Source organism: Calliphora vicina, chromosome 3 (assembly GCF_958450345.1).
Source record: "Calliphora vicina chromosome 3, idCalVici1.1, whole genome shotgun sequence".
Taxonomy (NCBI): domain Eukaryota; kingdom Metazoa; phylum Arthropoda; class Insecta; order Diptera; family Calliphoridae; genus Calliphora; species Calliphora vicina.
This window is the reverse complement of record NC_088782.1, coordinates 46927661-46999749: the sequence shown is the minus strand read 5'-3', so window position 1 is coordinate 46999749 and position 72089 is coordinate 46927661. Positions and strand designations below refer to the sequence as shown.

Below are 72089 nucleotides of genomic sequence, written 5' to 3'. Positions count from 1 at the left end.
TTTTTAATTATAAATAGTCCTTAATAATATCTACAAACAATACGCTTACATGTGTAGGTTATCTTTATTATGTGAAGAGATTCAGGTTTATTGATTTACTATACCCTTCACCTTCATGAGATGGGTATATATAAGTTTGTCAATCCTTTTGTAATTTCCACAATATAATTTTCTTACACTATATATTCTGGATCCTCATACATAGCGGAGTCGATTAAGCCATGTCTGTCTGTCCGTCTGTCTGCTCAAATCAATTTTCTGAAAACCCCAGATATCTTCGGGATCCAAATCTTCAATTATTCTGTCAGACATGCTTTGGAGAAGTTTCCTAATTAAAATCAGCAAAATCGGTCCACAAATGGCTGAGACATGAGGAAAAAACCAGGACAACCACGATTTTTGACCTATATCTGGATTACTAAGTCATTAATATAGACAATATGGATATCTACTGATAGATATTTCAAATACCTTTGCAACGACTTATATAAGACCATAGTAAGTTGGACCTACAATTTTTAACCCGAATTTTTTTTACAAAAAAAAAAAATTAAAATTTAAAATAACACTTCTAAAAAACCGTTTTCCAAAAAATTAAAAAACAGAAAAAAATAAAATTCGATTACCTGAAAATATTTAAAATTTGTATTTTGAAGTATAATTTGGTGAAGGGTATATAAGATTCGACACAGCCGAATATAGCTCTCTTACTTGCTTTTTTAAATATGGCGGGCCTACGGAGGGTCCAAATTTATTTTTAAAACAGCTATATTGGCGATTATAAATAAAATTAACATTGTCATGATGGAATTTCCGGCCAATCACCGCTTCAAACGCATCAGTTGCTTTCAGTATAAGTTCGCTGTGATGGTCTGGTCAGATTTCAGCAGCTAATAATAGATATGACCCTTAGTGCCATGGATATTTGGTTTTGGCTTCTATTCGGCTGGTTGACCGGGCTTCACATACGATCTCTTACGCTTTGGGTTATTGTAATGGATTCGGTGATTCGGTGCAAAAACAATTTTCTTTCGTCTTTCAAGGTCTCTCGGCTTCAATTCGTATGGAACCAAATTACACTGCTTTTGGTTGAATCCTGTTGTTTTCAATGGTTTTGAAATTTCTGCTTGAGTAGCTCCCAATGATTTTGCAAGCTCTCATTGAGTTTGACAACAATCTTCATGGAGTAATGCCTCCAATTCTTGGTCTTCAAAATGTTTTGGCGATCTTTGTCTTCCGTGTCAAAATCACCACTTCTGAACCACACAAACCATCTTTCGCACGTTGAAAACGATGAAACACATTCACCATAAGCTTTGGTGAGCAATAGGTGTGCTTCAGCGAAACTTTTTTTCAAAATTTGTAGGTACAAAATTCGACATTTTCGAAGCAATAAAAACGGTGTTACATACACTATAATCTTCAATAACTAAGTGAGAACAAATGGCAGATATGTACCCTTCAAAATGCCATATAAGTTATTAAAAACAAAAACCGGGTCAAAAGATGCGCCATCTATTGCAAACCCCACATTTTTAAGTCATTCACCCAATATTATTTTCCAACTCATTCTTTAATATTTAAATAGAACCTGTCCTCTATGGTGAAGAGATCTCAGCCCACACTGAGGACTTCAACGCCTATGCGGTCACTGTTTATTAAGTTTTCTATGATTACCTTGGTATTTTAGTGCCTCCCAGATTACCGAATACTGGTACAGTGAACAGTCATTTGTATCTACTTCGAAGCAGTCATTGCTCTCAGTTGATTGCTCTCAGTTCTGAAGAAATCAATGCTCTAAGTTGTTATGGGAATTGCTATTATTATGACCAAGTCGAGTTATAAGGGACTGAAAATAACTCATCCTCAAACAGAGCTTTTAGAAATGAACACTTATTTTGAGTTATAAGAATCAAGTCAGTTTTTCGTTATTTATTTTGTTTTTATACTATTCACCATAAATGGTAAGGGTACATACAAATTTATAATTAATTGCTTTTGTAAAGTAATTTGTTGATTTTCAAAACTTTAAGATTTTATAATATTAAAGCTTGCCGCTATTCCATCACTTATAAGCCATGTATGGCTGTTGAAGTAATTTCCGATACTTGTGAGTATTTATTAAACCATTCCACCAAAATTTAATGTGTATATTTTTTTCATTTGACAATTGAATACACAACCCTCCAAAGCCTTGTAAAAAGTTTCATCGACTTTATTTTCTGAATTACTTAATTCTAGGGAATTGATGAAGAATATCCAAGTTACGAGAGACCAGAAATCATTTGGCTTATAGTCCATTTCCATTGCGCGAAGAAAACCAGGCTAGGGTTCAAACTACAAACATATTCAAAATATGACTAGAAAACACTTTTGCATTCCAATAGAACAAAACAATATTCCCAACAAATTCATAGAACTAGGAAAACACACAAAAATTTATAAAAACTCAATTAATACATTTTGTTGTTGTTGTTGTTGCTCCTCATTATAAATTCTCCATTATTTTGTGACCTACATAAACTTTTTCACAAACCTGTTGCTGCACTCATTCATTCACTCTCTGCAGCCAAAGACAAAAACTACAAAATGTTCGAATATTTTTTCCCACAAACTCAAGAAGCAAAAAAAAAAAAAACAAAAAAAGTGAAATTATGAAAATGTAATTGAATTACCCAGACATACAGATGCAGACAGACAGACAACCATAAAACAAGAACAAAAGCAGCAACATTAAACGAAGTAAAACATAGACACACACACACCCAACTTGCTGTGGAAGGAGAACATGATGAGAGAAATTAAATAATTGGGGAATTCCCACGAACAAACCGAGCCAGACAGTTTGACATAATTTCTCGCAGACACAAAACCCCCTTCTCCCTCCACAACCCCAACCAGACAACTCATCAACTCTCTAAGTTGGGAAAAATGTTTTAATGTGGCAAATGGTTGCTTGTTTTTTTTTTATTATATTTTCAATTTCATTTACTTGCCTCTTTGTGCTCTGCAGCAACCACCCACCCACACCCTGTCGTTTTTCACATTCATTTAGACAAGACCAACAACCATAACCAACCCTAACAAAGTTTTAATTAATTGCGTACAACAACAACGACAACAAAAGGCAACAAAAAGTAAAAGTTGGAAAATTTTTGTTTTCATTTTCACGTACACCAGAAGAAAAAACAACGACACTGAATATAAAACCCAAGAAAAACAATGTCAGAGCAAAAGGAGCTTTGCCATCAGAAACAACAGCAGCAGTAGCGATGGCTTTAGAATCATTAACATCATTATCATGATTCCTTGTAAGAGGATGGGCTAAAAATTAATTTTAAAGGAAACCAAACTTATTAGATTATCGTTGACTAGTTATGCTTTTCCAATTTTTCTGAATTTGTTTTGTACGATTTCTCAGTGCCTCCTTGAAAATGCATTTGTTTTTGAGTAAACTTCATCTTTGGTGACAAAACACCTGTTCAACTTCGTAGCACTTTTAAAGGCAAATGCAAAGGTTTTTTCATCAGATGTAGGTTCTGAATTTTCATTTATTTTTTTGGTATCCTGTCCTTTAGGATAAAGAGATCTTAGTTTTCTCTGGCAACTTCAAGAACAAAAGTATCACCTTGTTGGAAGTTTCCATTTGTAAATTCTTCGGCAGTTCTAAAACAATTAATGCTCTCAGTTCGTATGATGTGAATAAACTAGTTAACGGTTAATCAACAGCAATCACTTTAAGGCATATTTTTGGTAACACCACGTTAGGGACTGAAAAAATTTCATACTCAAATATAAGTCTTACAATAATTATGCCCTTCGATGAGTTTGTCATTACATTTGTATTTTCCGGATGGGTCGATTTAGCTTATGCCTTTGTTGAACATAAAAGAATATATCCGTTATATTCCCAAGAATTTAAAATCGGTGGAGCCCTTTCGAAATCCACCAGCATCTGTTCTTATGTTAGCAGTCTAGTGATCACCGTCTGTATACTCCAGAGTGGACCGGCTGTTATCCACGCCTGACTGCATGTGTAAAATGCTGTTCGTTAAATATGAAAAAAATTAAGAGAATAAAAAGTCATCCCCTTTCGTGGTTCGGGTAACGATGATCTGTTGGGAGCCAAATTTGACTGTAACCCAGCTAGCTACTGGTGTCGAAGGAGATCTGTCTGGCATACACATGTTGACCATATCTAGAAAACAAACAAAAACGAACACTCAAACTGTTTAGCCCCCCGAAACAGTAGATTCACATCTGCCTTCTGTGCAATCCACACCAGTGATGTAATATCCTGTCTTCTGTAGTCCAAAAACCCTAAGCTGTGCTAAGGCACTCATAACTGGGTTGCAAAATGCTCCCTCTCCCCCGTATTGCAGTGATGCCTAATTGCAGCATTCAGCGGATGATGCAGCAGTTACGAGCAAGCGTGAACAAAACCGGCACTCTATTCAATGCCAAGATCGATCGGTGAGGTTGTCAAATATCTGAGCTGGTTGGGGAGTTCTGGAAAGTTCTCAAAGAAAATCCAGGCATTCGAACTCTATGCAATGACGCTAATCACGTTAAATTGGTGTCTTGCGTTGATGAACGCATATTGTCGTTGTAGCATCGTTGGGCGAAGTATGGACGGATTCTAGACTCGCCGTGGTATCGGTGAGTCGGATACCCCAAAGCTGAAGTACCAGCTATGCTGTAAAACACAATTTCCAATCCACAATTTCAACGCGTGAGTCACAGACGCTGAGAAATTTTCATGGAAGGCGATCGTTGTTCGAACAAGGACTCTATGGTTCCGCTAAGGAAGGAAATATCTACTAAGGATTCAGTACAATCGTCCTTTATGTGCTTACCAAAGCGAAAACAATAAGTTAGAAGAAGGCACCGACAAATCTCATTTCGTCACTGATGTATACTTTATGGTGTAGGGTATATAATAATCGGCACAGACAGATCAGCGCTTTTTGATCGCGTTGATCTTTTTAACTTGACTTTCTTTAAATGGCACAGCCTTTCAAAACTTATGATTTTTCCAACTATTAAGTCTGAATGCGCAACCAACGGATCGTTCCTGGACGTAACTCTTGCGCAAAGGAATATTCACACTCTCTTGGTAATCGTATCGAATTTGATAGATCCAGAATACTCTGGCCCACTCTGATAAAGAATAGGACCAGGAATCTTTTGTCTCTTGGTAGAAATTCGATTAGGCTGTACACTGTATGATTGAACACATGTCGGAACGAATGGGTTACCCATGTTATTGCTATTGTAGAAATTGTTTAGATGAGGAGGAAGCAGAATCAGTACAACACTTTCAATGTGACTGCCCGGTCTTACAAGACTGAACATCTTGTTAGAGCTCTTTATCATGATCTGGACTGTCTCAGAGATGTGTCCCTAATAACTATGATCGAATTTATTAAAAGTACAGGTTGGTTCTCATGGGGATCACAGTTGTCACATAGTCATCGGAATTATGGAGGGAAATCATTCCCTTTTCATTTATGATATTCAGAATATGAGGAAAAAGTTTTTCTAAGAGTTCCACAGAGGTCCACAAGGCCTCCGAGTGAACTCGATAAATTGCGAGTAACCTAACCTAAAGAAAAAAATTTTAAATTTCTCTATATTTTCAAGACGTCATATTTTTGTTACTCAAATCTTAAGTCTTAAGTAGTCAGAACAATCGAAATATTATAACACTACTGACACCAAACTGTTGTAGAATTTCATTCAGCCATATACTTACACGTCTTGATTTTGAAAAGATTTTTAAAATTACCCTCGTAATAATCATCATTAAAAGTAGCAGCATTCTTAGTAGAAACACAAAAAACAGCTGTAGTATTTAGTATTTGAAAGAGCAGTAGTAGTCGCAGAAAATTCATTGCCAACATTATTTTGAAAAACTTCTTAAAAACTGGGTTGTATTTGCTGTTGTTGTTTTTTTTATTATTTCTTTTCATCTTTCTGGCTGTTGTTTCTTTTTTAATGTGTACATTTTCATTAAAGTCTCACCCACAACGTCTTAACAACCCCCTTCCCACCATTCCAACAGCCAACGTCTTGAACTCTTAATATACTTACTTATACATATATAAAGCCTTTTTCCTCTTTCCTGTGTGCACTTGTTTCCGCTTCCGCTATTTATTTCAGTTTCTTTAAGAATTTGCTCATTTTCATTTTGTGGTTTGAGTTGTACAGTTGGCGTAAATGGGTGTTCTTCGTTCGTGTTATATGAAGAACAAACATTTTTTTTAACTGTTTTCGTGATTAAAAACAACCCGGCAATGAATGAAGGAATTGAATGAGTATAAAAGCGGCAAAGGAATAAAGCAAAGCAGCAGCATCATTTTCACTAAGATTTTTTCGCGCCATATTTTTTGTTACTCATTTACTTGTTGTTTTTTTTTGCATTTTTTCTTGTTCTTGTAGTTGGTTGGGGTCTTATATTATTTTTCTTAATGTTTATAAATGTGTTTTTGTTGTTTCTCACTCTCAACCTTCGCGTTTCTTTTGTCTCATTTAAGCGGTCCTCAACTTTTCCTTCGCTTCTTCTTGCCATAAACAAAACTGAAAGAAAAAAAAACGCAACTTGGAGAAAATTACTTTGTTGTTTTTTTTCTGTTTCATTTATTTTTGTATTTAAAAGGTTAATGAACTTACAACCTTCACCACTGCCTGCCACCCACATTAGCACGTGCTTTTCTTGAGTCATTTTCTTCAACTCATTATGAAATTGTGTTTATAACTGTTTTTTTTTTTATATTCAGCTTCATCTTTTATTTTCCTATTAGTACTTACTATATTTAGTACTTGCTACAACGCAGTTGAAGAATGTCGTTGCTGGCATACTTTCATTTCTAAGTTTTCCTTCTCAAGTGTAAATATGTTTAAAAGTAGATGCCACAGCAGTGTTAAATACAAGTAAGTACTTAAAACTGCATTAAATTTTATGAATGAAATTATATTCGCGCTCTTTTTTTTATTAATTTATTATTAATTCGCTACAGTATGACAAAGCTTAATTGGCACAAATCATTTTTATTACAATATAACAAATTTTATACTTAACCTTTCTAGAAACATTCTAGTGAATGTTGTTTATCTTTAATAATTTCGAACTGAAAACTGTTTTGTTTACACTCCAAACTTAAGCAAGTGTTCGTTCACCTTAAAACATTTTTCAAATATTGTCCTTTTTATACATGCAATATATTATTAAATTTGAAAGCAAAATGTAATAAATATAACAACTACTCAATGACAATTTGGTGAAATTTTGATGTATTCTGCCTATAATCTAGATTAATTTAGCAATATCCCTTTTTTTGGTGTGCTCAGTTCTAAAATACAAAACCGAAATTAATGAAATTCACTTAAAATTGTTTTACACTGTCCTTGGCAGTTTGGTATTGATATAGACTTATAAAGGGTCTTCCAATAGGGACTTCCGAACTTTGACAATTAATAGCCACCATATTGTTGAAGCTCGTTCTGTCGAATTGCTATCATTTATTCAGTTTGCTTTGCCAAATCACCATAGACGGATATAGCGTTCAACAACACGTGAAAATTATACAATTGTTTTATCAAAATATGGGTTCTATTCGGGTAACCTTCTGTGCGCTTCGCCAATTTTTTGAACAAACAAAATTGTCTAATTTGGGATGATACAAATGCACATGGGATCCAATGCATCCCGAAAAATCTGGCGCCGTCATCGATCCATATTTCGTTGAGAGCGTCGTTGGCTTATCAACTTCGTTTGACCTAATTTGAATGATATGGATACCAACGACATTTAGTTTCAACAGTATGGCGCTATGTTCCACACAGATTATTCCACATTGAACATACTGCACGAACGATTTGAGGTCATGGCCATGTCAGGAGTAGATGATGTGAACTGGCCACCGTGATCGTGCGATTTGACCCCGTTAGATTTTTTCTTGCGGGGTTTTCTTATGTCGCAGGTCTATGCGAATAAGCCACAACGGCCCTCAAAGCCAATATAACACATGTCATCGGTCAGATTCAGAATGTTTTATGCACAAGCATCATGGAAAGCGACTGACATTTGCACGATGTTATATTCCATACTTAATGGCATTGATAGGCCTTTCAAACACACTTTGTTTTATTAAAATTTTAACAAGTAAGAGGCTATATTCGGCTTTGCTGAATCTTATATACCCTTCACCAAATTATACTTCAAAATTAAAATTTTAAATATTTTTAGGTAAACAAAATTTATTTTTTTTTTGTAGTTTTTTTAATTTTTTAGAAAAAAAAAATTTTCGAATTGTTTTTTTTAAATTTAAAATTTTTTTTTAATATTTACTGAAAAAAACTTTTGGTGAAAAAAAAACCGGGTTAAAAAATATTTCACCCATTGTAGGTCCAACCTACTATGGTTGTATATACGTCATTACAAAGGTCTTTGAAATATCTATCATTAGATATCCATATTGTCTATATTAATGACTTAGTAATCCAGATATAGGTAAAAAATCGGGCTGTCCTGGTTTTTTCCTCATATCTCAGCCATTTGTGGACCGTTTTGCTGATTTTAAATAGCAAACATCGCGAAAGCATGTCTGACAGAATTATTGAAGATTTGGATCCCGAACATATCTGGGGTCTTCAGAAAATTTATTTCAACAGACTGACGAACATGACTTAATCGACTCCGCTATTTATAAGGATCCAGAATATATATACTTTATAGGGTCGGAAATGAAAAATGTAGAAATTACAAACGGAATGACAAACTTATATACACGAAGGTGTAAGGTATAAAAATAGGAAGAGCATAATTAAAGACCCTTTACTTGTATATAGGATACTCCCTACCAGATTTAGAATTAGTTATTAAAGGAATATTACAAAATCAACATAATTGCTTCGTTTGGTTTAATGATTCGTCTACTTATATAATAATATATAGCATAGAGAGGTAACAGGCCTTCTCCATATTCGTTCTGGTACTAACGATTGCTTCGAAATTGTTCTGACACCGATGGCATTTTCAGGTACAGCAACCAATTTTGGACGACCTTCTAGAAATTTGTTGTAAAACTATTTGTTCGTATGATTGAATTTGGAATATCAGTGAAATATCAGAATGTTGATGAGTTAATCCACATTGATGAATGTACCAAACGGCCCTTGCATATCAAATTTTATTTTGCTTCTGTAAAATTTAACGTATGCATATGAGGCAAAGTCAATTACTAGAAGGCTTTTAAAGGAAGACCTGCTAAGTGATGGCTTCGCTATGTTATTAGCTCTAAAATTTAAATATGAATGCTTATACTTTTCTTCATAAAACTTTGTTTAAAACTTAAGTGCTGCGAATAAATTGTGTTCTTATTTGAATTCTTTGTTTTTTGGGCTCTGTTGGAATCTGATTGATATAAACCGATGTTTGGTAAGCCTTACCTCAACAAATAATGACAAAATAAATCGCCAATATTCATTGACATTATAGCCTTACACAATATTTGTTCCTTTTCCTCACGATAGCAAACACTTTGAGAATCTTAATAAAATGTGTAGTATGATTATTAAATTCATCAATATTGTTATTAGTTACAGCTACAACATTTTTATTTGAATCCAAATTTTCAGCCCCAATCGCGATGTACTGGTAACAAACGATAATTTATGTACAAGAACGCGACAATGGAAAATGAACCAAATCGAATGAACAGTCTGTTCGGCTTCTTTTAATTTGTTCGTATTAATTTGATATTAATAGAAATATTTCATAAGATGTGTACAATCATGTTGCAATACCTGTTAAAAGCTATTTAGAAAGAGCAGATTGGGAAGTTTTCTCTTCCGATTACTATTTGTTTCGATCGATGAAGAACGCTCTCTCTGGGATATCCTCCACTTCAGAGCAGAGTATCAGATATTGGATTACTTCATTCTTGGCTTCAAAAGATGACCTGTTTTTTTTTAGTGCGGAACGCTAATTGCACTTGAAATGATAACGGTAGCTTAGATGCAACGGTAGCAAACCTTGGTTTATAGTAGAGGTTCCAAAAAAACCGAAGAATTTCAAAACCGCTGTTTTAAAAAATTTAAAACCGATCGGTTTCGGTCGGTTTTGTGATAATTTATTACATAAAATCCGTTTATAATATAGGAAAAGCAAACAAATTTAAAATTCAAACTTGACGGGTGTTCAAGAGAATAAGGAAAATTATCTTTTAATGGTACTTTTTTAACATAATAAATTAGTTAGCTTATATACTTTAAAGTTGGCTAATATGCTTCTCAGTAAAGAAATAATCTAGAAGAGCTCAATGGTATTATAATATCAAAAAAACGAGAACTAAACCAAACTAAGGAGTACTTTTTCGATCTTCAAAATGGTACTTTTTGAATTTGGTATAATATGGAACCTACAATCAGGAAATTAGTTTGATTTGAAACATGACGGGTGTTCAATTGTGGAAAATTCGAACTTTATTTTCTAATTGTACTTTTTATTATATTAAATTATTTTACTTATGTACATAAGTTGGCAATAGTACTATTTCTTTATTTACTTTTGGAATATTTTAAAAATTAGACATACATGATTCTGAATCAAGTTAGAATTCGCAAAAGGTGACTTTGGTAGTACATTTCATTTGCATTTTTAATAATAATGGGCCCAGAAATATGAAATTAGGCATTCATGATGCTGAGTGGGAATACAATGGTACTTTTTTAATTCTAATAATTCGTTTCGAATGAGCTAGAATCCACATTACAATGAACCAATAAACTTGAAACTAGAGTTATATTATCCTGAATTATGATAAATCACAAAGGGAGACAATATTTTTTCTTTATTTTCTTTCTTCTAATTGGGGTGGCGTAGCGCCCCGGGTCAGCCCGGTCAGTCAGGAAATACTTGGATGAATCTATGGATGAAAAAGTTTGTTTTTTCATTTCTAAATTTTTATTTTTTTCTACTGAAAATAGATTAAAAGTAAAAACCGAAGAATAATTGTCGGTTTCGTTTGTAGGCCTTGAAAACCCGCGGTTTCGGTTTCGATTAAAACCGAACTCGAAGCTCTGGTTTATAGTGATAATGGAAGTTACACTAAAGATTCATTTTTGACTATGTTCTTTATAACATTTTCCAAAACATAAATTCATTTTTCTTTTAAGTGTCCAATAATATTACTAAATTTCAAGTTATTTTAATTACCAGTTTTATACAGAACAAAACTTATTAATATAGACCTACTTAAACATTCTTATTCATGCAGTTGTGCCATAACTTCACATCTATCTTATACATCAAATCAGTATCATTAACGGATTAATCTTTTGAAACCTTTCCCAAAAAAAATAAGCATTAAAAGAAAACCTGCATATTACGTAAATGTAACCATTGAAATGGAACAAATAAAAACTAAACACTTTTAATAATAAAATAAAAGGATGCTACTCTGCCACTGATTATTTATGAGAGCATAAAACATATGATTTAATAATATATTACCATACAAAAAACACACGATACAAAAAAAATATAACAACAAGGACATGCGTAGAAATATCAAATACTACAACACATTATAAAATGTAAAAAAAAAATATTTAAACAATAGATTGAAATAGAAAGCAACCATAAAATCTATAATCAAAAATCATAATGCGTGAAGTGGATGCAGGATAAATTACACGTATAAAATACATATGAAGGTGAACATGTGTGTTTGTAGATAACAACCAAAGGATATTTGGATAGACAGACATATTTAAATGATTTTCGTTTTTTTATTTTGCATGCGGTATAATGTGTTTTACTTTAAATAAATATGCAGATGATGCGTTTAAGGATGAGTTGATTTTTTGTATGTGTAACACTTTAACCCCTTCTTACATACTTATATTGTAGTTTTTAATTTAATGAGTTGAATATGTGTGTAGAGGCTTCGGTTTCGTTGTCTAATATTTATAAACCTTAATAATCAGTTAAGCGTTTAATTTGTAGTGAAGACTATAAGAAATTTGGGACTAAAATGATCAGACTTGTGAAAAATTCTTCGAGAGTAATTGATCGCTCTGGATCTGAATTCAAACATTTGACATATTAGAATTATTATTATTGTTATTATCAGGGAAACCGGAAATATGCTCTAAAAAAGCGTTTCAAGCGCTTTAAATAATATGCAGTAAAAACTTTAAAATATGCTCTTGAAATTTAAAAAAATATGCTCTTAAAAAAACCAACTTTTACATAATTTTTAACCAAAAATATACTTTTATTTAAAAAAATCAATACAATTCTAAAAAGGTAAAGTAACATAAAATACACAAAAATAACATGAACTAAAGCAAGTATAACAAAAAATAAATAAACATATGGTAAGGCCTCGAGAGGTATTTTTTGATGATATTTTATATAAATATAAAGTCACTTCTTCAATTAAGGTTATTATTGCAATAAATTACAAAATGTTGACTTAAATTTTCAAATAAAAATCGTTGTCTTTTGGATCTGAAAACATTTTTATACATAGAAAATGTTCTTTCAAATTCAACTGATGTTATATATATGCCGAATCTTATATACCCTTCACCAAATTATATTTCAAAATTCAAATTTTAAATACTTTTAGGTAAACAAAATGTATTTGTTTTTTCCTAAGTTGTTTTTTTCATTTTTTGTTAAAAATGTTTTTTTTTCAATAGTTATTTAAAATTTTTTTTTTTGCAAATTTTTTAAATTTAAAATTTTTTTTTTTAATCGAGGCTGTCCAGGTTTTTTCCTCACATCTCAGCCATTTGTGGACCGATTTTTCTGATTTTAAATAGCAAACTTCTCGAAAGCATGTCTGACAGAATTGTAAGTAAGAAATAAGTAAGACAAAATTTGTTTTTGATAAAGTCAATATATGCTATTAAACAGTAAAATATGCTCTAAAAACGCAAAAATATGACATGAATATGATCTTAAAACAATATATATGCAAAAATATGCATTAAAGGGTAAAATATGCCAAAATATGCACTAATAAATCGATGCCAGAATTCTTAAATAGTTCTGAAACTATCTTAAATATCTTATCCATGTGCCCATTAGACTCACCAGAAAAAACATGCATTTGCATATTTTGGTTTCCCTGGTTATTATTATTTGGATCTACAAATTCTAGATAACCGAATATTTCATTCAAAACTTAACCTCGAATGTACCTCTTCTATATTCTCCCACTGTGAGGTGTTTGGTACTTTCTAGAAATTCGACTGCTCTCAGAGTTGAAAAGGTTAAAAGACTGACCAAGTTCGGTAGCCACAAAATCAGTTAAACTGTTTAGTACGTTTTAAACAAACTTCCACCAATTGTATTTGGAAAATTCAAGATCGCGTGTTTGGTTTTTAATAAATTATATGTCATTTTGAATTTTGAAGGATACATATTCTCATTTATTCTCAGTTAGTTATTGAGCATTATAGTAGAAACAAAAAGTTTTTTTTACTTCGAACATGTGGAATTTTGTATCAACGTAGCGTCATATGCGGGAAGTTTGGCTTTACTTCTTTAATTTTTAATATAGTCCAGACCATCCTCCGTCCGATTTCTAGTTGTTTCGCAGAACGCTCTCTTTGGGATTCGCTTGACTTTTGAACAGAGTATCCGATATTGGCTTGATTTGTTCTTGGTCTCAAAAAATGAGCAGTTGTTTTGTCTGGGAATCCACATTTTGCCAGAAAGATCATAGCTAACAATGGTCAATACTTTGAATGATTTTATATTGTACAAATGTTTCAGAATAAAAGCTAAACATTTTAAAAAATCCAGCATTTTTATGTCATACAAATTCGGTTTAGCTATATATGCCGTTTGAGGGTTATTGCTAAAATATGACTGAAAGCGAAGGACCTAGGGCAATGCAATTTTCTACAAATATTCTTTGTTGATCAGAAATGTTTACTACTGAAAATGAGCCAAATCGGTCCAAACAAGAAAAAACTAATTTGAACAAAATGTCCGTCTGTCTGTTGAAGGCACAATAGGTCATAATAGGCATGACCTAGGGAGATCAAAATTTCTCGAAATATTCTATCCTATTCATAATCTGTTTGTATGTTGAAATCAACTTTCCGTAGCCCCCAAATAACTTACAAACATGATTGATACATCAATATATCGGGAATTCTTCTGGCTCAGTTGCTATTTAAAATCGGCTCACAAATGGCAGAGATATAAGGAAAAAACCGGGACAACCTCGATTTTTGGCATATTTCTGATCTATATCTGGCTCATTAATAATGATAAATATTTCAAAGTCCGATGCAATGATATATGTTTAGTAATTTGGGCCTAAAATAGGTCAAAATCGGGAAAAATATTTTTTAACCCGAAGTTTTTTTTACCAAGAAACTATTTTTTTCATAAATTTTTTTTTCAATAATAATTTTTTTTAAAAAATTAAAACAAAACAATTTCGAAAAAATAAAATTTTTTTTTTCAAATTTTGAAAAAAAAAAATTAACTTTTCAAAAACAATTTTGAAAAAAAAATTTTATGTTTAGTTTGGTGAAGGTTATATAAGATTCAGCACAGCCGAATATAGTTCTCTTACTTATTTCTTACTAATATTACTTTTTGGCTTTCGAAAATAATAAATGTTTCAACTAAATTTTCCCAGCGGTTCTAGGAGACTCTCCCGAACTAGTTAGGGTGAAATCTGTAAATTGGTACTTCTCTATGGACTACAAAAAGCACATAATATATAAACTGGAGTTAGCCAATTGATCAGAAATTAGTGGTAATTACTGTCTATAAGCACACAACAAAATAATCGAGGCTATATTAACTAAGTTTGCATAGTTAATTTCTTTTTATATGAAAATGAAAAAATAAGTTTAATTATCTATGCCAATAGGTAATTCAAACAATACACTTTACCTAAAAACTAGTTAATATAACTATTGGAATTAGTAACATCTTCGAATTTATTTGTACGAAGTTTTTTTGTTTATTTAATTGTCAATTGAAAATAAATTTGGTGCAAAAGGGTATGTATATATTAAATTAACTTTAAAAATATGAAAATTTAAATAAATTATATTTTTAGCAATATAGAATGAAGTAAAAGTGTTATTCACGTTGTTGATAGACCTTCCACTTCAGCAGTGGCCCAACAACAATTACAGCAAAGGCGTTCAAAAACTCAAATAAATTTACAAACGCGAGATCCTACGAAACTTTTGGTGAAACAAGTCCCCAAAAGAAATCAAAATTCCACAATACCACCATTTGATTTCTCGAACAAGGAAATCAACAAAAATTTTAGGCATATTTACTAAATAACTTTGTAAATGCCATTCTACCCTTGCTCTTAGTTAAATTTATACTATATTTTTAGGCAATATAACCTATAGAATTTTTTGTGTGAGAGATTCATTAACTACTTGCTGGCTTAAGGATAAATGAAAGTTTGCATATGAATGCTTATGTTCCTGGACAAAATGGTACTTTTTCTAAATTATATTGGTACTTTTTTCCCTATATTATAATGGCACATTTTGGCTTATTAAAATAATCAACATATAGTTAGACATTTTGCTACATTTTAAGATAAATACAATTTTGCATATGTACGTCTAAACTTAACCAATTCTTTTTTTATTTTTTTTCATTACAGATAATTTGAAGCTGATCTAAACTTAGCAACTACTACTAGGTAAGTGAATTGCAATAGTAGATATTTTTCTTATTTAAAAAAAAATAAAACAAATTTAAAAATAGGATATTTATGTTTAAAACAAAACATCCTTTTATCTATTTCCCATTAATACACTTCACATATGTATGTTACCACATGTTGGTTATTTTCTAAAGTATCAAAGGCTTAAAAAACAACACAAACGTTACATTTTATTCCTCCTGTATAACTCTTGTAAATGTGTTAAATGTTTGGCCATAAATCAAGAATTACGAAAATAAAATGCATAAAACAATAATAACCCCTTGATTTCAACAAACAATGAAAACAAAAAAACTCGGTAATCAAAACTATTTGCACGAAATAATGCAAAGCGAAATAAAAATATGAATATTCATAAAAATCAAACAACCATGAAAAACTTATGCTTCATATGCAAAAAATCAAAATTGGAAACTAAAAAAAAAAAAAAAACTCATTGAACTATTAAAAGGCAAATTTATATTAATGGGCCAACGGTAAAGGTATTGGGTTATCTCATATAGAAGAAGGTTTACCCTCCCCTATTTTTTTAAAACTAAATCTCACCAGCAACCCAAAATTTCCATTTCAAAGAAAAATGTTATCTATCTTTTATTAGTTTTTGCCAAATAGACAACACATACGTACAAACATAGGAAAAAAGAAACATCCTTTTTGTTCGCTAAATCTAAATTTTTAGCAAAGAGTAATAAAAGGTTATGCGTAAAAAAATATTTAAATGCCTAGAAAACCACTTTTGATGATTTTACAGTCTGATTTAATCAATGGCAATAAATCGCACATTAAATGTAAACTACAATGTATTTTTACGTTCATTGTCCTGTGTTGTTGGGTATGTATGTTTAACAAAAGGATGTTTAGTGTTTTTCAAGTATCAGTTCTTTCTCTGTTTTTTTTTTGTTTGTTTCCATAAAAACTAACAGCATCCTTTTGTTTAGGATTACTTGTATTTAAAAATAAAAGTGATCTTGTGTAGGTTTTGTTAACATTTTTCGCTTGTTAAAAATTCCTGTTGCTATTGCTAGGATTTTAAGAGTTCAAGGGTTAAATTTGCAAAAATAACAAAACATTACATGCATTGATACCTGACTTTTTGCCGCATAATGCGTTATTATTGTTTGCTTTATTTTGTTTAAACAAATCTAGATCTCAAGTAGTTTATTATTATTTTTATTAGCTGTTTATCTTAATAATTTTCTACACTTGGGTTTCTTTATTTTGAAAGAAACAACAGAATTTTAATGTAGAATTTTTATTATCAATTTTAAGAAAAGAGGTTTTATTTTACATTTCACATTATGCACAATATTTGGATACTTATCACTATGAGTGGTAAAGATATATATATAAGTTTGTCATTGCGTTTGTAATTTCCACATTTTTTATTTGCGACCCCATAAAGAACATATTTATATTCTGGATCGTTGTAGATAACGCACGCAGAGAAAAAACATGGTTGTGGTAACCATAAACTAAGAGCAACATATTATGATCAGATTTTTGCTTGTAGTCCAAAACATATTATGATCATTATTAGTATCATAAAATATCATAATATGTTCTGAAATAATCAAATTATGATAAAAATCAATCATAATATGTTTTGAAATAATCATGTTATGATATAAATCAATCATAATATGACCCAAAGCCATCATATTTATGACCCAATTAAATCATATTATTTCGAATTATTCGAATAATTTAATTTTTTTAAAAAAAAATAAAGAATGAAGTTTTGATGTCGGTTTTTTAATATTTTATTGTTAAAGAAAAACAAAAAATAACGTTAAAGTTAACAATTCAAGTATTGATAATGTTAAAAAACATTCGAAAACAAAGTCCATCATTAAATTTTCAACAGAAATATTCTGATCAGATTAACTCCCGAACAATCTACAAAACAATTGACTAGCAAACCCATTAGTTTCCGTTTTGGAGCTATGCTTTAAAAAACTTGAGCTAGTTGGACATGATCCTGAATTCAAATACAATATAAACGTATTGAGAACTTTTATATGTCGTTCATTAATTCACTATTTCTAAATTATTTATAACAAATTGTATTATACATCAAGCTCTATCAACGTTGGCGAATCTTTGCTTAATAAAGTGGTCTTGGGGAATTACACAATAAAGGGCATCTGTCCAAAGTTTGATATCATTGTCATTGAACGTGGCTTATTTGAAGTCAGGCAGTGCATGATTGACGCGTTTACAAATACGCTAAAAGTTTATTACCATGTTAGACAAAGATGTTCAACGATGGTCAAAATCATGTAAAAGACGAACTCCATGCTTTTCTTGCAACAAAACTTTAGTTTGCAATATTTGTGTTTATCATTCGATTTATTAAATATTTTGCAACACTTACGTACGCGGTTAATAACATCACTTACATATATACATATATTAAGATCATGCCTTCATCTATTTCAATGTAATCATTATAAATGTCATATTCAATGTTACTTTCGACGACCCTTTCAAAATCACATTCTACATCACATTCAACTCCACTTTAATCTAATAAATATTTTGATTATTAACTGAGACTCTTCTAATACTTCGCCAGCTAAATAACAAATATTTTATTCCGTACCTTTTATTTTCATTGGTTCAAGTCCTAAGTTAAAAATTTTGAAAGATTTATTTTTAGAATTGTAACTTCTTGCAGTAATATTTATATATTTATAGAAGTAGCTATCGGAACACTCAACTACAGTGATCGAAAATTCCTTCGTCTTTAGTTATTGGTCGAATTTCAGAAACAATGCAATTTTTGTGAGTCATTATTACTTATTTAAATTTGAAATTATGAAACATTTTAAGCAATTTAATAAATTTAAATATATATGAACATTTATTCGTTTTATTCGATTATTCTACATAAAATTGTTCGAATTTTTCGTTATTCGAAAATGACCATTTTTAAATTGTTCGAATAATTATTCGTAAGAAATTTTTCGATTAATCGAACGATCATTAGTCGAATAGTTATTAGACATCTAGAACAAAAGTAATATTTCAATAGATCTTTTGACACACTTTGTGGAAGAAAAATTTCACCAAATTTTGACCACATATAGAATCTGTTATGTAGATTCATATTAAGTTTTTTTGAGGGGACGATATAAGATTTGTTTTATACATTGGGTGTATGACTTAAAAATGCGGATTATTTTTTAAATTTTTAGCTTTTTATGACCTTTTTTACATCATATGGACATGGATTACGAGGCAAAAGATCTGCTCATCCTTTGAGGTCATGAACAATTCAAGCCATTATCGAAAACTGTGTTCCAAAGTGAAGCGTATTCCAGGGTGTTTTTCGGCCTTTACTTGTTTCAAACGAATCAGTTGCTTTCGGTACAGGTTCGCTGTGATGGTCTGGTCAGATTGCAGCAGCTTATAATAGATAGGATCCTATTGCTCCCACTAAATACTGAGTGCTACCTTAGCGCCATGTATACTGGGCTTTGGTATCGATTCGGCTGGTTGGCATGGATTCACATACGATCTTTTACGATTCGGCTTATTGTAATAGATCCATTTTTCATCGCAAGTAATGATTCGGTGCAAAAATTATTCTCTTTTATAGCGTTCAGGCATCATTTCGGACATGCAGAATCGTCTTTCAATTTCCCAGCTTTTGGATGAATGCTGCTGCTCGCAAACATTTTGAAATTGCTCCTTGAATAGCTCACAATGATTTTTCAATATCGGAGTATTGCCTCCAATTCTTGGTTTTCAAACTTTTTCATCGCAAATAATGATACGATGAAAAAATGATTTTCTTTTATAGCGTTCAAGCAGCATTTCGAACATGCAAAATCGTCTTTTAAGGTCTCTCGGCTTCAATGCGTGTGGTACCCATTTTGAAATTGCTTTTTGAGTAGCTCACAATGATTTTTGCTCTTGTTGAGTTTTAAAACAATCTTCATGAGGTAATGTCTACAATAATTGACCTTGCAACTTTTCTAGCTGGCCTGGGCGATCTTTGTCTTCCGTTCTTCCACTTCTGAACAGCACAAACCATCTCTCGCACGTTGAAACAGATAGAACACATTCGTCATAAGCTTTGGTGAGCAATCGGTGTGCTTCAGTGTCATTTTTCTTTAAATTAGAGAAGTAAAGCAAGACTTCCCGCAGATGACGCTTTGTTGGTACAAAATTCGACATTTTCGAAGCAAAAAAAAAACGTTGTTTTTACACTGCAATGTAACAGAAAAATGTTAATAGCAAAAAATTATTTCTTGTATTATCAAGCTAAGATTCCATACTTTTAGAAAATATTCCAACCTTAACTAACTCAGAAGTTATGGTCCACGAAACATCAAAAATAGGCAAATTTTAGACCTTTTTTAAAAAAATCGTCAAAAATATTTTCACACATATTTTCATAAACACTACATCATTTTTATACACTTAAATACCTGAAGTTGAAGGTTACATTCTTAAAATAACACTTTATCGTTTAATGCAAAATTTTACTTTTTTCACTTTTTAAAAAAATTGCAAAAAATTTTTAAGTTTGACAGCTCACTACGGAGTCAGCTGACAAGATAGATGCTTCAAAATTTACATAGTGATGTAGAATTTTATCTAGTTTTATCCAAATATTAATACAAAATGTAAAATCTTACAACTAAAAGGTGCCCGCCGATCATTTTTCAAAACAAATTTTCTATTATAAACAAATTTTCTTACCAATCAATAAAAAAAACTTTAAGCTAACATTACTCATAACCACGTAATCTGTAGGTTGGATTTTTAGTAAGTAAAAAAAATCATATTTGTCATCAATCAAACCAGGATTACAATAAAAAAGTATTTTTTCATAAGCAACCAATATTTGTCATACTTAATGGAGAAACTAATCCAGCCTAAGGATAAACAAAAAACGAGTATTCAAATTTAACATAAAAAAATTCAAATATCTATACTCATAGTTTATTTTTAAAATACCGATTGATGTTGAAATTACGTGACAAACAGCTCAGCTGTCAAGGCACTACAGGAAAAAGGGTTTTTTTACCTTCATCGTCTTATAATTTATGCGCGAGAGAAAACGCCTCATTGACAAGCCAGCAACAAAACAACGACGAAGATCCTTCAGACAACACAAAAAAAACAACCATATGATCACTAACATAAACCTTTTTTTCTCTACATTTTGCAAACTCACAGTAGCATCTGGGGGTTAGAAAATATGCTTTAGGATGCTTTTTTTTTATTTTGTATAGAAATGATAATTTCAAATGAACCCTCTTCTTGTTGCGATCTAAACGAGTGAGTACAACATGCTGTTTACCTTTTTTGAATATGAAAGGATTTATTTTTACGTTCGTTTTTGTGTTGTTTTTTTTGGAATAAATTAAAATTTATTATAATTTGCATACGTTAAGGATCATTAAATTTGAATACTTTTAGTTTTTAATTTAGTTTTGAAATAGAAAACAGGGGGTTTTTAGAAATTTTTAAATATTGTGAAATTTAGTTTTCTCTAAACTATGATGCGGGCAACACAAGCAGAAAATTTAAAATATATAAAATACGAAATGAAAATAAATTTACAAAAATGTTAATACAAAAAATTCAAACAAAATGTTAGCAATACAGTGTGCGTTGAAAAAAGTGCTACAGTGCGTGTTAATTACAAAATTTAGCTATAATTATAAATAGATATAATAAGATAATTAAAAATGTTTACATTCCCTTGTTCGGCCATATAATTCGTGTCCAACTATCTAGCTTTGGCTTATCATTTAGCCAGTTTTAACGCGTGATTACCTCTACAAATCTGTGGTGTTTTTAAAAAGGAATAAAACGCAGCAAAAAAAATAGTTGTAAACAACATTTAATTTTGTTTAAATTATGAGTTGTAATCAACAGGTAACAATTATTAAAACCACTTTAAAACATGGTCATAATTACGGGGACTTTAATGACACACGCTCACCGCTGGCCGCATGTCTTGGCGCTGGTAAGTTGTTTTTGTCTTTTCATTAAAGATTTGTAAACGTTTTGCTTTAAAACTTAATCTATTGATTGCTTTGAAGTGGTTAAATAATGTGAATGTCTTTGGATTAGTGATGGTAGAGTGGGTGTTGACATTAAGTATCACTTTAGATGACATATCTTTTGAACGCGGTTTTTGTTTTTAATAACTTACATGTCATTTTGAAGGGTACATGTCTGACATTTATTCTCACTTAGTGATTGAATTTTTTTTTTTCTTCGAAAATGTCGAATTTTTTGCCTGAAGTTTTGCTTTACTTCTTTAATTTACAAAAAAAGTGCCGCTGAAGAACAGCGATCGCTCACCGAAACTTATGGTGAATGTTTTCCATCGGTTTCAACATGCAAGAGATGGTTTATTCGGTTCAGAAGTGGTGATTTTTACACGGAAGACGACGACCGCCCAGGCCAGCCAAAAGAGTTGGAAGACCAAGAATTGGAGGCATTACTCCATGAATATTGTTGTAATATCATTGGGAGCTACTCAAGCAGCTCCCAAAACGCTTGACAGCAGCAGGATTCCGAGATGACGACCCGAAAAGATGTTTGAACGGTACATAGTGGGGCAGAATCAAAATTTTTTGAAAATAAATCTGGCATTTCTAAACGGCTGGTCCTATCGGGATAAAATTTGACGTGGGCGTAGCCAACGGGCCCTACAAATGGTACAGAGGCGGCGCTATGGGTGCTCAAACTAGGGTACATTCGAAATGTACAATTTTTAAACACGTACCATTTTTTTGTTTCCCATCCGATTGGAAAGATTTTTTTTGGAAAGCGCTCGGCTGGGCTAGACTATGCTATTTATCTTTTATAATTTCCGAGTTATAGGCATTTCAATTTTGACATACCTTGGTCCGCTTTTTTTAAAAATATAGACCGTAATTTTAGACCGAATGTACTCTAATTTTTTTGTTAGTTAGACAACTAAATTACCTATGATATACAAAAGACTTCAGATCAATATCAATTATGAATCCAAAAATAAACGATTTTCAGTTGAAAATTTCCAAAAATTTTGATAATTTGCTGTTTTTTGGGCGAAAATGAGATGTAACTCTTTTTTTATTGAAAAAAAAACTTTCTTTAAGAACATATGACAATTTTATATTTTTCTGTAAGGTATCTTTAGACAAGGTCAAATGGAATCCAGCAATTCCTAAAAATTGGAGCGAAAATCCCAAATATGGTATTTTTTACAATTTTGCTCATAGGATCCACATTTCCTTCGGGGCTGGGAAAACACTTTGGGGATAAATATGGAACACATAAATGTGTCCAAAGCTGCGATGAAAAATGGATCCATTACGATAACCCGAAGCATAAGAGATCGTATGTGAAGCCCGACCAACCAAGCGAATCGACACTAAAGCAATGATGTTCATTTCATTGTGCTTTCGCGCTGAGTAACAACACACATATTCTTATTCTCTTTAAAAGACCATAACAAATGTCTCATTTTTTTAATAAATTCATTAAGCATTGTTGTTGGTTGGTTTTTGGACGAAGCATAGCAAACACACACGTTTCAATTACAATTGAACACAAAATAACAAAGTCAGAAATAAATAAAAAATTTTAGAGAATTTCGGCCGTATAATGTATATTCTTTTATATCCTTAAAATTTAAATTACATTCATTTAATAAATTGGTTATATCTGGCAAAAATTCTAAATCTAAACATTCTTTATTTTGTTTTTATTTTAAGTGTTTGACATTATGTTTGCTGGGTAGCTCTCTCACCAATACATCTTCATTTTTATTTTTGAACATCACTGCACTAAAGCCAAATATCCATGGCGCTAAGCTTATTCTCTGTATTTGGTGAGAGTAAAAAGGTCCTACCTATTATGAGCTGCTGAAATCTGACGAAACCATCACAGGGAACCTGTACCGAACTCAACCGATTAGTTTGAAGCGAACATTGGCCGAAAGACGCCAATATTTTATCATGACAACGGTCGATCTCATTATACAAATGACTGATATAAGCAAAAAACATCGACTAGATCGATATTTTCACCTATTTTTCATTAATTTTTTTCACCAAAATTATTTTCCCCCATTTTTATACCCTTCACCTTCATAAGAAGGGTATATATAAGTTTGTAATTTCCACAATATTATTTTTCGACCCGATTAAGCCATGTCCGTCTGTCTGTCTGTTTAAATCAACTTTCCGAAACCCCCAAATAACTTACATACACGATCATACATCAATATCTCCGGAATTCTTCCGGATCGGTTGCTATTTAAAATCGAGAAAATCGGTCCACAAATGGCTGCGATAAGGAACAAACCAGGACAACCACGATTTTTGACCTACATATAACTGGATTACTAAGTCATTAATTTAGACAATATGGATATCTAATGATAGATATTTCAAAGACCTTTGAAACGACGTATATAAGACCATAGTAAGTTGGACCTACAATGGGTCAAAATCGGAAAAAATATTTTTTAAACCGAATTTTTTTTTCACTAAAAGTGTTTTTTCGCTAAATATTAAAAAAAAACAAATTGAAAAAAAACAATTTTTTTACCTAAAAATATTTAAAATTTTTATTTTGAAGTATAATTTGGCGAAGGGTATATAAGATTCGGTACAGCCGAATATAGCTCTCTTAATAGTTTTTTTTTTTAATTTTTTTTCATCAACATTTTGTTTTTTTTTTCAAAAATTTGTTTTCCCTAAATTTTTTTAATAAAAATAATTTTTGATATTTAAAGTATACGCTGATGTAGGGTATATAGCTCTCTTGTTTTTTGCTATTTGTAGCTATTCTCGTTTAAATACTTTCTAATTTAAGTTGATGTTTTTACACCCACCATCAAAAAAAAAATGGACCAGGGTAATTACGTTTGTAACACTTCGAAATATTCATCGTAAACCGACATACGTATATAATATATATTCTGAGTCCCTAAATTCTAAGACGATCTAGCTATGATCAATCGTCTGTCTGTCTGTCTGTTGAGAACACGATAGGGCCCAAAAGAAAGTGGGTAGCTGGCTGAAATTTTCCACAAATATTCTAAATGGTCAATATCGGTCTATGATTTCACCTAACCCTCATACAAATGTCCCACCGGAATACTGCAGTCATAAATATGTTGATTATGCGGCAATACTGATAAAATGTTGCACAAATTAGTTCTAATTACACTAAAATCATACTGTAAAGTATGGCGAAAATCGGGCAACATTTGTCCCTAGTCCCCATACAAGGTCCCCCTCAGAGAAGGACTTGCAAATTCTTGATTGTCTTATAATAATTAATATCGTGATGAAATTGGACATTAACTGGTTTTATATGCACCTAAATCTTTCTACCTACTTTTGTGAGAATCGGTCCATTTAGCCCCTGTATCAGAAAAATATTTTACTGCTACATTTTGTCACATATTGATGGTGGGTATTAGAGTGTTCAAAAAACCGCCAATTTAAAAAAAAACCGGTTTCCGGTTTAACCAAAAATGTGTGTTTTTGAAAAAACCGGTTTCGATTATTGTCTTTTAAAAAAACCGGTTAAGCGGTTTCGGTTTTTGTCTTCAAAAAACCCGGTTAACCGGTTTATATTAAATTTTTATTTAATGGAAATTTAGCATTTTTGAATTCTTTATGCAATTATTTTATATCTTTTACGAAATGTTGTCAAATGCTACAATTTTCTATAAAATAAATCAATATTTTTAAATATTGTATCAAAGTTTTTCATAAATATGTTTGAATGAGCTTTAGAAAATATATTTCATTAAAACCAATTAACCGTCTTACAAAAACCAATTTGCCCAAATATCGAAAAGTTAATAAAACCGAAACCGGTGGAGTTTACAAAGATTAAAAAACCGGTTGACCGGTTTTCGAATTCGGTTTTGAATACTCTAGTGGGTATACAAGATTCGGCACAACCGAATATACAACTCTTACTTGTTAATAATTATGGCTAATATTAGTTGTATTTCAATCACCTGTCCATCTCTATTGTATTTCACCATTACATTTGACATGTTTACATGCGCTGATTAGAAATCAAATGGTTTTAAAATACAAGCACGAGTACAATATTTTTTGGCGTTGATTGATAAATTTTTCTAATCGATAACAATAATCAATATGCACGTATGTTATTTGAATATTGATTAACCAGTTAATTGTACAACAATGTCAGTGACAGTGTTCTCCCGCTGTCTTTAATGTGGACAAATATCAGTTTCAAACTGACAAATATTGTTTAGTTCTGAGACAGATGTAACAATTGTTAAAATTATCTTTGCTTTTAAGGCAGTTTTTTAGGTTCGGCTTGAATTTTATTTATGCGTTTTCCAGATATCACGAGGTAGCTTTTTTACTACAATCTCAATCGCTGGCACAATGTTATAAATAATTCCTAAGTCCTTCCAGATCCTTCAACGAGCTCATATGCTAATGATTGCTTTGTATTTTTTTATCAAGAGTAAAAATCCACCACTGAAGCTGGACTGAAATATTTCCATTTCAGTCCGAAACTGAACCAAATATTTGTCCTAATTCAATTGCTGGTGTTCTACAGCACCACTTTCTTGGAAAATGTTTCTAGATGGGTTTAACCTTTAACATACAAGAGCTCTTGCCTATGCATGAAGTTTCTCAGTCAAAATTGTACAACTTTGGTTTTGGATTATACCACAAATTGGAATAATACCAGTATTTTTGGAGAAAAAAAATGTTTGAGGAAAAAATTTTGTTTAAAAAAAATCGTGTTAAAAGATATTTTCACCCATAGTCGTCCGATGTTCTATAGGGTTATATATATCGTTGGAAAGGTTTCATTAGATATCAATGTTGTCTATGTTAATTACTTAGTAATCCAGATATAGATCAAAAATAGAGTTAGTCGTGATTTTTTGCTTATATCTCACGATTTCACCGATTTAAATAACGACCGAACCGGGACTATAGCGGATATATCAATGTATCAAGCATGTAGTTATTTGGGGGCTTTGGAAAGTTGTTTTTAACCGACAGACGAACATGGCTATATCGATTCCGTTATCTATAACGATCCAGAGTATATATTTTATGAGATAGCGAATGAAAAATATAGAACTTGCGGACGGACTGACAAACCCTTACCACTGAAAAGTATAAAAATAGTAATGTATTATATTCATTCCCTAACTAGGTCTGGGATCCATAATAACTCGATATTCTTAAACTGAATTTTTAACTTTTGTATCTATCTATTAGGAAGATAATTCTGAATAGGCACCATTTTTCATAGCGATAATTATCGCTATTTGGATAACTGAAAAAAAAAACATGTAAGAAATTAAGTTTATCGAATTCTAAGAATGTTGTTTTTAATATTTACGCTGTCAGGCAAAAAGAAGGTTATCGTAAACTATATACATATGTAGATAATGCCCTTCAAATAATATATTATAGTCGATTTAATAAACAACTAAACACCATAATCATTTTCACTCTAATGGCTGACTGCCTTATTTTACTTACTATTCTTAAATATTTAACTATATTCTTCTACACATATTTTAAATATACCTTGCTAGCACTAAAGTTGTTATTTAATAGTGTAATTTAAATATTATTAATAAAATTACTTATTTTATTGATAGCAACTTTACTAAAACTATTTCATATTTATTGCATGCCCAGCAGCAGTTCTGGTTTGTCGCCATCTGCCCCAGAAATAACGAAAAAAGCATTTTAATATTTATATAATGACCATTTTACCTACTGTTCTAATCCACTATATAGTATTTTACTCGTGTAAACTATACGACATTGTTTAGAGGTATTTCTCTAAACGAATATTAACTATTATTAGTTTTTTTTTCGATTTGCTATTTTGTGCTACGATTACAAATGGAGGCATTAATGTTTAACCATTGTAACATTTGAGCAGTTTTCCATAATTAATAACAGCCAGCCAGCCATCCAGCCAGTTAGTCGGTGAGTGTTGTGATGAAGTAGTTGTTTATCCATCTAACTAATATGTAAAATACTTGCTATCTATACAATTATTATTATTATTATTAGTACTCGAACTGGTGGTGGTGGTGTCCATGATAGCTGACAGATACTTGTATGACTGTTGTGGAGAGGCCATGTTCAACGTTGATGGGTGCACAGAGGTATAAAATAATGTATAGATTGCATTTACAATTTGTGTAGAATAAAATATATATTTTTACCAGCGTCCCTGTCAGGGAAAAGCTGATCTCCCTGTTTAAAATTTCAAAATCTGGCTTATAAGTATGAAGAGCTTTAGAAAACGCTTTAATGAAGCAACTTATAATATATAGAAAAAGATGGTCTATTTTCGATCTTCAACGAAATACAATTCCAGACCAATTCTGTTGAAAACTTTCATTCTACTGAGAAAGAGTTAGAGACATATGAAGCTATTTACCATTTTGTTCGTCTTGTCATTCGAGTTGTTCCTACCAAAGCCCAAGAGAGTATAAGTCCTTTCTCATGCAAATGAGGGCAAATGAATTGAACCGAGTTAATTTCAACGCACTCAAAACTCAGTGCTGCCTATTGACACATAAACGTCCCGAGATTTCACCAGAATCAATTCTTCATATGATTAACACTGTTGGTGTTTCAGATAACCTTTTGATTCTAGGTACGAGAATACAATGTAACGTCCATTGGAATCGTCATATATTCGATGTTGCGAAGGAAACTTTTAGGTGCTTGGGTTTCTTGAGACGGTGTCGGACATATTTCTCCCCTTCCCATCTTCTTCGTATATACACAAGCTTCATTCGTCCAAAAATGGAATATAATTCCCACATATGGGCCGGAGCTGCAAGGTCAAGTCTAGAGCTGCTGGACCGGGTTCAAAGAAGGGCGGTTGATCTTATAGGTGATGAAAATGTTACCCGGTTTATCGATACTTTAGAACATCGTCGTAATGTGGACAGCTTATCCTTATTTTACAGATATTATCACGGGTGTTGTTCAGTAGACATAAGTAATCTTATACCCAATACGCGCACTTTCATTTGGAACACACGACTATCACACAGATCGCACCCATTTGCTATTAATTTGAGTACCGATCGCACGACACATTATAGGGAAAACTCTTTTTTTTGGTCGAACCATACGTATGTGGAATCTACTACCTGCCAACGTATTTCCGGCGGAATATAATATTTATCAATTCAAGTCAAACGTCAACAAACACTACTCCCTCCTTCCTCCTTCTCACAACTTTATTTCCTAACATCAACACAATGCACTGCATATATAGGGGTATCCCCTGAGTGTTGGTTATACAAAAAAAAAATATACCCTTCACCAAATTATACTTCAAAATACTAATTTGAATTTTTTTTTAAATTTTTTTTAAATTTTAAAATCAATTTTTTAAAAAACATTTTTTTCCGATTTTGACCCATTGTAGGTCCAACTTACTATGGTCTTATATACGTTGTTGCAAAGGTCTTTCAAATATCTATTATTAAATATCCATATTGTCTATATTAATGACTTAGTAATCCAGATATAGGTCAAAAATAAGTAAAAAATCGAGGTTATCCTGGTTTTTTTCCTCATATCTCAGCCATTTTAAATAGGAAACTTCTCGAAAGCATGTCTGACAGAATTATTGATGATTTGGATCCCGAAGATATCTGGGGTCTTCAGAAAATGGATTTCAACAGACAGACGGACATGGTTTAATCGACTCCGCTATCTATAAGTATCCAGAATAAATATACTTTATAGGGTCGGAAAATTATATTGTAGAAATTACAAACGGAATGACAAACTTATATATACGCTTCTCACGAAGGTGAAGGATATAAAAAAGTGCTGCTGCAGCACACCGATTGCTCACCGAAGCTTGTAGTGAATGTTTTTCATTAGTTTCAACGTGCCAGAAATGATTTGTACTTTTCAGAATTGGTGCTTTTGACACGGAAGACAAAGATCGTCCCGGACAGCCAAATTTTTGGAAGCATTACTCCATGAAAATTGTTGTTAAACTCAACAATAGCTTGCAATACCATTGGGAGCTACTATAAGTAATTTCAAAACGTTTTCCAGCAGTAGGATTTATCCAAAAGCTGGGAAATTGGGTACCATACGAATTGAAGCTGAGAAACATAGAAAGACGATTTTGTATGTTTGAAATGTTCTTTGAACTGTATAAAAGAAAATCATTTTTACATCGAATCATTACTTGCGATGAAAAATGGATCCATTACGATAACCCGAAGCGAAAGACAACCTATATGAAGCCCGGCCAAACACCCGAATCGACAACGAAGCTTAATACATAGCGCAAAGATAATGTTCTGTAGCTGGTGGGACCAAAAGGTCCTACCTTTTATGAACTGCTGAAGTCTCACCAGATAAACTCCCGGAATATGCGGCCGTAATATTCCATAATGACAACACTTGGCCACATGTTGCAATACCTGTTAAAAACTATTTAGATAGAAGAGGTTGGAAGTTTTTACTCACTCACCTTATAGTCCAGACCGCGGCCCTTCTGACTACTATTTGTTTCGATCAATGCTTAACGCTATCTCTCTGTGATACGGTTCACTTCAGAACAAAGTATCCGAAATTGCCTTGATTCGTTCTTGGCCTCAAAATATGTACAGTTCTTTCGGCATTGAATCCATATGTAAGCAAAAAGATGGGAAAAGGTCATAGCTAACAATGGCCAATACTTTGAATAAATTTTTATTGTACAAATGTTTCGAAATAAAAGCTAAAAATTTAAAAAAATCCCGCATTTTTAAGTCATACTTTGATTTATATTTTCATTAGGTTTTATTCATTGTGCCAATTGTACTTTTTAAACATGGAGAGCATAAACATAGAGTGAGTATACGCTGCAGAGAGCATCGTTAAATATTTAATTCTTATTCACGATGGTTTTTGGGTGACCAGGATGTTGTGCACAGTGGTAGGCATAAAGAGAACAGGATAACTCATTTTGTTTTCAGATATATATATGACCGATTATGTTCGTCTCCTGATAGCAACCACTGGATTAGCATCACCAATTGGTCCAATCGTCTGTCTGTCCCCTTGTCGGTTGAAAACGAAATCTTCCACAAATGCTCTCTCTTGATAAGGTCTGTTGGCTCGAAATGGGCAATATCGGTCCATGATTTCAAGCACGGTCCCCTCGGACTACTGTTTGAGTTGTCATAGGTTGATTATGCAGCAATCCTGATAAAATTATGCACAAATTAGTTCCATGTAAACTGTCAGCTGTCAAACTATGTTTTTTTGTTTGTCAAATTCAAATCTTGCTTGAATTTGGGGACCACCATTTAAAAAGTGTTTTTTTATTTAACAATTTCGTTTTGTCTAAATAAATACCTTGCAAACTCTGTCCTACTACCTACCATCAAAACACGCACTAACTACCGGCTCTCACAAACAAATCTTCGAGTGTAAATAATTACACAGTCAAAGGCATCGTACACAGTAAACGCAAGTGGGTTGGACTACAAAACATGTGTCTGCATATAATTTTCCTAAATAATAATTAAATGTAAATTAAAATGAAGAAAATATTTTATGCAAAATCTAGGCATTTCTCTTTAAACGCTATTTTATGTTAAACAAAATGGTCGTTGAAGATATTATTAAAATCAAAATCAAGTTTAAATTCACATGCATGGAAATTAGAAAAGAAAAATGCAGAAAAAAAACTCCAAAAAGTTTTGCTTCAACAATCTTGTAAAAGAATAAAATTCAAAATACTGCACTCGATGAAGTTAATAAGACTAAAATCACTTTGCTTTTGTACTTTTCTAAAAGAAAAATGGCTAGCAAAAAAACTTGCATACTGAGGAAAAAGAGGAATAAAACTTTTTTTCCAAAAGAGTGTGGAAAAACACGAAACTTTTTGTTTGTTTACCATACTCACATGTTGTATGGGATGTTAACTTTTACCCAGGAATAGAATAACTGCATGCATATGGATGGATGTTTCTCGCCTTCTTTCTTTGTTAGGAGTTTATTTGAAAGAATTTCACATCGAACAATGGCTTTTGTATGCAATTTTTATTTATTCACATATTTTTTTTGCTCGTCCTTTTTTTATAGTAAATAAAGGCTTAATACGAATAGAGTTTAGAGTAGTTGTGTACTTTATGTAGCTTTTTGTTGCAAGTTTTTTTCTTCTTGCATCAGAAGTACTTACTGCTGCATACGCATTTACTTTTTGAGTATCTATCAATGGGAGTGATGCATGCGTCTTTGTAATTTCATCATGGGCTGGGGAACTGACATGTGAAACACATCTTTATTGTTATAAAAGCTTACATGGACACCATGTTTAAGTTGCATTTAATAACGTTAGTCATATTCCTTACATTTCCTTTAAACTTCTTTAAATTTTTAAATCGATTTATTTTCTTATTGCCTTTGTAAGACCCATTTTTTATACCCTTCACCCTCGTGAGCAGGGAATATATAAGTTTGTCATTTCGTTAGTAATTTCTACATTTTTCATTTCCGACCCTTTAAAGTATATATATTCTGGATCCTTATAGATAGCGGAGTCGATTAAGCCATGTCCGTCTGTCTGTTGAAATCAATTTTCTGAAGACCCCAGATATCTTCGGGATCCAAAACTTCAATAATTCTGTCAGACATGCTTTCGAGAATCAGCAAAATCGGTCCACAAATGGCTGAGATATGAGGAAAAAACCAAGACAACCTCGATTTTTTACCTATTTTTGACCTATATCTGGATTACTAAGACATTAATATAGACAATATGGATATCTAATGATAGATATTTCAAAGACATTTGCAACGACGTATATAAGACCATAGTAAGTTGGACCTACAATGGGTCAAAATCGGAAAAAAAATTTAAACCGAATTTTTTCACAAAAAAAAATTTAAAAAACAAATATTTAGGTTTGGTATTGATTCGACTGGTTGGCCGGGCTTCACATACGATCTCCTATGCTTCGGGTTATCGAAACGGATCCATTTTTCATCGCAAGTAATTATTCGGTCTTTTATAGCGTTCAAACGTCATTTCGAATATGCTGAATCGTCTTTCAAGTTCTCTCGGCTTCAATTCGAATTGTACGCAATTTCCCTGCTTTTTTAATGCTCAAAAACATTTTGAAATTGCTGCTTGAGTAGCTTCCAATGATTTGGCAATTCTTGGTTTTCAAACGTTTTTGGCTGGTCTGGGGGAAATTTGTCTACCTTGTCAAAATCACCACTTCTGACCCGTACAAACCATCAACAATTTTTGGATATAAATCTGGCATTTCTAAACGGCTGGTCCGATCGGGATAAAATTGACGTTGGCATGGACAAGGATTATTCGAATTTATGTTTTTAAAATGGTCCGTACAAATACTCCAAGGGCGGCGCCATTTTTTGTTTTAAAGATTTTAATATTTTTGGAAAGCTATTGAAAAAAATGCTTGCGTGTGCTATTTATCTCTTATAATTTCCAAGTTATCGTCATTTCAAATTTAAAATTTGGCCAAACCTTGGTCCGCTTTTTTAAAAATATAGGGCGTACTTTTGGACCGAATGAACTGGATTTGTTTTCTTAGTTAGACAACAAAATTACCAATAATATACAGAAGATTTCAGAGCAATATCAATTACTAATCCATAAATAAACGATTTTCAATTTAAAAATAGTACTTTTTGCTGTTTTTTGTACGATAACTTAACTCTTTTTATACCCTTCACCATGAGTGGCAAGTTTGTCATTCCGTTTGTAATTTCTACATTTTTCATTTACGACCCCACAAAGTATATATATTCTGAATCGTTATAGATATCGGAGTCGATATAGCCATGTCCGTCTGTCCGTCTGTCCGTCTGTCCGTCTGTGTGTTGAAATCAACTTTCTGAAGCCCCCAAATAACTTACATACACGAATGATACATCAATATCTCCGAAATTCTTCCGGCTCGGTTACTATTTAAAATCGAGAAAAGCGGTCCACAAATGACTGAGATATAAGGAAAAAACCAGGACAACCTCGATTTTTGACCTATTTTTGACCCATATCTATATTACTAAATCATTAATATAGACAATATGGATATCTAATGATAGATATTTCAAAGACCTGTGCAACGACGTATGTAAGACCATAGTAAGTTGGACCTACAATGGGTCAAAATCGGAAACAAATATTTTTTAACCCGTTTTTTTTTTTACTAAATATTAAAAAAAAAATTAAAAACTAAACAATTTTTTTTTAAATTAAAAAAAAAATATTAAATTAAAAAAAATTTGAAAAAGCAACTGGAAAAAAAAATAAATTTTGTTTACCTAAAAATATTTAAAATTTTTATTTTAAAGTATATTTGGTGAAGGGTATATAAGATTCGGCACAGCCGAATATAGCTCTCTTACTTGTTATTTGAAAAACATCGTTATTTAAGCACATATAACAATTTTATCTTATTCTGTAAGGTATCTTTACGGAGAAAATTTATAAATATAAAAAACATGGCCTATTTTTCGAATATTTCGCCCCTACGCTCTTCGGAATTTGACATATTTTTTATCAAAATTTCGAGTTTGGGCCATATGTTCTAAAATCCCAAAACTGGGATCAGAAAACGTAAAGCTGCTTTGGAAACCTTGATGTGTTTCCTATTTATCTCCAAAGTATTTTCCCAGCCCCAAAGGAAATGTGGACCCTACGGGTAAAATTGTAAAAAATACCATTTTTGGGATATTCACTCTAATTTTTAGGAATTGCGGGATTCCCTTTTACTTTTTAACAAGTTTTTTTTATACTTTGTTATTTAGTATGACAAATTTTAGAAACGTTGAAAATTGTATTGTGTTTTGTTAATAAATAAGGATTGTTTTACATATTAATTGAGTTTCTAAAACTAAAATATGTATCAAAATTTTAATAGGATTGCAAATATTATAGAAACAATTTGATTGACATTTATTCCGAACTATTTTTTTATTTCAAGTCAAAATATCAATCAAATATTGCACTTTTTAAATGTAACAATAACTGAAACCTAATGACCATGAAGAGAGTTCTTGGAATGAATTCTGAACATGAACAAATTGATACTGATTTTTCGAGGAAAATCATCATAAGCTATTGGACACATTTTCTTCATGACGTCTTTGTTAGTTGTCAAAATTGACACATTAGGGATTCACAGAATCCACATGTGATTTTCGAAAATAATACTTAGATTTTAGTTATTTTGTGATAATTGCACCTCATTTATGAAATGTTTTCAATGTTTCCTTTGCTAGGTTTTGAAATAAATTAAAACTTTGAAATTTATATTGCAATGTTTAACAACCGAATATGTTGCCAATTGAATGACTCTGCTTTGGTGACCAAATATTGTAGTTGTGGCTACAAAATTTTAGAAGGGATATCAAAAGTTTGGTTGCTTCAACCGAAAATCTTTTCCTATTAATTAATATGCTGTTGCAAGATCCGAAAAATTCAATGTGTGCAACCGAATCATTCGATTTGGAAGAAATTTGGTTGAATCTGTTTTCACTGTGTAATATTTGCAAAATTTTAGTAAAATTTATTTAATACATTTACAAATTTTATTAAATATGTCAAATATTTATATTTAAACAACGCCATTTTTATATTGAAACATCAAACTGTCATCTCACTCGCACATAAATGGCGACAAAACACACAAAAATATAAATAAATAAATACATATGAATGTATGTAGAAGTCTTGAAATGCTCATATGTATATAAAATTTTCCACACTTATAAGAGCACACATCCTAACAATAACACATAAATACATTTTATTGGATATACAATACATACACAATTACTCCTATATACATACATACATACACATATGTAATCATATATCACACATCCTTGTACAATTTCTATGTGAATTATTTGAAATCAAATCAATTGACATTCGACCCTTTTTTTGGGAAAATTGCTTTTTCTCAACAAAAAATAAAAAACGACACAGGAACATAAAAACAATTTTTCAGCCATGCTAAAAAAAGGTTGCAAATCTTGGGCAAAAAAACAAATATCAAATGAAACTTTACCATATAGTTAGTCGCGTATAGCAAAAAAATAACCCCCACTCTTTGCTTCCTCCCTCTTATTCATCGATTCGTTTAGCCAAGTGTATTGGTTTTTTCGGTTTGTATCCTTTATCCTTTGTTAGAATTTTCTTTTTTATGTTGCCATTTTTTTTGTACTCGTTTCTCGTTCTTTTTTTTTTGGTATTTTGCTGTTCCTGATGAATGCTATTTTGATGCGTGATTGTCATAAAATTTTGTGATCTGAATAATAAAAGACATTTTGCCATTTAGTTTGATTGAACATAAAATGGTTCAGCAGCAAAAAAATAAAAAAAAAGTCAGGCAAAAGAAATTCTTATTTAGATTAGAAAATATTTAGATTGTGATGTTCGAAATTTATTTCAAAGAAGACAATTTTAAAGTTGCTTAAAAAGTAAAAAGAAAGAGTTTTTAAAATCAAGAGACAAGACAATTTATATACATTTGTACATTAAAGTTATAACTGAAAGCATTCTAAATTATTTTCTTTATAATTCATTAATTTGATTTACAGAATATATTTATTACCAAAATAAGAAAATAAAACTATCGCATCAAACCCGAAACCTAACGTTTGAAAAGTTAAAATATTTCTATTAGCTATCTAAAGTAATTCTCAAACCTAGACGAAGCTTGTTTATTTATATCTAACGAAACAAACACTAAGCCAAACGTTTGTATAATTATGAGATTTTTATTAGATATAATGAATTCAAATTTAGCTTGACTTAAAATAATTATAGTGTTTGAAATATTTTGTTTTTTAATTTGATATCAAAACTATTCTCTAATTTATCTCCAACCTAAAGTTATTAACCAAAATCTAGTCAAGGCAAAAAATAAAATATTGTTTTTTTATATCTAAGGCAACACCCAGAAAATCAAACATTTGAAAAATTATAAAATTTTTATCTGATATCAAACGTAATTCTCAAAGGTTTCTCAAACCTAAAAGAATCTTTTTATTTTTTATTGGAATTAAACATAATTTGATATCAAATATTTTTCTCTAATATTTCTCAAACCTAAAAGAAGTTTGTTATTTCATATTTGAATTCAAGTCTAGTTTATTTTAATATTTAAAAGACGTTATTTTCCTAATCTGATATGAAATTTGACTTTGAAAAAAAAAATATTTTTGAAAAATGGTGTCATCCAAAACAAAAAAACCAAACGTTTGAATAATGAAATGATTTTTATTAGATATAATTCTCAAAAGTTTCTCTAACCTAAAAAAGTTTGTAATTTCTTATTTGAATTCAACCTTAGATTGACTTAATAATTATTTTAGTGTTTGAAATATTTTGTTTTCTTAATTTGATATCAAATTTTCTTCTCCAACCTAAAGTTAATTTCATATTTGAATTCAAGTTTTGTTGGTTTTTAATGCTTAATATTTGAAAATTTCGTATCAAATATTTTGAATTAAACTTTAGATTGATTGATATATTTAATTTTCTTAATTTCATATCACATATTATTCTCTAATATTTCTCAAACCTAAAATAAGTTTGTAATTTCATATTTGAATTCAAATTTAGTTGGTTTTAAATTATTAATATTTGAAAACTGCTATTTTACTAATTTGGTATCAAATATTTTTCTCTAAACTTTTTCAAACCTAAAATTAAATTTGACTTTAAACAAAAATATTTAAAAAAAAATATATTTTTCCACATAGATTTAATATTTTTTCATTATATACAATGCATTGGATGCTCAAAAAGTGTTAAATTTTTCTTCGTCATTAAAAAATTAAATGCTAAAAATTTCAGCAAAATCCGATGAGTCAAAGTCGGATCAAAACTAAATTGTTTTTTATATCCAAGGCAACTAACAGAAAATTAAACATTTGAAAAATTATAAAATTTTTATCTGATATCAAACATAATTCTCAAAGGTTTCTCAAACCTAAAAGAATCATTTTATTTTATATTTGAATTAAACTTCAGATTGATTGATATATTTAATTTTGTTAATTTGATATCAAATATTATTCTCAAATATTTCTCAAATCTAAAAGAAGTTGGTAATTTCATATTTGAATTCATGTCTCGTTTATTTTAAATGTTTAATATTTGAAAATATTATTTTCCTAATCTGATATGAAATAATATTCTCTTTTCCTTTTCAAACTCCAAAATACAAAACCAAACGTTTGAATAATGAAGTGATTTTTATTAGACATAATTCTCAAAAGTTTCTCTAACCTAAAATTTCTTGTAATTTCTTATTTGAATTCAACCTTAGATTGACTTAAAATAATTACAGTGTTTGAAATATTTTGTTTTTTTTTTAATTTGATATCAAATATTATTGTCCAACCTAAAGTTATTAACCAAAATCAAATCAAATTCAAGGCAAAAAAGAAAGGTTTTGTATTTCCAAAGCAACAAACGGAAAATCAATTGGAAAAATTATAAAATTTTCATCATATAGCAAAATTAATTCTCAAAGGTTTCTCAAACCAAAAAGAATCTTGTTATTTTATATCTGAATTAAACTTCAGATTGATTGATATATTAAATTTTCTTAATGTGATATGAAATATTTTTCTCTAATCTTTCTCAAACCTAAAAGGAGTTGGTAAATTCAAGTCTAGTTTGCATTAAATGTTTAATATTTGAAAAATGTTGATATCAAATAATATTCTCTAATCTTTTTCAAACCTAAAATTTGATTTTGAATAAAAATATTTTTGAAAAATGGTGTTTTCGATGGCGAACCGAATATAATATATATTAAGGAAAAAGTGTGGTATTTACGGACAAGTTTTAGTTGAGTAAAAATTAGACAAATGTATTATGAAGCAAAGGGCTCTTGAATGTTTGATCAAATTTACTTAACCATACATACGATTGTTCTCAAAAACCGACACTACTACTTATTACAAATATAATTTAAATTCCCCATAAACTTATTAAATAAATTGTCATTGATATTATGTGTCATCATCTGCTTAAGTACTTAGCCAACCCTTAGAATTTCAATTAGACTTTCAACAAATTATTCAAATTTCCCGTATTTTCAAAACTAAACACCTGAAAATATCAATTCCTTGAAATTTCTGCTAAAGAACATGTATGATATAAACTCTAACGACGACTATCAATACAATTCAATTACAGAAAATGCCTTTTGTCAAATGAGCACAACTGCAAACAAACAACAAAAATTCAACGAACTAAAATTGAAAATGTAGACTTGTAAGCGAAATTTTCAAATTAGAATTCAATTTGCAAAAATACAAAATGATGGATTGAATAATTTTGTTTAAAAATTGAATGTGTATCTGTGTGTGTTAACAGCACTCACATACATACAATGAGCACCCACAGAGAATAATTCATACGTTTGGTAGATGACAAAAGGACTCCATAATAAAAAGCGAAACAAACCTCCCAAAAGTTGGGTTGACAAAAAAAAACACACACACACAACAAATTTGCATACTTACCTTTCTAATACATGTACACATGCATACATTACTAATGCTCGTCTTACACATTTGCCAAAAAAAAAAAAAAAATTTTAGTAAGAAATTGAAAATTTGTTTTACTCCTTAAAATACAAAAAAAAGGCACCTCAACGTCAACCGAGAACAAAATATAACAAACAGTCAAAAAGATAAAAGTAAATGTCCTAATACTACTTACAAGGACAAGATACAATTTTTTCTTAGAATTACAAATAAAAAAGGAGTAAAAATATAAAACAGATCTGTAGGAATATTTATCTCTGTATGCTAAATACAGTGTGTGAAAAAACTAAGGGAAATATAAAATAATGTTAATTGAGACTTTCTAAATTTCCATAACTTGTTGCATTATTATAGGGTGCCCAAAATTCACGCAAGATTTTGATTTTCCACCATTTATGCAGAAAAGTGTTGTCAACCAAAAACTGTATGACAGCTAACAGTTTATGTTTAGTAAATATGGACCAATACAAAAGATAATATTGTTCAAAATTATTTCAAAAATATTGAAAATTTCGAGGCCACAGTTTTGACCATCCTATGTGTAAAAGTGATTGTCGAAAACCAAATGCAGCCACAAGGGAATTTCGAACTGGAAACGTCATTACTTTTTCAAAAATGAGGCTGGTCAAGCAGGGACGCTTACTGGTGCTTGATATCTCGATATTATAACAGCGTTTTTTATGTCTAAATTACATGATTTTGATGTGTTTTCCGCAAGACGATGTCACATGCCATATATCAATTCAATTACTGCAGGAGACAGTTCTAGATCGTGTAGGCTCTCGTTTCAGTGACTTGAACTTTGAAAATGCCGAAAAAAGTACTTTTGTTTAAAATTATTAAGCTACTTTTCAGAAAAATTTTTACTTTTTTGTTCAAATCTACAGATTCTTATCTTTGTTTATTATGACACTGATCGATTTTTAGCTATTCGAACTATTGACTATCAGTTAATACGAAGGAGGGCCAATATGTCCGTGACTTTTTGAATTTCTCTTCTCTTAACTGAAAGGGCAACACTGCTACTACCATATGTCAATTGACACCGGTCAAAATTTGACAGCCAGAATTCCGCGTGTCTTGAAGAGAAAATGCAAAAAAGTGGATTTCGCGTGCTCATTAAGCATTATTTTTTTAATGAAAAAACCCTCATTCAAACCAAGGCTAATCTTGATAAATACTATGGAAACTCTGCATTATCAATTTCAGTGGTTTACTGAATTTCGTTGTGGTCGTACAAGCAAGGAAGATGCCGAACGTTCTGGACGCCAAGTTGAGGTCTCTACACCCGAAATAATTGAAAAAAATTGGTGTTGGGTGATCGGAGATTGAAAGTGCGAGATATATGCCACTCATTCGAATGATCTGTGGGTATGAGAAAGCTCTACTCATGATGGATGCCGCGTTTCCTCACAATCTACCACAAATGCAATCGCAGGAGTGTATGATGTTGTTCAACCACAATATGGACGAGTTTTTGCGTCGTTTCTTAACCGTGGACGAAACGTGATCTACCACAACACATCAGAGACCAAACAGCAGTCAAAACAGTAGGTTTTTCGGGTGAATCGGCGCCAAAGAATGCCAATGTGGGTTTGTCATGGCGACCGTTGTTTTGAGATACACGCGGTATAATCCACATTTACTACCTTCAACAGGGTAAAACAATCAAGAGCGAATATTCTGCCAACTTATTAGGTCGATGTAATGAGGATTTGGCCAAGAAAAGAGTTCTTTTTCACCAGGACAATGCTAGGTGCACACATGTGAAGTTTCCATGGTAAAAATAAATGAACTAGGCTAAGAGTTGCTTCGGATTTAGCCCCGAGTAACTATTTCTTGTTTCCAAATCTCAAGTAATGGCTTGGCGGAAAGAGATTTGACTCTACCGATGAAATCATCTCACAAACAAATACCTATTTTGATGACTTTGACAAAACTTATTTTTTGGAAGAGATTCCAAAATTGGAGAAATGTTGAACAAAGTGTATAGAGTTGAAAGGAGATTATGTTGAAAAATAAAATGATTTGTTATAAAAAAGACTGACCTGCCCTTTTACAGGTATCTGTAATTACTGCCCTGTAGTATAAATGCTATTATACTGCATATAATGCAGTAAATTAAACAAAAAGTACTTTTGGTCAAATTTTAAAAAGTACTTTTTTGAAAGTACAAAGTAAAATTCATAAATTTGTAAATTTGTATGGTTTCTAATAATTTATTTTGCTTCCAAATTTACTAAATTGTACAAAAAGCATGATTTATTAATTTAACAAAGTACTTTTTTAAAAAAATTCTTTTCATTAAACATTGTTTTCATCCTAGTTTTTTAAACAGTAAAAATGCAATTGTTCAAAAAGTATTATTTTGTGGAACTAAAAATATTAATTTTATAAAGTACTTTTTGGGTACAAAATGCATAAAAATTGACTTTATGATGAAAATGCAGTAAATTAAACAAAAAGTTCTTTAAATTAAAAAATCACAATTTTTGTCATTTATATGATTTTGAATAATTTATTTTGCTTCGAAATGAAATAGGTTTTTTTAAATTAACTTTTTATTAAACAATATTTTTCGCATATTTTGTGAATACAATATAAACACAAAAAGTACTATTTTTGGAATAATAAATTTTATTTTTGAAAAGAACTTAAGTATTTGGTACCAATTAAAAAATCAATAATTTTTGCCAATTATACAATTTTAAGCTTTCGTTTTTCATAAAAATTTTCTTTATTTGGGTAAAATTATGAAAAGTACTTTTTAAAAAGGATACCTGTAACAAATTAAATATGGTAATATTAGCCATTTTTATGCTTTATTTTGCTTAAAAATCTAAAATGGACTAAATTGCACAAAGTGTACAATTATTTATATTAAACAAACTCGATTTTTTAATACATTTATATAAATGTAATTTTTTAAAAAAGTACTATTTTAGTACAAATTAAAAATTAAAATTTTCTGAATTTTTTATTGTTTTGAGCAACTTTATCCGTAAATTAAACATAAACTACTTTTGATTAAATTACCAAATTTTTTTTTTAAAAAAAGTACTTAAAAAAAATATAACATTGTGCCAAAATTATAAAGTCATGTTTTTCAGTAATTTTTATGGTCCTGAATAATTGTGTAATTTCACACCACTGTATTTATTTTTAAGGATTTGTTTGAAGTTAAAAATGGATGATCGTGGAAACTTTAGACAAATGATTGCGTATGTGTCATTAAAGCACAAAAAACTTAAAAAGTCCTAAAAACTTTTGCCACTCACTGTTAACAAATGTACTAAATAAACTCGTACTCACTCACTCACATCTCATTAATTTGTGATTGATACGTTTATACACAGCACATACGTGTCTAAAGTCATTGATTTGGCTATGAAAGTAAAAGAAGAACCGAAATAAAAATGGCGTGTGTTGTTTTAGGCAAGGGAGCAGTGTGAAGAACTAAGGATTCTTTTTTTCTTTCGTCAAAGCATTACTAACTCAATTGAAGTGTGATGCCATTACCAGAATATGCAAAATTTGTTTTATTTTTTTTTGTTTAGATAGGTTGTCGCATATACATATATTTATTTATTTATTTATTTATCTCTTTTATTTTATATATATTTTTTTTGTTTCTTCTTACATTTCCCAATATGTATGTTCTAAAAGAAAAAAATAAAATAAAGTTGGCATCAATAACAAAAACAGATCACATTTCACAAAATGTCGTCAATTTTTAACATTTGATGGATTTTCTCAAAGTGACATAAGTCACTAAAACATATCCTATTACCCCCGAAAAAATAAAACCCACACACACTTACTTACGTACATATATACAAATATATACTCATGCAAATTTGCAAAACAGCCATTTGTGTTTTGTAGGTTATTTCATTATTTTCTAAAGAATTTTTGTTTCTGTGACATTTGCTTACCATGCCAATAACTCTTATTCATCAGATAGACAGATAGACTGACAAACAAACAAACATACGTACGTACATACATACAAATTATCACACGACTACATGTACTCTTTCTCATGTACACTCACTCACTTACTCGTATCCATATACAGATTCTAATACATTTATTTGCGAATGTTAAATACAGTGATTGCGAAAATTAATGCACAAACATCCCCAAAAACTATAAATATATTTTCTTTTAAGTTTGAACATATGTACCTTTATAAAATAATACATTTTATCTACAGAGCTCTATTTAGCTGTGCCGAATCTTATACACCCTTCACCAAATTGTACTTTTAAATATAAATTTTAAATATTTTTAGGTAAACAAAATTTAAAATATATTTTTTTTTTAATTTTTTAAAATTTTTTTCTTAATTTATTGGTGAGAAAGGTGCCCAAACATTCTTTTAAGATTTTTTTTTTTAATTTTTTTTAAATTTTTAAAATATTTTTTTTTTTTTTGTGGAACAGAATTTGGGTTAAAAAATATTTTTCCTGATTTTGCTTAATATACGCCGTTGCAAAGGTCTGTGAAATATCTCTCATTATATATCCATATTATCTATATTAATGTCTTAGTAATCTGTAATAGTAATCCAGATATAGATCAAAAATAGGTAATAAATTGAAGTTGTCCTGGCTTTTTGCTTATATCTCAGCAACTTGTGAGCCGATTTTCTCGATTTTAAAATCAACCGAACAGGGTCTATAACGGATATGTTGATGAATGAATCATGTATGTAAGTTATTTGGGACCTGTGGAAAATTGATTTCAACATACAGGCGGGCATAGCTAAACTTCAATTCGTTTTATTGTAAAAACATTGGGTTTTTTTTACTTTAGAAATTTTTGGAATTTGAAAGGTATTGAACAACCAAATCGCCTCAGCTTCAAATATTAGGTGTATGACTTAAAAATGCGGGATTTTTTTAAATTTTTAGCATTTATTTTGAAACATTTGTACAACATAAATTTATTCAAAGTCTTGGCCATTGTTACATATATCCTTTTTCCATGTTTCAGACATATATTTGGTTTCCGAGCCAAAAAAAACTGCTCATCTTTTGAGGCCAAAATCGTATATTCTGTTCCATAGTGAAGTTTATCGCAGAAAGAGCATTCTGCTTCAATCGAAACAAATAGTAGTCAGACGGGGCTAGGTCTGGACTATAAAGCGGGTGAGGAAAAACTTCCCAACCACTTCATTCTAAATACTTTTAAACTGGTATTAATTACATCATTAAATTACGCTTTCATATCTCGCCGCATATTCTGGGCGTTTTTCGGCAAATGCTCTCTTCAAATGAATTAGTTGTGTTCGGTACAGCTTCCCTGTGATGGTCTGCCAAGATTTCGGCTCATAACATATAGGACCCTTTTGCTCCCAACGTAGCGCCATGGATATTTGGCTTTGGTGTAGATTCGTCTGGTTGATCGTACGATCTCTTACGCTTCGGGTGATCGTAATGGATTTATTTTTATCGCGAGTAATTATTCGATGCAAAAATGATTTTCTTTTATAGCGTTCAAACATCATCTAGTACATGCAAAATCGTCTCGGCTTTAATTCGTATTGTACCTAATTTCCCTGCTTTTGGATGAATCCTGCTGCTTGCTAACGTTTTTGTAATTGCTGCTTGAGTAGCTCGCAATGATTTTGCAAGCTATTGTTGAGTTTGACAACAATCTTCATGGAGTAATGACTCCAATTCTTGGCCTTCAAACTTTTTTGGCTGACCTAGGCGATCTTTGTCTTCCGTGTCAGAATCACCATTTCTGATAAGGAAAGATCTCAGGTCTTTAGTAGTAGGAGTGATAACCTGTCACTGCTCAATTGGAGCCTTCATTAGTAAATGGGATATGGGCGCACATAACTGCTGTAGGATGATCGAGGATATTGAGGAACTAGAAACTGTGGAACATATTATGTATAACTGTCCTATATTACAGGATCTCTGGCTGAAAAGAAAGATTCCATGATGATCTGGGGGATATGATTTATCAGGGGAATAGGCTGGCTATTTTAGGTAACAGGACTGTGATAATCCCAGTCTATTCCTGTCCTGTTTGGACTGGGTTTTCACTTTATTTATATTTATATCACCTGAATTCTTTAGTTTCTTTCCAATTTCGTTTCGTCTCTTCACAACTAGTTATTTTCTAAGGGGTATCACAATGGATGCTATGGGTCTCCAAGTGGACGTGTACTTCTTATAGTACTCACCCCTTCAAATGAATCTATCTACTATCCCACCAACATTAAAAACAGTTGGTGTATCGAATTTAGAAAAGTAGTATTGCCAAAATCGTTACTTTTACCACTGACTGTAAATCATACATTTTAAATCCACACACTTACGTGTGCTGTTGTAGTTGTATTATTACGATACTAGTAAATGAAATATCAACTTCGATTTGGTGTTTTCTTTGTTAGTGTTTGTATAAATACGTATGTATTCATGTACGTGTGACATTATACAAATTGACACCCTCACATATTCGCACTTCCAACACACTCTACCGTTTTACTCTTCAAATTTCCACCATTTACCAACATTGTGTATTATTTTGCAAGTATTTTAGTGGGTTATGGCAGGCGCTAAACAAAAAAGAAGTACAAGAAGCAACAACGAAAAAAAGAATGAAATTATTGTCAAAACTCTTGCCGGAAGCGTGAAAAATCTACATACGCCAACATGATACATACAAAATAATATTACTTGCGAATATACTCGTACAATAAGAACACAACAAAGTTTTCAAATGGAAAATTACGGGTGCTGGTAGTTTTGGAAAGTGGCAAAGACACGTGTGTCTTGCAATACATATACTTACTGTACCGCATACATTTACATTTACCAGCAACAGAGAAAAGTATAAAATCTACTACAAATTTTGCTTAAATCCCTTAGCCTATAACAAACGTACCCTGTTTAAGTTTTTCATTTTAGGCTTCGCATAATACAATTACGAGTGCCACCCATCCAAACCATGAAACGCACCAAGAAACTCTTTTCGAGTTGGTATTAAAATATTCAAAAACAATTTTTTTTGCAAATGTCACAAATCTATCTAAAGTATTATTATTATTATTACACATACACACAGTGCTATTTATATGTGTTTGCTAGTGGGTGGGTATGATTTTGTTTCTGACAGTTTTAAAATATCAAACAAATTTGTAAATGTAGTGTAAAGTTTATTGAATTTTTTATTTCCTTTTTAAAGTATAATAATATTTACATACATAGAGGAAAGCATGAAAAATACAATATCTTACAATAAAAATTTGCTAAACATTGTTTAAATAATGTAGATTTTTGAAATTGTATTACAAATTAACCGAGTTCAGGGCAGAGTGATCAAATATTCGACATATACAAAAAACCGGTTTTCGAATAATTCGAAAAAGCGTAAATTTTAAATAAACCGGTTCGAATAACCGGTTTTTTCAATTTATTTAAAGCTTAAATACCTTTATTTATTAAAACTAATTAAAAAATCGTTTTCAGTCTTTTAAAAATTAATTTAACATAACCTTAATTTATTTAATATAACTTTAAATTTATTTTTGATTAAAAAAAAACAGAAATAACACGTTCAGTTTAAGTGGGATTAACTGTTAAAATTGTATTGTATAAAGATTTAATTTATTTTAACTTTTTGAAGATTTTTCCAAATAATCAAAATCTTATTTTAAGTAGCTAGTTGTTACAATATTAGATCTTTTAAGTGGATTTTAAACATCTTAATGTTAAACTGAGCTGAGCTTCTAAATTTTGCGAGTCACTTTCAACATATTCCAAATCAGATGAACTTTCATTTAGTTCTAACTGTTTAAAATTTTCAAAAACTCTATTAAAAAGTTTTTCTGCATACTGTATAACAAGGCGAATTCATTACAGTTCAAAAACTAGCAGATTATTTTTAGATCGATATATTTTCTGACTTCTATCTGCCAAAGTTTGTTTACATTGGTTTTTTAATTTAAATATAGCATTCGATTTTGTCGAATAATTCGAGACAAAAAAACCGGTTTGTCGAATAACTCGAAAACCGGCCTTTTGGAAAAACCGTTTTAAAAAAACCGGAAAATTGGAAAAAAAAAACCGTTTTTTTCGAATAATTCGAAAACCGGTTTGACCACTCTAGTTCAGGGTAGTGCACTTAATATTGAGAGCATTTCATTTCACTAGCACTAAATAGAGGAACATATTTCACTAGCACTAATTAGAGGAACATATTTAATTTGTCACTTTTTTATCACCAGCTTAGTGAAACGAGTAGTGAAGCATATATTCACTATCACTAAAAAAATGTGTGATAGAGTTATAATGTTGCACTATCTCTAAATTTAGAAATTCATACCGAAATTGTGTCAAAACTAATTTTTTATCACCAAAAAAATTGTTGTTCTCCAAATATATTTTTCACCATTAATTAAAAAAAAAAAATGTTTACTAACAAACTAGTTTTCAATACTTATCTTAAAGTATACTTTGGGGAAGGCTATTTAGGATGCAGCACATCCAAATGTAACTCTCTTACTTGTTTAAGTTGGGATTTTTTTGAATATATGATCCGTAAAAGGAAGGCAGCATTGGGAAAATGTTTTGATCATTGTGTCTCGGTCAGTTTATGGTTCTGCCATCAAATTATATTTTTGCTATTCTAAACCTTGCTTATGTTAGTTTTGATAGGATGATGCTACTTTTTTGACGAATGTAGAAATATTTATTTCGTACTATATTTCAACACATATGTACTTTACTTATTTTACTCTTCACCCATGGGTATATATCATGAAACTGATATAACTGTCTGTTAAAATCAACTTTCCGAAGCCCCCACATAGCTAACAATCATTACTGATACACAAATATATCGGCTATAGTTTTACATCATTTCTAAATGTATTTCAGAAGTTTTTGACTGTATTTCAGTTATAATTTCCAATTATATTTCAGAATTTTGAAATTTAATTTCATTCTGCTATATTTAATCCAATTACACAGAAAAAAAACTATATTTCAATTCAAACATTTATCACATATTGAACTGTTTTCAATTATTTCATAATTGAATCAAGTATTCGTGTACTCAAAAACAAAATTTTCTGATAATTTCTATTGAATTTTGAGTTTTGAATTTAATAATTTTGATAATTGAATACAAAAATGTTCGTTATTGGTTGAACTTCAAATATAAAAATGATTGAATAGATAATTTTCGTAATTGAAAAAACAAAAAATAACAAAAATGTGTTTTCAATTACGAAAATTATCTATTCAATCATTTTTGTATTTAAAGTTCAACCAATAACGAAAATTGTATATTCAAATATCAAAATTATCAAATTCAAAACTCAAAATTCAATAGAAAATATCAGAAAATTTTGTTTTTGAGCACATGAGTACTTGATTCAATTATGAAATAATTGAAAACAGTTCAATATGTGACAAATATTTGAATTGAAACGGTTTAAGAAATAATTTTTTCTGTGTATATTTCAGAATTTTCCATTTGTTCTGGAATATAATTGGAAATTTCTGAAATTCAATTGGAGTTTTCTGAAATATAACACTATACAACAAAATCAAATTTTTCCAAAATTACAAGGTGCGACCAATAAATTTTGATAGAGGAGACGAAAAAAAAATACACGTGTATCTTCGTTTTGAAAGTTTACATCTGAATTTCATTTGAGGAGGGTTAAAGTTTCCCAACTATTGTTAATCGGCATAAGAAATCATATGATCCTTACATTTAAAGTTTAAATTGTGTTCAGCAAATTTATGTAAAATGTTAGGGAGAACTTTTTTGTAAAATATGTTAGCCCTCTAAATCCTCCAGGCATGGGTCTTTTTTGTCCTTCTTTTAAAAAAGAATAAAAACCACCATTAAAACAGGGATTTAAAGGGTTAAAATGTTCCGGAAAAATATTATCCGTGAAATTTTACTATAAGTCCCTGAATACATCAAAACGGAAAATTGAACCAGAAAGTCAGAAATAAGACACAACAAAAGAGAGCTTTTATTAAGAATTTTATTTTAAAGTACCCCAAAAATTTAGCGTGAAAAAAAATAGTTCAAATTTAACAAAAAATCACTAATATCTCTATGATTTTACCTTCGATAGCAAATTTGGCTAGGAAGTATTAATTAATCACATATTTTTTAGCTCAACGCAATTCCACTTCATTATCATACAATGTCCAGCATATTTTTCCGGAACATTTTAACCCCTTAAATCCCTGTTTTAATGGTGTTTTTTGCTTTTTTCTACAAAAATGTTCTCTGTAACATTTTATATAGATATTACATTTTTTCTTCCAAAAATGTTTCTGTCACTAAAAAAATTCTTTTAATCTTTTTCTTAAATCATACTTTGGTGAAGGGTATATAAGATTCAGCAATGTCGAATATAGCACACTTAGTGATTTTTGATCTAAAATTAGGATTTTGAAATGTTTTTCAGCTCTTTGGGGGATTGATGAAACTATGTTAAATGCAGTAAAAAGTGATGTCCATCCGTCTATGTAAAGGTTGTAATCAAACTACAGATCGATATTTCAAAGATAATTCGACAAAATTTCGACATAGATAGCCAAACCAAATTCAGCACAATTAAATTTTATATGAGGCGAACTCGCACTATCAAATTTTCTGACGATCGGTCCATAATTAGTCATAGCTCCCATATAGAGTGTCCAAAAAACCGGCAAAATTGAAAAACCGGTTTCCGGTTTAAACGAAAAAGTGTGTTTTTGAAAAAACCGGTTTTGATTATTGTCTTTTAAAAAAGCCGTTTTAAACGGTTTCGGTTTTTGTCTTCAAAAAAACCGGTTAACCGGTTTATATTAAATTTTTATATAATATAAAAAAGGGCTCCTTAAATTTATTTTTATTTGTGGACGCTAATAGGAAATGAGTAAAGAATTGTGTACTAAATCTTCGGAAATTTAGCATTTTTGAATTCTTAATGCTCTATCTTTATTAGGGTATTCAATCGGTTAACCGTTAATCGGTTAACCGATTAATTTTGGTCGGTTAACTGTTCGAATAATTCAAAATTAGCGATTTTCGAATAACAAATAAACCGATTAATTTGTGTCGATTAACCGATTAACCGAAATTTCTTTTTTTTTGCACTTTAAAATATTTTTTTTTGTATTTATTTTTCCATTTTAATTCAATACAACATTATATATTATTTCAAACATCCAAGAAACATGTTCAGTGAGTATAACAACTGACATATTTAATTTACATCGATGGCTTAATATAGAAAGGTCGAATCTCAAGTTTTAGTTACCTTACAGGAGAAGGAAAAAACTCAATAAAATCTGAAAGTAAGAGCCAAAAACTAACAACTAAAAATTTTAATATATCAAAAAATACATTTAGAAAAGTTGTTTGTTTTAATATAAACCAAAAAATATGCATTCAACATTAAATGAGTTAGGGGATTTTCTTTCGAACAATTTTGAAATGAGTTAGGGTCTTTTTTTAAATTGCTGCCAATCTGTTATTCTTCAACATAGAAAACTGAATTTTTTAAGGGAGGTATACTTGAGTTTTGTCTACTAGAATATGTAAAAAACCCGATTTAGAAAAGAACGAGATACGACCTTTCTATATTAAGCCATCGACATGTATTTGTCGAATGAGAAGATGATAATAAACGAAACTGGAAACACTACTGAAATGAGTTTTTATCAGAACTTATCGAAATTATTAAAAGTATTTTAAATCTAAAAAAATCCAAAAAGGACTCAATGGTATAATGGAAGCTTTTATATGCTTAGAAAAAAACTAAAAAAATAACTGAGATATTGGATATTCTTTATCATGCCTTACTTTCGATTTTTCCAACATCTACAATCAGTGAGAGAGTTTTTTCCGAGTCGAGTTTTATTAAAACTAAAGAAAATTATTTACGTTTTGCTTGAATTTTTATGTTTATTTTATTTTTTATGTTTTTGTTCGTGGTTTTATTTTCACTTTAAAATTTAAATAGAAATTATTCGGTTAATCGAATAATTTAAAATTAACCGATTAAATCTATACCCCGATTAATTATTTGCTCGATTAACCGATTAAACCAGAAACCCGATTAATTGAATATCTTAATCTTTATGCAATTATTTTATGTACTTTATGCAATATTGTCAAATGCTATAATTTTCTATAAAATAAATCACTATTTTTAAAAATGGTATCAAAGTTTTTTCATAAATATATTTAGCTTTAGAAAATATATTTCATTAAAACCAGTTAATCGTCTTACAAAAACGGGTGGAGTTTACAAAGACGAAAAAACCGGTTGACCGGTTTTCGGTTTCGGTTATGGATACTCTACTCCCATATGAGGCTTGTACCAATGGATACTATTAAAATATATGAAATTGTAATATCTAGAATATACAGGAGAACACAATAAATATTACAGAATTTAAGATAAACATTAAATGTTAACTTTTAAGTGCGATGATTTTTGTGATTTTCGGAATTATTTTTTGATTGCGTTCCTTCAAAAGGCAGGGATGTCACTTATCTATGGATATGTGAATTGGATGCATCTTGGATCAACTACATTTACTGCAATTACCATTACCGCTAAAATAGCGTTACCGATATAATCCAACATAGCGTTACAGTTTCCTTTTAACATTTTCGAATCGTTAGCCAACCTCGATTTTTACATAAAAACCGATTGAAAATATGAGATGAGTCGCGGGAGTACTTATTTTCAATATGAAATCAAAACCAAGTACAATAAAGATCTTGTAATTGAATAAAGAATCTGCTACAAATATATTTTTGCTATTTCTGATATTTTATTAATGTCACTCACAGCAACAGTTTTTCTAATCTCTTTTTCTCAAGGATATTTTGTTATAGATTTATTTATGTTAATTAACTATCTATTAAACTTTGAATACATAGTTAATATCAAACTTGCTTAAATTTAAAATATTAAACATTTTTCAACTAAGGAGTGAGATCGAAAAATTCTTAACATACATATATGTTTATAAAAAAGAAACCACTAAACTTACAGCTTTAATTTTTTTTTTATTTGATTGAAATTATTATTACAATTTACAAAAAAAATTATTTTTATAGTTTTAATCACTAGTGATGAAATTTTGAACCTTTTTCGGAAACCCTTCCATTAACGTTTTTATAGTGCTTTCTGTCACTTTGCTCGAACATGTAGTCCATCTCCGTTTAAAATCTACCACACTTTTGGACACCTTTTTTGTACTCTTCAATTCTCTTTTAACAAGAGCCCAATATCTCTCCACTGGCCTTAGCTCCGGGCAGTTTGGAGGATTTGCCTCTCTTGGTACAAATACCACATTATTGTTCTTGTACCACTCAAGGGCTTGTTTGCCATAGTGACAGGATGCCAAGTCAGGCCAAAAATAAGTGGACACATTATGAAGTCTTATGAATGGAAGCAGCCTTTTTTGTAAACATTCCTTGATGTAAATTTCGGTATTTATAGAGCCCGTTGTAACAAATGAGTGGCTTCTTTTGCCGCAACTGCATATTGCTTGCCATACCAAGAACTTTCTGGGAAATTTTGTCTGCTTTTGGGTCCTAAACTTTTCTTCAACATTCCCTCGAGCATCAGCAACATAAAATTTTTGACCTGGAAGTTGCGAAAAATCTGCCAGAACATACGTTTCGTCATCCATTATGCAGCAAGAATATTTTTTTATAAAACTTGACTTCAATTTCCGTGCTCTGTTTTTCGCCTCTAAATTTTTAGTAGCGTTCCTGTCAGGAACTTTTTGAGCCTTGTATGTTTTTAAACCTGCATTAGCTTTAACTTTTCGTACCAAATAGTCCGAGCACTGAGCTAACCGGGCTGCTTTCCTACCGGATGTGTTGGGAGCTCTTTTGAAAATGCGTTCTATTTTTTTGGCTTTAGAAACATCATGTGGACCATTCCTTCTACCTGAACCAGGTTTTCTATCAACTGACAAGTTCTCCCGGTACTGTTTAATAACATTGGAAACAGTTTGACGGCAGACCTTTGTATGCTTGGCCAACTTTTTGTAAGACCAAGTTGGGTTTTGTTGAAAATATTTAATAATTTCAGTACGCACTTTTTTCTGGTCACTCATTTTAATCAGATTAACAAAAAAATTAATATAATTGACATTACACATAATAACTGACATGTTTTTCAAAGGTAACTTGATCAAAAAAAAATTCAAATAATACTTGGGTTAAAAAATGTAATGAAAAACGTGTGTTAAGAATTTTTCGATCTCACTCCTTATGTGCAATTTCTTATTATCTAGAACTTTTGCCGTTTGTGCACCTCAAACTTTCCATTTACAGCCAAACCCAAGCCATGACAAACTCCATGAAGCATAAAGGAATGTTAAATGACATACTTTTGTGGAAACCTTTAAATTGCAAGTCTTTTACAACCAACAATTATAATGTCTGCAATGAGAAAATATATATTTTCTGTTTAATTTCTTTTGCTTCCTTTTATATTTTGAGTCATAATAGAAAATGTGGAAAATATTTTGTTCCTTTTTTTCTATATTTATTTCTCTGCAATTTCATTTTAAGCACAATTTGCGCGGTTTATTTTTTCGCTATATTATTATTGTCTTGCTCTTCTATATAGTAGTTGGTATTTTGTACGCTGTGTTATTTTAATTTCAGTTGCTATTAAAACAAAACAAAATAAAAAAAAAACGAAATTGTTTTTATTTTCATTATTTTTCCATTTTCAATTGTTGTTGTTTTGTTTTTCCACCTCTTTTGGTGGCTGGCTGTGGCACATGGTAAAATGCTGAACTTTGTAAAATTTCCAGCTCCCCTTGGCTATTTCTCTGCTCTACTAAAAGCTTGATGAGTAGAAATTCAAATGAATAAAGTTTAAAATACAGAAAAAACAAACTGAGAGAAAACGCGAAAGCCGCAACATAACAGCACATTAGTTACCAGTGCCAGGCAGCCAGCATCCTTCACCTCCTTGTTATATCCTTCTGCTAGTTATATGGAAAGCTAGTGTATGTGTGTTGTTTTTTTTACTTTTTTCATTCCCTTCATTTTATTTTGTTTATAATGAACGGGAATGAATGAAACGAAATGAAATGAATAAATGATAATGAGAGAATTTGCAGCTGATGTAAATTAGAAAAAATGCCGAGACTTCCACTACTACAAATACTACTACTACTACTGACTATTTATACAGTTTGTGTATTCCACAGCATGGAGTAGTAGTGACAGAAGGATACAACGGGAGAGGACTAGTGGTATGTGTGTTCAGTATTTATACAAATGCATGTAAATGAAGTATTAAAATATAAAATAAAACGTGCAGCGTCATAATTTCGAGGCAGGGATAAAAAATGTTCTTACAATTTGTTATAGTAAAATAAAAAGATCATTCAAAATATGCACTTCTAAAAGGTTAAACTATTCAAATTAATTATTAGGTATAAACATAAGATCAGTGATTTAACTATACAAAGCTTTATATCGGTGATATAGGGCAATCAAAATCCTACTACAGTTGCTAGTACAAACACCGATCGTCAAAATTTGTAATGTTTGAAGAAGCCTGAACGGGGGCCTATTCCCTTAAATGATATTGTTATACCCTTCAGCTTCGTGAGAATGGTATATATAAGTTTGTCATTCCATTTGTAATTTTCACAATATAATGTTCCGACCCTATATTCTGGATCCTTATAGATAGCGGAGTTGATTAAGCCATGTCCGTCTGGCTGTCCGTCTGTCTGTTGAAATCAATTTTCTGAAGACCCCAGATATCTTCGGGATCCAAATCTTCAATAATTCCTTCAGACATGCTTTCGAGAAGTTTCCTATTTAAAATCAGCAAAATCGGACCACAAATGGCTGCGATGTGAGGAAAAAACCAGGACAACCTTGATTTTTGACCTATATCTCGATTACTAAGTCATTAATATAGACAATATGGATATCCAATGATAGATATTTCAAAGACCTTTGCAACGACGTATATAAGACCACAGTAAGTTGGCCCTACAATGGGTCAAAATCGGAAAAAATATTTTTTAACCCGAATTTCTTTTTCACCAAAAAAAAAGTTTAAAAACAAAAATTGTTTTATTTAAATTTATAAAAAAAAATTAAAATAACTCGAAAAATTTTTTTTTCCAAAAAATGAAAAAAAACACAACTTTGGAAAAAAAAATGCTGTGTCCCTAAAAATATTTAAAATTTGTATTTTGAGGTATAATTTGGTGAAGGGTATATACAAGGTGGCGCAAAAGTAATCCTCCTATCAGAAAATGCTATAAATTTTGCGATTGGCCCTAATGTCAGTTCTGTTTTGACATTTGTGTAGTAAACACATGCGAAATACACATTAATAAACAATGTTACGCTACACTGCTCCAGAACGCGAAATATTGCTGACTATTTATTTGACCAATAATCGGTCAAGAGGAACATGATTTTTCATCAAAAATAATCATGAGTGATGGCCCATTTCCATCTTAGCGGGTACGTAAATAAGCAAAATTTACGCTTCTGGGGCACTGATGAATTGGGATTGGAAAATATGTGGTTCCAACAGGACGGTGCAACGGCACACACTGCACGTGCCACAACCGATATGCTGAAGGATGCATTTCCCGGGCGCCTAATCTCCCGTATGGCGATTTGCACTGACCAGCAAGATCGCCTGATTTGACCGCTCCAGACTTCTTTTTGTGGGGCTTTTTGAAGTCACGGTTTTATGTCAACAAGCCTCAGACTCTGCAGCTCTTAAAGACAATATCCGTCAAGAATGTGAGGACCTATCGCCGGAAGTTTTGGCCAAAGTGATGGAAAATGCCATAAAAAGGGCTCAAATGACAATCAACTGTGGCGGCGGCCATTTACATGACATCATATTCTCGACTTGATGTAAAAAAAATTAAAACACCAAATAAAAATAATCCACAAGAAGAATCAAAGTTTTTAATTTTTTTTATTACAGCCAAAAAACATCGGAAGTTTACTTTTGCGCCACCTTGTATAAGATTCGCCACAGTCGAATATATGTAGCTCTCTTACTTGTATTTATTTTAACCTTATTTACGTTATGTTTTCTTTCTATTTAATTGAGTGTATGACTTAAAAATACGGGATTTACAATAGATGGCGTATCTTTTGAACGCGGTTTTTGTTTTTAATATCTTATATATCATTTTGAAGGGTACATATGTATCTGTCATGTATGCTCACTTAGTTATTGAGCATTATAGTGTTTTCTGCTTCAAAAATGTTGAATTTTGTGCCAACAGAGCGTCATATGCGGGAAGTTTTACTTTACTTCTTTAATTTGAAAACAAGTGCCGCTGAAGTACACCGATTGCTTAACAAAGCTTATGGTGAATATGTTTCATTGGTTTCAACATGGGAGATATGGTTTGTGCTCTTCAGAAGTAGTAATTTTGACACGGAAGAAAAAGATCGCTCAGGTCAGCCAAAAAAGTTTGAAGACCAATAATTGGAGGTATGAAGATTGTTGTCAAACTCAACAAGATCTTGCAAAATAACTGGGAGCTACTCAAGCAGCAATTTTTAAAACGTTTGCGAGTAGCAGGATTCATCCAAAAGCAGGGAAATTGGGTACCATACGAATGGAAGCCAAGATACCTTGAAAGACGATTTTACAAACAGCCGAATCGCCACCAAAGCGAAATATCCGTGGCGCTAAAGTAATTCTCAAGACCATGACAAGGAAACCTCTACCGAACGCAACTGATACGTTTGAAGCGAGCATTCCTCACATTTTACAATACCTGTTCAAAAGTATTTTCAATGAAGTGTTTGGGATGTTTTGTCTCATCCACTTCATAGTCCAGGCCGTGGACCATTTGACTACTAATTGTGTCGATCGATGCAGAACGCTCTGTCTGGGATACGCTTCACTTTGGAACAGAGTATCCAATATTGGCTTGATTCGTTCTTGGCCTCAAAAGCAGTTAATTATAACAAGTAAGAGTGTTATATTAGGCTGTGCCGAATCTCTTATACCCTTCATCAATATGTGACAATAAAGTATTTTTCTGGGGTCAATTAGGGATCGATCGTTACAAAAGTTGGTAGAAAGATTTAAGTTAATATAAATTAACTTTTTAAATTATTATTTTAATCACGATGTTGATAATTATAAGAGAATTATAATGAATGTTCAAGTCATTTTCTGATGGGACCTAGGGATAAATGTTGCCCGATTTTCGCCATACTTTCCGGAATAATTTCAGACTACTTATAAATAATTTGTGCAAAATTTTATCATGTCTGCTCAAATAGTATTTCGGAAGGACATTTATATGAGGGCTAATTGAAATCATGGACTGATATTGCCCATTTTCAATACAAAACGAACCTTTTCAACAGCAAGTCTTTGTGGATAATTTCAGACATCTATCTTCTTTCGTTTGGGCCCTATCGTGTTTTCAACAGACATCTTATTAGAATTTTATGAGGTCCCAGAATATATATAATAATGTGGCTCTGCAACAAATATTTTGATGTGTTACAAACGAAATTACAAAATCATACCCCCATCTTTTTTGATGATGGGTATAAAACCGGCTAATCTATACAAAAAACCGGATGATGGGTATAAAACCGGCTAATCTATACAAAAAACTGCCTATAGACTTATTCCAAAATATAAAATATCCAAAGCCGGGTTTTGAATACATTAGTATTGATCTTCAGTGAGAATAACATATATTCACGGTGATAAATATTCCTGTTTACTACAACGACTTTTATAATATTCCGGATTAAAGGAAGTTGACTTGATGTTTAAACAAAAAAATCTTTAAGGTATTTTTCTGATCCTTGGAATACAATGCTGTAAGAGAATTTGATTACACCTAGGTCACAACTAGATTTTTACATAAATTTAATTTGTCTAATATCGATGATACCAATTTCGAAACCTGCCTCCTCATATTTAGTATAACGAATGAAAATTTTAATGTTTTACTTGTGTTTTTTTTTTCTCGTATAAAATTATTTTTGTAGCTTCTGCTGTTGAGTTGGCATGGAGGTTTGTTTGGCTGACTGGAAGGATGGTTGGTTGGCTGCTGGTAGTTAGTTGTAGCAGCAGTTGAGTAAATGAATAAATGAATGAATGAACGAATGGTTTGGGCTCATTTGTTGATGAAATAATGACTTTCTCTGTCTTTAGTTACTGCTTGCCGTTGCTCATGACTCCTGTTGATGATGTTAATAATGACGTTATGTTGAGGATGCTGCTGCTTCTGCTGTTGATAATGATAATGAGGTTATATATCTCTTGTTCTGTTGTTTTTGTTGTTGTATTCGCTAACGAATTTATTATTTAAAATGTAGGTTTCAAGGTCAAGGTAATGTTGGTTGTTTGGCTGGCTGACTGACTGGCTGTTTGTTGGCTGCTGTATGACTGTGTGGCCCCATTATCATTATTTAGCTCATTATCATTTTGTAATTGTGAATTGTTATTGCTCTTTTGTTATTATTGTTCTTTTTATGGTATTTTTGGGTTTTACATTTCCAGTTTCCTTTTTATGTTTTCGCGTTACTTCATTGTTGGTGTTGTTGCGGTGGAAGTGTCAATTAATGTTTAATTATCTGCATAGGAATTTTGAGGAAATATTATGAGAATTTGTTTAATTTCTTTAACAGTGTCATTGACACTTGAAGGGTTGTTATTTTTTTATCCCAAGAGATAAAAACTTATTTCCGATTGATGCTAAATACATCAATTTTAAAATAAAGTTCAGGAAGAAAGTCACAGTATATTTTTAAGTCTTAATAACTCTAATATGATAATACATATTCAGTACTTATTCCATAAAGAAATATTCCATTAAAATTATACGATATTAATATTGCATTTTATATTTGGCGTACCTATCCAGCAAAAACTTTTGTTGTGACCTGTCATTACTAATTAACAACCCATTTAATGACTACTGCATACAGTCTACATTAGTTGGAAATAGTTTAGTAATAACTGGCTTATGATCTGTTATGAACATTTTCACGGAAAGTTCCATCGGAACAAATGATTATTTATTTTTATTATATAAATAATCAGCCCAATTGTGAATAAAAATTCCCCGGGAGTTTTTTCCTTTTCTCATTTTTCCTATTCAAATTCAATGGGAAAAAAACTCCCGGGGAACAAACTGCCGCAGAATTTTTTATTCATATTTTGGCTGAACGTATTTTCAGTTAAAATTAGTTGGATATTTTTAATGACTTTTCACTTTAGTATTTCTTGTTTACATATTTATAAAATCTTATATCAAAAAAAAAATTTATATTAAACAAGTAAGAGAGATATATTCGGCTGTGCCGAATCTTATATACCCTTCACCAAATTATACTATAAGTATTTTTTTTAATTTTTTGGAAAAAACTATTTTTCGAATTGTTTTTTTTAATTTTTTTTTTAAATTAAAAAAACTTTTGGTGAAAAAAAATTCAGTTTAAAATTTTTTTTCCGATTTTGACCCATTTGTCTTATATGCGTCGTTGAAAAGGTCTTTGAAATATTAGATATCCATATTGTCTATATTAATGACTTAGTAATCCAGATATAGGTCAAAAATTGAGGTTGTCCTGTTTTTTTCCTCAGCAATTTGTGGACCGATTTTCTCGATTTTAATTAGCAACCGATCTGGAAGAATTCCGGAGATATTGATATATGAATGGTGTATGCAAGTTATTTGGGGTTTCGGAAAGTTGATTTCAACATGCTTAATCGACTCCGCTATCTATAATGATCCAGAATATATATACTTTATAGGGTCGGAAAATTATATTGTGGAAATTACAAAAGGAATGACAAACTTATATATATCCTTCTCACGAAGGTGAAGGGTATAAAAATTATTACGGGCAAAACAGAGCTCGGTTAAATGGTAGATTTTTCATTTCAATCTGTTCAGTATTTAATGTCGCGTTTTATACCCAAATCATCGTTTGTTATCAGTACTCAGCGAGCGTTCTAATCAATTGGCGGAAAATTCTATTAAAAATTTAGAGGCTTTAACTAAAAAACTGTGTCGCGTTCGCTATCATAAGTGTGTGTTTTATAAAAAACAAATGTTTTTATTATTCTAGTAAGCATATATGTATGTAGATGAACGAATAGTGCGGTACTTGGAAAATAGATCCACTAAAGTATAAAGAATATTATGAAAAAGCTGTTGGGAAGACGCCGTGAATAGCTATCGAAATTGGCAAAAAGAAACAGCAAGCACCTGAAAGAAAAAAGTGAAAAATTTTTTATAATGCAGTAGAGACATATCGTGAATACAAATTTTGGAAAAACAATAAAGAAGGCAGATAATCCGAAGCTTTAAAAAATTCACAGATTTTTACATTTTTTGTCGCGTTCATGATCCAGCATTTATTACAGTACAGTCGTGTTATATCTTAAATACAAACATGGAGAAAACAGCGAAGAAGGCAGAGATAGCATTACCATTGGTCTAAGTTGAAAAGTTACCAACAAATAATAAATACAATGCTTTTGATAGTTAATACAATTTTTTGTTGAAATTACATTATTACAAATGTGACGGGAAAATATGACATGTTCTAAATCATATTGAAGATTGTAAAATAGGTATAAGTATACATAATTATATTCATGTTTATAAAAATCGTTTAAATAAATTCGCAGATTTTTACACTTTTCGAATGCAGTCGAAAACGAGTTCTATTTTTTTGTCGCATTCATGATCCAGCATTAATTGCTAATATATTGGAAACAACAAATCGACAAAACTTTAGTTACAGAAGAAGTTCGTTTGAATTATAGACGTTATCTGTCACAATAGATATATACGGTATAAAATACCCAGCAGATAAATTTACCTTAAAGGTAACATTAATTTCAATTCAATATTGGGTAAAAATTACCAAATATTTTTACTCCATAAGTAACTAAGCACTGATAGATTTCTATTTGTTTAAATTACGGACATAAATGCTATAAATTTATCCACACCTTTGCCAATATTAAGTTAAAGTTGCAGTTCTATTTATATAAAGTGTTAGAACTGGAATTGGTTCCTACACACGGGAAATAAAGAAGGCCGGTTCTCTCTGGAGTTTCCTTTCGTTTCAATTTCAGTTAGCATTCATGATAAAATTAATTAATTGTGTAATACACTTTTGTTTTTGAAAATTCGTCATAATATTCGATTTGTTATTGCCAGGAATTGTATAAAATTCACCACGTTGACGAATCTTAAAAGATAAACGCCAAGCGTTGATTTATTAAAAATAATCGGTTACATTTATAATTGGTTTAAAAAGAGAAAACTCAACTGAATATTATTGCAATCGAATGAATGATTCAGGCTTAATGATTTAAGTGAGGTGACAAAAATATGTTTATGTAAAACTTTTATGTACACAATTGACAAATGCAATTGTGGAAAAATACATTCGTCACAATGATTCTGATTTCTCTGTGTTTATTTTTTTTTTTTGTTCATTAAATGATTTTAACCCGGCAATTCCCAGTGTCACCTACAGGTGACAAAGATAAACGGTAGTTTTAAACATAGAAACAGATATCACTGATAAATATTGATATTATTTATATACAGATAAGATCCTGTTTTATATCAGATTTTATTTTGGCAACGCTAGAATTTTATTAACTAGGGGATTTTTAAAAATCTTTAAGCAGTGTTTTTGATTTTAACATACTGGTGTGTGTCTTATGATAAATAAGTTGTTATAAAAATGCCAAACGGTTAAGTATCACAATAATTTTGTTTAATAAATACTGCTATATATTCAGGCTAACAATATCAGCAAGTATTTTTAGAAAATTATTTTTTCTCTGCCCAGTGTCACCTATTGGTGACCCCGCTATAAAATCGCAACTAGCTACATTTTTTTTTATTTTAAACTTATTTATAGTGTAAACTAGACGTATATTTACTATTTTTAATAAAAACAAACTGTTTCTCCCTTTGGCGAGGGTATGGGAATTGCCGGGTTAAATAAAATCTTAATTTCTTAAGAATTTTAAAATTTTTAGTAACCTATAAATTATATATTCATGCATGTGTAAAATACGACAAATGTAGATATTCCACAAATATTTATGTATGCAATAAATGTATGTAAAATATTTGTAAACATATTTCTAAAATTATGCAAAAATTTAAAGAATTTTTTTATTAACATATGAAAACATTACTAAATAAACACATAATTATGAAAAAATCGTTTTTACTTTTTGGGAAAAGGAGTCATATTTATTAAGGTTTTTTTTTAGAAATATTAAATTGTACCTTTTTTAGTACTAAACATAATTTGTTTGCTTTGTAAGAAATATTAACCAATAGTATGGCCTTAAACATTCAATATGCATTTTAGTCCTTAAGGTTGTAATTTAATCCTTGTAACATTATTTTAAAATACCTGTTGGTTTATGATCATAAATTAAAGCAAAAAGAAAAGAATGAACAAAATGGCTTATCAGGTAGTTTAATTTCAAGTCATTTATTTGACTATACTTATTGTGAAACTCTTGTAGGCGGAGAGAATTACTCATAGCTAATGTATGCAAACTTATTACTCATTTTATGATTTCATATTGTTCACTTATTATCATTTATTTTATCTAATCACCATTTTGAACCAATGGCACATTAAATAATGACTAAATTTTTGTTATCGTTTGGCATTCCACGCAGTATAATTTCAAGGTCTGAAGTAAGTAGTTATCATTAATTTGTGTTTCAGAATATGTATTGTAGTATTTACAATATGACTCAAAATTTAGAACAATTGATCTCGGATAGAAATAAGTGTATGAAAATATCCGCAAAAATCAAGAAGCTTATAAAAGGTGTCAGAAAATGTTCACAATATTTTAATTAGTATGAAAGCACAATTATTTTCCTCTCTAGATTGTTGTTTTAAGGTTATATTTAAGGAAAAGTTTATATATGAAACACAACATTGGGTAGCTAAATTTCGCTGATGTAGCATTGAATTTCCTCCTTTAATGCAGTGATAGGTTTGAGCTTATTGGCATAGAGCTTTGACTTCAAAAATTTATATAAAAATAAATACAACGGTAGCAAATCTCACGAGGGTTTCAATTCTAATCACCTAAACGAGAGAGTACATGACCGGGAAATGTCTTATGCAGAAATTGAATTGACTCACGGGCTGTTTATCATGTTGAACCATTTTGTTGAAAACACTTGTCTTCCATATCAATATTATTCAATTTCGGCAGAAATAACTCATTTATCATGTAGCGACCAGATTTTAGAAGAAATTTTTTCAAATTGATGCCTCCTGCCAAAAATCCGCACAAAACTGTAATACTTTCACGCAGATCAAAAACATGGTTGTGTTAAAAATAATCTAAGAGCAAAATATGATAAGATAAAATTTGTATAATAACCATAATATGATTTTACATCATATTATAAACCAATATGATCATAACATTGTTATACATGATCATAATATGTTCTAAAGTAATCGTATTATGATCCGAAGCACTCATAATATTACCCAAGTTAGGTTAACTGAAAATGAAATAAAATAGGACCAGATAGGGATGAAAAGAAAAGAGGAAAGTCAGATAAAGTAAAGGAGTAGAATAAATATAGAGCAGGAGGTCAGAAGAGGAGAAGTAAATGAACCAGTCATTTGACGGATACTAGGTAAACCGTCCCGTGTCTGACGTGAGTAGCCAATTCCTGTTCCTAATGAAGGCATCGATGCATTTTAACTTCAAGTCCGATAGTTCAGAAAGACTATTGAAGAAACGATGTCCCAGAAACCTGATTTTAAGGATCTCCCAATTCCGGGCAATAACAAAAAAGATTAAAAATGGTCTCATCCTCCTCTTCATTCTGACAGCTTCTACATAAGTATTGGAAGTCTATGTCGGTGATCATGGCGCATTTCTTTGCAAATCATCAGCAACACAGATGTCCAAAATATCTCTGTCATCAAATTTAAGGATGTCCGGTATTTCTGGACTATGTTCGATGTTGTGTACACACCTGCCAGAGATTTTATTGCGGCTTGTCATATTAGTATATATAAGAATATCCCTTTAGTTCTTTGAATAATAATTATGTTTCAGTGAAGCATACTCATATTTATATTTGCGATTAACATAATAATGTTTACAGTAACTAAAATACTGCTGAAGTTAAATTAAAATAACAATTATATGTGTACGACAATAATATATTGTTATAAAGAACACACTGTAGTTGTCGCAACAATGTCGAAAGATATCTTTTCTCTGCGAATTGTAGATGTCGTAAATCACATGTGATTTACGGCAATTTTGACGACAAAACAGTTCGTATGGAAATCACAACTGTGTCCGCCAACTTTTCATTATTTCTGAAATATTCGAATTATTCGTTATTATTTAATAACCCAAAACCGTCAGCTGTCAAACTGCTTTACTAATGGAAAAAGTACCACTTGGATAAGATGTTAACAGGCTTCTATCATACTCCTTCCTATGCTCATTTACGGAGTCATTTAGATATATATGTAGTTTTCATATCAACGATATTGATGTGAAAACCATTTTCCTATCCATGAATAGACCTAGAAGGCCGATTTTCGCTAAACGAGATCAAAAAAAAAATCCATTGAAAACATCTGTGGCGTGTAGGGTTTTTTAGTCGGGAATCCCGGGAATTAAAAACTGAAACTGAACTGAAAATACATAGAAAACAAGTTAGAACTCTATTTTTTTCACCAAAAAACAGTGAAAAGTTTTTTACAGTTTTTGATTATATCTCGGCAATAATAATATACCGTTTATTATTATTATTTATTTGGGGTTTTTCGTATGAAAATTTAAAAAGTGAATTCATTATTTATAGAATTTATTTCTTATTGAATCATTCTAACTTCTTTAAATTTTTTCTTCAAATCCATAACAAAATAGCTTCAAAAATTTATGAAATGGTTAAAAATTTCTTCAATTCAAATCTAGTACAAAAAGCCTTAAGACAATTTTTTCAATTAATTTTGTAAATGATTTGATTTAACAAAAATTTAATCATTCAAAGTTTGAATAAATTCTTTTATTAATTAACTTTAAAATTAATTCAGTTTAAACAAAGGCTTTGGAATGAATCTAAAAAATTAAATATTAGGAATGGATTTATGGAATGAAATGCTGATATTCTTAAATTACGGATTAAGATTTTAGTGAATTAAGCTCAAATTTTATTAATTAATTCGAAGCTCTGATATTTAATTATTATAACACTAAGTTTCTATATGAAATTTGGCTATAATATTCCTAATTTACAGTATCATCATATATTTCGGGAATACCCGTTAATGTAGAAAAAAATGTCCCGATTCCCGGGAATCAAAAAAGGTCGGGAAATTAAAATCGTTATTTTCATTGGCATAGAGAGGCATTTAAATAAATGGTATAGTTTTGGATAAGATTATCAGCAATTATGAAAAATAATTCTCAGGGAGTTTTTTCCCTTTTCGTTTTTTTTTTTAAATATAATTTGAATAGGAAAAATGAGAAAAGTGAAAAAAACTACCGGGAAATTTTTTTTTCATAATTGGGCTGTATAATTCCAATTTACTTAACATCTCAACTTAATACAATATTAACTCTTATCCTTTTATTTATAAAGATATTTTATAAATTTTCTATTTCTATATTAAAATATTTTGAAGAAAATTTAATAAAAATAACTGTTTTACTAGTTTATAATAATAAAACTTAAATTATACCAAGAATAATATGGAAAGCAATTCAAGAAAATATATATATTGTTTTGAATGAATGAATGTCTATTATATATTTTGTATAAATTGTCAAACGAATGAAGGAACGTGCAACAACAAAAATGTACACATTTTGAATATACTCATCTGGTTGCTGGCAACTATACAAAGGCACAAACACACATGTGTACACATACTAGTGTTGCCAAATATCCTAATTTTCGCGGGATTGTCCCGCTTTTAGACTTTAAAGACTTAATTCTTATTTAAATTATCAAAATCATATTTTATCTCTTAACCATTCCATTGAAGATTTCATTGTGAATTAATTCATAGGCTTATTTCCTTAGTACTTCAATTGAAATTATTCATTTGAGAATTCATTCTTTATAGAGTTAATTCCTTATTCAATCATTCTTTAATTCAAATCCTTTACAATTTACAAAATCAAACTTTCCTTCAATTCAAATTAAATCGATTACAAAAAGTCTTTAAAATTTAACAATTCTATGAATAAACGCTTTTTATTATCAGTTAATTCTACAATGAAGAATTCTACTTATACAAATAAAAGTATTGGAATGAATTTTCAAAATTATGTTGCATTTTGTAAAAATAAAACTGGCAACCCAAATCCATACATATATAGTTAAATCTAAATATGCAAATTGGAAATTTCTATAGAAAATATTACTTATATTCTTGCATACCTCTTTTCCCCCCTTAAACCCCTTGCAAATTATACTTAACCCTCTTTCCCACATTCGAGAGACAAATTTTGCGACTTTGAAAGAAAAAAGACGAATTTGTATGGCATTAACCCGTTACGCCTTGTTTCCTTCTTCTGTTTTGGAGGGGGTGGTGTTAAAGGAAAATCGAATATATGTTGTACATCCATCGTATGCTTAAAGGGAATTTGCAGTCTAGTGAGTGTGTGTTTGAGATGTCAGACAAAACATAATCGTACAATTTCAGAAGTAAAGCAATTTCAATGTGATGCCAACCATCATGGCCACCCTTTGGCATTTTAACACACTCTGTTTTTGCTGATTGTCATGTTGCTCTCTTTGGCTCTCTCACAAAATTGTGTATCAGGGAAACATTTTTTGGTACTATGCTAATAGTACTATTTTGATTGGAAATTAAAATGTGGTTACGTACTTTTATAAAACCTGTAGGTTGACTTACTATCTAAGTTATACGAAGCCAGATTTTGCTTTAGTTGAATATCAAGTACATTTTGAATGAAAGGTTATTCAATCTCATTTGGTTACTGGTCATTTTAATATACTTGGAATGTTTCTGTATTTTTGATTCTGTTGTAATTATATTTCTGCAAAGTCCAGATTTTCCATTTAGGCTATAGGACAGGCTCACAATAATAATATTGCACTTTTCTAGACGTACATATCACGCTGGTTCCTCTAAAGAGACTCAACTCAAAATTTAAACTTTTTCCATAGAGACAAAAAACTGTTTTTTAATAGATTACAATGAAAGTTGAAGACGGATATTGTATTTTTCGGCGAAGGAGTAGAGAAAATTATCTAAGATTGCAAAAAGTGAAAATTGAAATATTTTGAGTTGTTTCTCTTTAGAGGAAACAGTGCGATATATTGCACAAAATTTTTGGTTCAGATGGGCGAAGTGTTGTCTGGAGGAATCCAAATAAAGCCTTAAATATACGAAATGTAATTAATTCTTTATTTAATAGTCAAGCAGGGTGGCGGTTCTGTGATGGTATGGGACTGCATTCGACACTTCGGACATTTCTTACACAAACGTTTGAAGATTAAGCCCTTCGAACGTTTGTGTATTTATCTCTTAACCATTGCATTGAACAATTCTTTACGAATTAATTCATAGGCTTAATTCCTTCCTTAGTATTTCAAAGGTATTGAATTCTTTCGTTCATTCTTTATAGAATTAATTCCTTATTGAATCTTTAATCATTTACAAAGTTCATTTTCTAAAAGATTTTAACTCCAGATCAGAAAAAATGGGTCTAAAAAGAAATAACTTTATTTTGAATATTATAATGACCAAAACACACAGCTTTAGCCGTAAAAATGTGGCTTTTGTAAAAGGTCTTCCAATAGGGACTTCCGAACTTTGACAGTGGCCATATTGTTGAAGCTACATCTGTTTAATTGGCTGTCATTTATTCAATTTGTTTTTTTTCGGGCAACGTTCCGCTTATTTTCATCTTAAAATCATCTTCAGCAATTAGGCTGATGTTTGGAGGACTGAGTACGTCAACAGACAAAGTTGTTAAATTTGGGACGATACCAATTCACATGAGTTCCAAGTGCTTCCCAAAAAAGGCACTGTTTGGTGTGGATTTTGGGCAGGCGGCGTTATCGGTCCATCTTTCTATGAGAACGGTGATGGCCTGGCCAGCGTCAGATGGAGAGGGCTATAGATCGATGATTACCAACTTCTTTCGACCTGAATTGGCTGATATGGATACCAAAGACATGCGGTTTCAACAGTACAGCGATCCGTTTCATGATGGATTTGTGGGCATGATCTCATCTCACGTGAATGTGATGTGAACTGCCTATCGATATTTTAGGCTTTTTGTTGTGGGATTTTTTAAGTTGCAGGTCTAAGCAAATAAGCCACAAACATCAGCCTTTCAAACAAATAAACAATTTCGATAATATCTCACACATACTTATTTTATTTAAATTTCAAATAGGAAGTCCTTTCCAATACCAAACACTTGCCAACAGAAAATATAAAATCGTTGGGCTTATTTGGAAGAAAATGTGAGACAACATCACATTTCATCGAAGTCGACATTGAAACAAATTATTCAAGAGGAAGGGGACAATAAGTCCACGATTTATCTCGAGTCTTTAAAAAGTATATACCAATATTCAAAATTAACGAACTTCTTCAATTTCATTCCAAGTAAATTTCCTTTAAAAATTGAGCAATTGATAGTTAACAAAACTGTTGGTACATTTAAGGTCCTAAAAAGTACTATTTTTCAATTAACTTCGAACAATTTGTAAGTTTTATAACGCATTTCTACCCCATATAATGTCATAGTGCTGTTATGATGAAAATCAACATACTAATATCATTTTTAGCTGCTGCTTCAGCCATTACTATGAAAAATTTATATTTATCGTTTTTATTTCATCACTCTATATTCAGGATTTGATTTTTACACACTTACTACACACATGTGCAATTTTGCCAATTTGTGTATGTATTGTATGGGTTTTTCTTTATTTTCTTTTCACATTCTTCGGTTCTTTCGTTTTTGTTGCAGGGGAAACTATAGCAAATTGCCGCTAAATTCCAGCCAATGCGCATGGGCTTGCAGTATTCTGAAGGATACCTAAAAGCGAAAACATATAGAATATAATGCTCAAAGCATAAAGGACAATAATCACACGTACTCTTTCTTGCCAGTGGGGTTTAGTTTAACTTACCATCTCTTTCTTGCTGTAGGTAGTTTAAACTCTCTCGTTCAAAAATATTACTCTTTAAATATTTTGTTTTTGCTCTCATCCCCTTGGTATTTATTTTCAAGTATACATTTTTGTTCTGTGTGTGTATACCTCAATACATCCTTACGAAGAAAAAAATTCTATAATTATTTTTGTATCTGTGTATAGGAACAAATTGAGATAGTGAAACGCAAAAATTAACACACAAACAAAGAAAATAAGGAGTACAAATTAAAAACACTACTAAAAACATCACTTTTTTGTTCTTCCTTTTCATTACAGACCTCATCATCCTCAACGTTCCAGGCAGACGACATAGAATCCCCACCCGCTCCGCTCCAGTAAAAACAAAAAGAACAACAACAAATTTGTTGTAAATACAGGCAGTCAGAGATTTTTTAATGACGTAACAACCTGCTGTTCGGTGTCTGTGCGAGGTAGTAGCAGAAAAGTCCAAAAAGAAACTCAATTAAGCAACAGTTAAATTAAGTAGGTTTCAAGTTCAAGGCTGACAGTAACGTTGCAGACTCATTGAAGTTAAAACACTTGCACACAAAGTCATTGTCCTTGGCGTAGCATCACTTAAGCAGCGTTAGCAGCAGCGTAACATAAAATCGTTTAAATTTAATTAACAGCAACAACAAAAAACAAAAATGTCATTATCATTTGAGGCTGCCTCCAACGAAGGACCCGGCTATGTGGGCATACGTTTCTGTCAGGAATGCAACAACATGTTGTATCCCAAAGAGGATAAAGACAGCAAGATTTTGATGTATGCCTGCCGGAATTGTGATTATCGCCAGGAAGCCGATTCTAATTGCATTTATGTTAACAAAATTATGCACGAAATCGATGAATTGACTCATATTTGTCCGGATGTTATCTCGGATCCCACTTTGCCACGCACTGAAGATCATGAGTGCCCCAAGTGCGGTCATCGTGAGTCGGTATTTTTCCAGGCTCAAACCCGACGCGCTGAAGAGGAAATGAGATTGTACTATGTTTGTACAAATCAAAATTGCACTCATCGTTGGACTGAGTAGACGATGGGCGATAGTAAGGGGAGGAAATGTGAATTTAATGGTTTTATTGGGTTAAGATTTTTTAACAAGTTTAAGTTTTTAACCAAATACAACATTTTTCATTTAAATTTGTTGCAACAAACTAGAATTTAACTTTTCGAAACAATTTATTAAAATATTTAACGTTTAATTAATCTATATGAGTTGTTACTTTCGATTTAAAGACAATTTTTAAAATTAATGTACAAAAACCAAAAATAATTTAGTTCTGACTTTTAAAATGATTTTTAAATTAAAATTTTTTTATTTCATCCCTAATAAGTTGATGTGATTTCAAGAGTATTCCTCGTATACAGTAACGATTAACGCAGTAAACTAAATTTTACTTTAACGGTTTCTTATGAAAATTAAAATTTTTAATAGTTTGTGAAAATTACTCAAACCTTTAAATCGAAATCTCTTAATCTATTTTGTAGTTCAACCATTAACATTTTTAAGTTTTATCTTTAACTTTTGAATTTTTGATTATCCAATTTAATAACAGTTTAAATAATTTTTTTCTTTTAGATTCAATTCTTGTAGCTCTTATTCATAATAACATTTTTATTTTAGCAAACAACATTTTCAAACTAAATTTGTTTTATAAATCCTTGATAAAATAAAAATTTCATTATAAGTTTTCATTAAAAGGTTAGCTTCAAGCCCATTTAACTAAAGTTTAAACCAAAAATGTCTTTATTAAAACATTAATTTTGTAATTCAAAAGTTTAAACTTTGATTAAAATAAATATGACGCTGTTTGATTTATATTAATCAGTAGTTTGCTTAATCAACTATAACAAACTACTGATAAATTTGTATATAATTTAAACATAACCAAATTTATTTTAACCAATGTTTAAACTTTCAATTAAACAAAAACACATTTCCTTAATAATTTCAAAACTCTTTTCTTGACAATAATTAAAAAAATGTTTTAAATATTTGATTTTATCCACATAACAAGTGGAATCTATTTAATTCAACTTTCAGTTAAATTCATTAACTAAATTTTAACCCATCATATCAAGATTACACTAATTGTAAACTTGTTTGCTAGATTAAACCACATCTTATAATGAATTTAAAACGTACTCCAAGCTCAAATACTTTTAACCAAAGTTTACACATTCAATTTAATAAAAAATTGTTTCTTTATTTATTTCAACAAAATCTTCAGTTTAAAAAAAAAATCTTCAAAACAGTATGTTTAAAAATGTTATAGAAATTGTAACCGAAGCTTAAACTACCAAATTTCATACATCATTATTATAAATTTTCAAGCTAAAGATAAAATAAAAATAATCTTAAGTTTTATAAAAACACCAAAAAGAAAAACATTTAAAAATGATTCCATCTTTAATAATAATCGCATTTCAAATCCTAAGGTTTTCAGATTTCAGTTCTCCCTGCTAAATTCCAATTCTACTGCTACACTTAAAATAGTGTTTGTTACAAACTAAACATTTTTAAATGTTA

At 30.7% G+C, this 72089-nt stretch overlaps 1 protein-coding gene across 1 annotated transcript; it reads left to right on the top strand.

Moving 5' to 3' along the window:
- Positions 1-15673: 15673 nt before the first annotated feature.
- RpII15 (RNA polymerase II subunit RpII15) lies at positions 15674-70669 on the top strand. The gene is made up of 2 exons (XM_065503343.1): positions 15674-15710; positions 69832-70669. Exon 2 carries the CDS (start codon positions 70203-70205, stop codon positions 70590-70592), a length of 390 nt encoding a protein of 129 aa, XP_065359415.1. The 5' UTR covers positions 15674-15710; positions 69832-70202; the 3' UTR covers positions 70593-70669.
- The last annotated feature ends 1420 nt before the right edge of the window (positions 70670-72089 follow it).

Excerpts from the sequence above, each read along its gene's own strand:
- RpII15 (XM_065503343.1), top strand. The coding sequence starts at position 70,203 with ATGTCATTATCATTTGAGGCTGCCTCCAACGAAGGACCCGGCTATGTG.